Here is a 71,103-nt window from a genome sequence, read left to right as displayed (position 1 = left end):
CGCTTCTCGTGATCCGAGAGACGCATAACACGCGGCGAATAATTAGCGTAATCAAGAGTTCGTTAGTAAAAACCACCATTGCTAGCTAGTTCCCAACATTATCAGCGAATACCTAAATAAGATGCAAAAATTAAAATACACGCTACCGTGCAATTGCCTCGTTATTATTTAATGGCAGATTCACTGACGAGTTCCCGACGAGTTTCCTTAGCAAAAGGCGGATAAAAGACTGATTTAATATTTTGTCACATTTAATATTGCAAATATTGAATATATTATATCGATAATGTTATAAAGTTTATGATAAAATTAATTAAAAGATAAGGGTTTTTGTGTCAACTAGTTACGCTTTCGTTAGAAACTTTTAACATTAAATAATCTTAAAGGATATTTGAACAGACAAACACACACTTTTAGACTTGCCTTCTGCTTGTCAGAGAGATACAGACCATTTCATTCAAATCATTCGATCTACGCGTGAATAAAGAAATCTATCGAACTTACGACACCATACGATATACGTATAACATGTACGTGTATACTATATACATGTACTATCATAAAGAAAAGGAGAGGAAGAAAATATTTAAAAACGAGAAGATCTTTTCGTGGATCATATAACTGCTATGTCGAAAACTTTGATGGATAATGATGGATAATTCGATTGCATGTCCGACGTGTTGAAGCTCGTTCGACAAAGAGCTATTAATTACGCAAGAGACGCGTGTACGTACTGAATTTAAGAGGACATCGTTCGAGTTGGTAAAAAATGTAATAAGAATCAACGACGATACGCTAATTGTACGTGGCACGCATGAATCGTTTTCTCTACATGGACTTTATGTGATAATCGAATAACATAATTATACGCAAAATGCGAAAGTTATCTAATCCATTCATCTCGAACAATTCATCTGCGGCAACCAGCAAAGACGTCCGAAAGGATGACAGTCTTTCGTATATATAGGTTTTACTAAAAAGCGTTGCACACACAAATCATAATACGATACAATAAAACGATATACAATAATTCGAATTGGTGACTGTAAAGTAATCGAACGAAGCAAAAGAAGGTGTTTCGTAACGCGGTTAATTGCAGACGTTGCAAAAAATAGCGATTATTAACTCGCTTTCCTATACGACAATGATTTATGAATCTTGCATAAGGTATAAGGACTATTTTAATACCATATTACCCGAGCTTCGAAAAAAATGATCGCGGCGAGAACCCGATTTTTCGATAATTATTTCATGGATATAACCGATCGTAGATTGACCTTGAATATTATAAGGTACCTAGCGAACGTGTTGATCGTTGAGCTTCCGGCCAAACTGCTTGTGAAAGTGTGTCACATTCGACACAATGTGAGACGCGATTGCGTAAGATGCGTAAATTTCTATAACGGGTATTCGCGTTATTTAAAGAGAACGTTGCAACTCGAATCTTGTCTCCGTATGTTAGCTCGATAGCACTCATTAGTATGCCATATAACGGTATCTTTTTTTCTTTCTTTAAAAAAAAAAAAAAAAAAGGCACAATAATATTTCTTCTAAAAAATAATATTATATTTGTATTACATGAGAGAGAGAGAGAGAGAGAGAGAGAGAGAGAGAAATATCGTATTCTATGTTCCATTTTGTTATATACATACATATGTGTGTATATGTATACATTATATATTTGGATCACATTCTATCGGTACCAATCGATACATTTATCTCTGACATACGAGACTTTTCGAGCAGTTTATCTTCGTCGTAAAACGTCAAGCGTGACAAATGCGATTCGCAGGAGTCCTTTGTTCGTCGCTTTTCCAAGAAGATCGCACGCGGGATCTAAAGGTTCCATCAACCCCGTGTCGCACAGATCAAAAAGATCCATTAGATTATTTCCGATCGGGATCCCATCAACCTTCCCTACGGCTAAAATAGGACCTTCGTCTCTCTCTTACATGTCTTTTTCTGCGCGCGAACAGAAAAGATCCTCACGTTCCCTCCCCATCTTCACCGTTCTTCCTCCCCTTCAGGCATTCACTCATAATCAAGAAATCGTAGCCGCGGCGGATCTATTCGCTTCGATCGAAGCTAATTTGTAGCATAATATAGAAGGAGAAGATCGCTCCTAACCCGCATCCTTCGCGGCAAAAATTGGTTCCTTTAGTTTCTAAGAAGTAAAAGTTCTTCTAGGGCAAACCGGATCGCGTATATATATATATACGTATATATCGTACCACTCTCTGAACCACCAGAGGCTAAATTAGTAGACCATGTATCGCTTTTCAACCGTTCTTTTTTGATATCGTAGACTAGAGGCGTGAACGCCGAAATATTAAAGGTGGAATAATAGCGGGAAATAGAAATTCTGATTGCATTAGAAATATGCCGCTATAGATTTCAACTAGAAATTTGCATATTATTTGGAAAAAAAGATATTCTCGAGATTTCATATATTGTATTTACACTTGTCGAAACAAACCCTCTATTTTGAAAATAGAAAATAATTTGCTAAAAATAGACGCGTACATCTTTATGGTATTAGTTGAAAGAAATATATTTGACGGATCATATTTGACAGTATTAGTGCGGAGAAAAAATAAGAATAAAGGGGATATTTTCTTCGAGGAGCTGTATAATGGTCCGTTAACGTAAATAAATATACTCTACATTATACGCTACTATAGTGTATACGTACGAATTAATTTCACCGTGGAATAATAATAGCCGGTTGCACTTAATAATCATGCGCATACGGATAGCTAAAAGTACGAACATATGCCGCGCGATATTCTCTCTTATGTATTCGTCGTGGGACGTGGGTATTATTCGCGAAGGTCGTCCCACGTAGATTGCACTGTGTCAAACGGATAGAATCGCCCGACAAACGACATGAAAAATGAAATGAGGGCAATGCGAACGAGACGCGCGAGTCTCGTGTTCCTTCGAACCGAGAAAGAATGCATCCATTGTCTTTTCATGGAATCCTCAACCGACGAACTCTGCGACCGCGCGTGCAACATCCGTGAAGGTAAACGTATGCGGCTCTTGTAAATTTAATTAACTTAGTTTTAATTAATTTAGTTCTTCGTAAAATATTTTCATTGCATTCTCGAACCGGAAATAATTGAAGGAACTATAACAGCTGTAAAGAAATTAGCATTCATGTAATATCCGCTAATTTGAAATTTTTCCCAACGATCCAGCCGTCGACGAGAACCGTGTCAAGGTAAATTTTCTTTTCCCAGAAGTGCTTATGTGCGTGGATGTGCCGAGAGGGATGGTTTAAAGGAGGAGGAAGAAGAAGGTCAGATACAGAACGCATATAAAGACGCATACGCGGCCGCGTGTAAAGAAAAGGGGGCAACCGCGTACGCATTTAAAATACACGCGGCGTTTCTCAGTAACGAAGCGGCGAAAAAATGCTAGGGGGAAGAGGGAAGGGACTGTTTCCCGGGGCATATAACGACCATAATAGGAAGGTAGAGGAGCCTTATCCCCAGAACCGGGTTACGTTTGTCCGTTGTTATGCCGGATGGTTTCAACCACCGCGTCTGGGTGATCCGCGGGATCTGGGTGAGATCGAGCGAGAGTAAGAAAGAGACGGAGAGATCGCGAAGGAATAAGATACATAATGAGAGAGGCGACAAGACGAAGAGAAAGAGAGATAGAGGCGAACAGAACTCGGCGCTCTGCTTCTTCGTTCCGAGCGCCAACTCTCGAAGGAGGTAAGAAAAGAGGCGAGTAATACAAAACGTACATCGGGACTACCAGTGCATCGAGGAAACGGAACAAACTGGGGGAGCTCGTGCGTGTCGAGTGACTTCGAAATGGAAAAGCGAGCACTCGATAACATTCTATCCCGCGCTCAACTAAAACGCAAAAATATAAGATATTTTTACAATATATATATTAGAAAGGCGCGACAATATATATATATATATTCAGAGTTTACTTTTCATTACAATTAAAAAGCAACGCCTTGGATGCAGTGACACTAATAATAAGAGATATCCAAGTACAATCTATTGGCTAGAAAGGATTTCCGCACAAACCGGTGTTTTTCAATTATGTAAATACTTTCGATGAAAATTCAGAGTAACATTTGCATGGAAATTAAATTAGAAACTTAGCTTGGTTTATTCATTAAAAAATTGACTTGATGTTATATAAACTAGATTCAATGTTATATTTTTTTCCTTGAAAATTAAATTTTGCGTTTATCGAGCCAGCGAATATCTGTACCAAATAATATTTTACCTTACTTTTCGCGTATTTCGAGACTCTAATTATATATCGATAGACACAATTATGTTAATATATACATATATGATTATAGAGATTATAAAGGAGATTAAATATATGATCCCAGACTCGCGACATCTATTTATTTAAATTTCGCAAGAATTTTTATTCCCGGTGGAGTTTTAATTTTATTGTAAATAAACATAAAACTATATCGTAGTCGCGCCAGTACCCGCAGATAATCCCCTGAATTTATTACGCGAAGACAGGCCATCGCACCTGCAGCTGACACTTATGGTCACGCGGATACGCTCTTTCTCTTTCGCGCACGCGGCAGGTGCGCTCTTCAGAGTAATATCTAATCCGCGTTAACGACGACCGAGTTTCGCACGGTTAAAATCTTAAGCGGCTCTACCGACCTGCTTATTAAATCTCACATCCTGCGTAACGATTTCTCTCGTTGCAGCAGAAACATCTACATCACGCTCTCGTGCGAGGTGCGAAAACGCACGACACTCATTTCTAATGAATTATTACATCGATCATCCACATAGATATATATTAGCGTAAATAAAATAAGAGTAGAATAGAAATGATTTTAGAATTTATTCAAAATATCATTGTCATTGTGTATCGCATGTTTGCAAAGAACTAAAATTATTTCTTTAAGTTTTTCTCTAATTTTGGAAATAATCGTCATTGTTTAATGGACTAAATATATATTTTAACAGTTATTATTTATCATTAAATTATTTTTCAATAATCAATTTTTTATGATTAAAACATAATTGTAAATTCACGAAATAATTTTGAGTCCTCGTAGTAAATCGAAGATTTAAGCGATCGCACATTACCGATAAATGTTGGGCGGACATTATTAACGAGCGTAAGAGAACGCGTTTAAAGGATGGATCAAAAAATGCCTTTATTAAAGGAGGCAAGAAGCGTTTATTAAAGAGGAGCGAATCCACGGATTGACACCGTCGGTTGATGGAAACTGTGAAAGCTGAAAATCTAAAGATACGCGGTGTCATTTATTAAAGAAAATGCTAATTCGGGATCGACCACACGCGGCGGCTAATCACTATCTCGAGTACATCCCGGAATATTAATTAGAAATGTGATTAATAATAAGGGAGGAGTCCCGAGGGCTGGTTAAATGCGGATAAAAGTAACGCCGGGCAACGCGCGACTAGGCGCCACTGTTATCGTAATTATTGTAATTGGTCTTTACGAAGGCCATGAAAACTCTTCTCCTTATTCCCTTCCTCGAGAGCACCGAACCGAAGAGGCGACTCGATCTTCCGGTTCTACGATCGAAAGTAGATGCAGAAGCGACGAGGCAAGGAGGCAAGCAAGCAAATCTCCCGCTTCTCTGCTGTTGTGACTTTGATAGTTAAAGTACGAGAGAGAAAGTTCTTCTTATCGTTAGTATTTTAACAGTATTTCTCCGTTAAATAGGAACCATTAAACGGACTTTTGTAAGCATTTATTGAGGTATGCGCCGCAAATCTAGGTATCAAATCATTGAAAAAAAGATGTCGATGTAAGCGTTATTAAAAAAATTCGCACAAAATATATTCCGATCTAAATAAGTCTTGTGTACCTAAGTTTGAATACTCGACGCGATATTTTAAGCCGATTGTATACATGTACGAAATATTTATATCGTGACGCACACAGTCATAACGCGACCAAAAGCCATGTAATCTCGAGAATCATTTCCAAGAAGGAGGTTCTTACGGTATAAGGGATTTGGGCCGTCCTCAGAAAAATAAGTATAGCTTATAAATATAAATATCTTCATTTATATCAAATTACGATTAAACGCACATCCGAATATAACTGTTCGATGAATATCGGATTTTTAGGATGAAAAAAATTGAATAATAACAATTTTTATTTTATTGTTACATTTCTTTAGAATAGGACTCCAGAATTGCGCGATATACGATACTGATGATATTAATAAATATGCGTTCCGAGAAGTTTCGATAATTTATCAGATCTAACCGTCACGAGGGAAAATCGTATGTTTCGTACTTCTGCTAATTCCAGAGCTAATGATACGCAATACGTGTGATTAGATACGTGCTGTGCGCGTAATTTACGGATTGTATTGTGGGTATATGACCGATTGCGCGATGTAGGAACAACATAGATTTTGCAGGAAAGCGATCGTCGTGTAAGTCGCAATAAGAAGCTGCCCCGCTTCATGAAATCGATATCGATTGATCGGTATTTTTCGGGAAAATGTTTCAAGAGTTCTACCGCCGCATCGCCGATCGAATGTCAGAAAGATGAGAATCGCGGAGATAAATGCCGTTCTATTGTCTTTTCTTTTTTTTAGAGGCAATTTCTTACTGCATTCGTTCCATTATAATAATAAACGCAATAAATGTGAATTATTTCGAAATGTTTCTCCTACATTACAGTTAAAAAATTTTCTTTCATTCTACTTATATGTATAACAAAAAGATTATATATATATATATATATATATATATATATATATATATATTAATATATTTAATATACAATTGTTTATTTTATATTCCATTTTTAAAAGAATTTCTATCGTCCAGAGATATAATGGAGAAGATATCGTAATCTACCGTATCTTTCATCACGTTCCCCGATAATTGTTCGATACGATGAAATTAGGACCGTGCTCGGATAAGCCACGCGCAAACAATAGTGCACTTCCGCGAATTACGTTTTATTCGAGCGCATTCTCGCCGCCGCGGGCTGACGTTGCAGATGAAGTTGAAATGAAAACCGGTCAAGAGAGTATCGTTCGCGAGAGCCTTTGTTTTAATCCTTCGGCTATTTGCAATTTTGTTTTTCTCTGAATTTAATAATTTTCGAGAACAAATAAACATTTTCATATAATGGGTTACTGGTTACTGACAAAACGAAAAAGAGTTTTGTTGATAATCACTAATAATCAGGTTATAGATTGAAATTGCAAAATAGTAGTAAAATATATATATAGAGAGAGAGATTTTTTAGGATCATTGTATTGTATAAATATCCTTTGGCTACTATTATAAAATCCAATGACAAGTTCTTGCACATGACTTGTATATTTAGATATGATTATTTTTCTTTATTAGTAATCACGTTAATCGATAAAAAAACAAGATTTCCTTTTTTAAATTTCTTTTATGATCTAATCGTAAATTATTAATTAATATATATATGTATACACACACATATATATATATATATATGACATTGACAAAAAAAATCTCACATTTTTGAATCGCAACAGTATTCATATAACCATGACCATGATAATATATTCTTGCGCGGGTTTTCTTATAAATCGCAGTTGTTGTATTCAACAATTATACACCATATACGTCGTTTGGGTGAGAGCAAAATCTAATTATAGTAGCTTACATGGTTTTATCTTATCATATAAATTATAATGTACCGACGATGTGTTCAAGGTATCATCGACTCTCCGTGCGGGAGAGCTAGAAAAATGCCTATGCAATTCGGTTCTAATCATAGATGCAAGTTTTGTGTTTTGTGTCCGCTGCCAGCGCGTGTAGAGGGGATACGTACACAAGCGTGAACCGTGTAAGTATCCTCTTTACACGCGCTGACAGCGGGCACAAAACGCAAAACTTGCATCACTGGTTCTAATGCGTGCTCTCGTTATCGGTCTTTTTATCGTTCAAAGCACATTAACCGTATACATTAAAAGCAGCGACAAATGCAAAAGGGACATACACTGTGCGCGCATACGATGCAAGTATTAAGCAAAGTCGTCAAAGTCTCAGATTTATTATCATTATCTTAGTGATAATACCGGTCAATATTTATCTTTAAGCCACAAACTAGTCTTGTATCGGAAAACCTTAATTCTTAAACCTTAAGCTCATTGAAAAGTTATATATATTGTATATATCTTAAGATATATCTATTACAAAACAGGGGAAACAAGTTTTATATATTTGTATAACTTTTGAAATAACCTTCATAAATTATATATATATTAGATATAGAATATAATTACTTTTATTTTTATATATTGATAAGTATAGAATTATAATCATATCAATCAATCATATTAAGTTATTGTATTCTCAATAAAAACACCACAATAAAGACACTAGAAAAGATTCGATTGGCGATAACAAAACGAAAATAAAAATATCGCGGCTTGAGAAGAAGAATATTACAATTAAATAAAATTTCCCCGAGAGTCATAATATAAATAAGAAAATTTATTATATATACAAATTATATAATTTGATTCTTATTTAATTTGCTTTCTCCTTTTTGCGAATAAAACTCAGGTCATGATAAAATATACAATAAAATATTGCTGTTAAATGCGTTTTTTTGTCTCCCAGCTGAAATTTGTAACCTTGTTTCTCGAAGATTAGATCTTGTCGGATTGCCAATATGTAAAATGATCGAGGCGTAATACATTTCCATATTTATTTCGTCTTCGAGAAACTGACCCCAATCCAAATAGGTATCCGATCACTCTCACCGGATACATTAATTTGACAACAGAAATAACACATAAGAAAAAAAATACCGTACGATAACGGAACATTCGAGGATAGCGCGTGAATCGAAGTCATCACGTTCACGAGTAGTCGTGGGAGAAAAGCAAACGCCTCACCGTTGGTCAACAGTCATAATCGACATGCTCGCGTTAATTACATTTCTGACACACGGCCTCGTTAGTATGCTCTCGTTCGCAAGGCGAGGACCACGCGCCCGGCCGGGGGCTCAGGGTGCCGGGGAATCCGCGTACTCTCCCTAACAATGTTTGTTATAGCGGACGTACATCGAGGAATGTGCGCATTATATCATTACGCACTATTACCTATTACATACCTCGTTACACCGTATATATCGTATATTATCCTAGATACGCCGGAGGAAAAAGTGAGGATCTTCTCTTTCTTCATCTCGCTCTCGCATCAAGTCTCTCTCTCTCTCTCTCTCTCGCTCTATGCCACTGATGAGACCCTCGGACCATTACCATGCACGTCCGCGCGGTGCATCTCGCGCGCGCGCGCGCACACGCGTTCCTAACGCCGTACGTGCACATCGTAATACTTGGCGCGGGCTATCTAATTGTATAGTAAATAACCTTCGTAAATTACGCATATAATGCTTAATGCCGCGCGCGCGCGCGTCATACGGCCGCGCTTCGCATTGTGCCGCGCGCCTATCGCGTTATGACATTCAATTGCGACGTGTCAAGCAATCACGACCGCCTTACAGACTCCGACACTTTATGGCGCGCAGTGATATTGCACGTGGAGAAGCGTGGTCACCCGCCGAGAAGGATAAAGGGAGAGAGAAAGAGAGAGAGAGAGAGAGAGAGAGAGAAAAAGCAGAAAGGGAAAGAGCCCCAGAAAGCGAGTGTCTCTCTCTCTCTCGGGGCGACGCGTCGTCTCGATAAATTGAGTTTATTCGCGAATAACTACGAATTAATAAACGTTACCGTCGCGATGGCGACGTCGATAACGCATAATTGTTTTATATTTATATCGCGTGTCGGGACGCGCGCGTCGTGCTTTGACCGGCGACGGATAATTAACGAGAGAGATAAAACCGTCGGAAATTTTTTTTTTTTTCCGTTGTGCGCTAATGGCCGCTCTGTTCCGAGTTCCCCATCCGGTAAAAAGAAAAAAAAAAGATCGTCTTTTTATTTATTTCGTAATTAGCGGTAACGTAAACCTGTACGTTTGATTGATACTTCCGGCGTACGTATAATTTATTTATGAGATTGCAAATATATGAAATGTTAAGATACCGAGGTGAAAGAATTCATCTTGATATAATATAAAAATCATAAATTACGGTACATTTAACTCTTTAATTATTAATTTTGTTCCAAGATATTTACAGAATAAAAATTCAACTCTTAACTAGTAATAAGCACAATTATTAATGGAAAAATTATACATTAAATAATAATAGAGCGATGTTTCTCTTTACGCCGCGTCATTTGCTCTCTCCCTCCACTCTCTTAAAAAATTGTGAATATTATTTTTCAGTAAAATGCAAGTTTCGCGAGATAGGGATTCGCCACGCGACGTATTCATTTACCTTGAAGCCGACCTCCATGGTGAGCAGAGAAGACAATGTCTGGCCGGCCGGCCTGTACTTTCTCTATAACCGGATAATCGCGGAACAATGTTATAACGGGCTTTATATCGCGTGCGATTGCGTAATCTCGTACGAAACCTTCCCGGTAACATTGACTTTTTCAAGTTTAATTGATGCTCGTGCTCCGATTACTAATTACCGCTACCGCGGTGAACGTGACACACATTTGATTTTGCAATTAGTCTCGATGCGGCTCAATTGCACATTGTAGTCAAGCGTCAAGTTTGCGTATTCAAAAGTACGTTGCCCGCACGTCGAGAGTAAAAAATATTTATCCTTTTTTTTTCGCACCCTTTATATTCCCGGATAGCTTAATAAATGTCCATTAAATGTAGAACAATACGCGCACGCAAAACTCAGTAATTGAAAACTTTAATAAAAATTATACGGGATATATATATTTTTTTTAGAATATATAATAGAACGTACGCTGAGAGAAAAAAAAAAAAAAATTGTTAACTCGACTAAATCCGTTCAACTAATTATCATTTTTTTAATTGAAGTATTTACATATTTAAGTCGAATAATACGACATATTAAATGTAACATGACATATGTTTGACTTAAATACTTAAATATTTTAATTAAAAAAATAGTAATTAGTTGAACGGATTTAATTAAGTTAATAATTTTTTTTTCAGTGTACGTATGTATACATGCATGCATTATATATATATATTATAGATTATTATTATGTATATATTATATAATGTAAAAAAATCTATATAATCTTTTTTATTTCACATAGAAAACATATTAATTTATTAATTATACAACCGCATTAAAATATTTTAATAAAGAATTATTTTATAGATATACAATTGATACATTAATATATTCTTTTTATATATAAAATATATTAAACTAGAAAAATATATTAAATTAGAAAAATATTTACAAAGTAAATAATTATAGGCTGTCGGCTTCTTACTTTACGAACGCCAGATCAATGTTTATTTTATACTAAAGGAATATATGTATGTGCATAAATAAAAATTAGATTTTATAAAATTTTATAATAATAAATTTTATAATAAATTCTAATATATATCTAAAAAATAGTATAATTTATTTTATATATATTGAAACATATTCTATACATATACATTGAAGCTATTGTACGTATATATTAAAGTATACTCTATTTTTAATAAAAAATTATTTTATGTGATTCTACCGTAATAAGTACATTCTTCAAATTTAAGTAGCTCTAGCAAATATTTTGCTTTAATTTTTTATGTTCCCTTTCATTCTACGATTATAGGAAGTCGGTTCGAAATATAAGCGAATATAAACGATCGTATGCAAAAATGAGTTACTTCGTAAAAATATCAATTATAAATTATACGTATAGAGAGTTGGATTTAGAATATAAACTTTTTCATTGTAAACATTATTTCATCGCACGTAAACATCGTTGTTACGCATCAAAATAAATATAATAATTAAAAAAAAAAAGAGAGAGAGAAATACACAACAGCCTACGTGACTTCGAACGCGCAGGTTTACCACCATTACACCGCCATATATATATATATATATCGATACGCGAACCTGGCGTCGCGATTATGATAAACGACCGCGCGCAAAAAAAAAACACAAAAAATCTCACACACACGCTTATACATATATTATATATTACGCGCATTATGCGAAAAATTATATAGTATTACAGATCGTACGCAAAAAGCTACGCACTTACTTGGTGATGCTGAACTATCCGATGTCGGTGTCGGTGGTTGTGGACGGTCGTCGCGAGGCACGGACGCTTGTATAAAGGCTAATTTTTGCTCTTTCCCCACTGGTAACAACTCCACACTGTGGCACTCTTTCTCTGTATGTGTACGTGTATCTCGCGAGTATCGGTGAAGAGAAGACCGGGAGATCGGGGATACACCCGATCTCGAAACGGATCGCGCGCGACGAAACGAGTACGACGATATCGACGGGGCGAGAGGAAGCGAATAGCGAAAAAGAATAGAGAAAGAGGGACAGACGAGGGAGAGGCGCGTATAAAATAGGAAGAGAAAAGGAGAGTGACGGACGCGATGGACTGAGTGGTCCTGCTCTAACACAGATCACTGACCAACTACTTCACTTCGAGACTGACGCGATACTGACTCGAGGGCGGCTCGGGGGAGCGCGACACAACCGGCTTCGCGACGTTCGGCCGTTTCCGTCGCCGTTCGGGGACGCTCGGCTCCGCTCGCCTCTCCGTCTGCGCGAACGAAATATACGCAAAGGTATATTAATATTACATGTATATACAGCGCACGCGTATGTTTGTACGTGCGGATCCGCTGTGTATGAATGTATACGTATTACCGTAACACATAGACAAGATAACGTGCGTGTACAAAGGGGTACGCCTACGCAATTTGGGTCCCTGACGATAATGAAGAATTCGTCTATATCTTACGTCAACACGTAACAGTACATAATATCGCGGAGATATTTTTCATACAAAACTTTCATCTACGAGTATTAGAAAATCGATTATATCTATTTATTTGAGCAATTTGTGTATACTCGGTTTTTCTTTAGTGAAGAAATTTTTGGGATCCTGTTTTTCTTGTATATATATTCTTTTAATTGTATATATAATTGAGAAAAACATAGAAACATGAAATTTTTCTTTTTAGAATAAAGTTTCAAATAAAATAGAATTTTATTTATAAATAAAATTATATATATAATTTATAAATAAAATATATATAATTATATATATATATATATAATTTATAAATTATATATATAATTTTATTTATAAATAAAATTATATTTTATTTGAAACTTTATTCTAAAAAGAAAAATTTCATGTTTTTATGTTTTTCTCAATTATATATACAATTAAAAGAATATATATACAAGAAAAACAGGATATATATACAAGAAAAACGGAATATATATATATGTATAGATATTTATATACAATATATAATTTTATTCATAAAGAAAAAAATATTTTCAAGAAACGCGATTTTAAACGTTGTTTATTATACTAAATTTTATAAGAGAGTGCTTTGAATAATTTATATTTAGTACAATTTGCGCTATATAATTTATATATCGTACGCAAAACATGAGATTAATGATTGCGACACGCGAGATTTATGAATTTGATAATGATAAATTTGCGAGCGAGCGCGTTATATCGCGAGCATTACGGAATTATACAGCATTACAAGCTGTTTCGACGTTAAGTACGATATTCAAGGATATAATAGAATGCGGAGGGAACATAGAAACCTAAGTTAATGTTCATAAAACCGCTACAATAAGAATTGAACGCTTACGACCAAAATATGTATAAATAGATATGTATAAAGTGTGATCTGTATCCCTAGAATTTCATATCCTCCTATTCTAAAGATCTCGTGTTTGGTTAGCTATTATTTAATAATTTTACAAATTCTCATTATTCAGATTATTTCACAACAAGAGCAAATAATGTCAAAGTATCTCGAAAGACAAACGATCTTAACTGACTTTTTGACGGAGCATACATTACCTGACAAAATAATTGATTAATACAAAGTCAAGAGAATTATTTCGTATTAAAATGTATATGAGGAAAAATTATTTTGTTTGTTCTTGAGGTATGATAATCTTTCGCGATGATAGCAAAATTGTTATTCCGTACTCCGATCGATCAACGACAAAACCGATTGTTGACGATAGATGTAGAAATCTAGAGAAGCACGTGATTACCGTTTACAGTTCACGCGAAACGGAATGTCTCGGTGTAGAATCCAGGCCGAGCCGAGCGTTTTCTACCGCGTTGATCCGCGCGGTCGTGAGATAATTATGGAAATGAATTTCGATCGTTATGGAGGCGTAGAGATCTCGGCTCTTCCGTGACATGACCCGGCCTCGACAACGATGATCCCGCCCAACACCATAATTTTCCCCACAATTTTCGTGCCTGCGTGTAAACATCCAACGGTACGTTACTACGAAGCACGGTGTAACATATATACGGCATCGCTATAATCTCGGAGGCAAAGTAATACTCTCTTTTACATCCATATTCGTGGATGTACAGAAACCAAATCTGCGCGACCTCAACAAAAAGACGATCTTGTAAAGCGTTTTCGCAAATTCTTTCATTTGTACTTATATATATATATATATATATATATATATTTTTAATCTAAATGTTAGTTGATAAATTTTTCCTTGAACTTTCCAAAGACCTCTTTCTACAGTATCGCGATTAATAATAGTATAAGCTGTTGTAACGATCTCAGATTCAAAGTTTGAAGAAACTATTCTAGCGATTTCGCCGTGATGTACGCCGTGAATGGGACGAGTTATCAGTCAAATACTAACGTCGGTACACGGGATTCTTAACATTCGACTGCCCCTTAAATTATTCTCGCGGCGATGCTATTCAGAGATATGAAAGGATCGCGATGAGCGCGAGGTGACGGAAACCGGAGAGACGTTTGTATAGGCGACGTCTCTCGCGGCGGTAGCGTTTTTACAGGAAGAAAGGAAAAGAAAGAGTAACGCGCGCGGGAGAGAGGATAAAGGGGTACGACGACGTGCGTGTGAGAAATTGGACAAGGACACGAGTGGGAGGGAGGACCACCGATTCTAAGCGCGCATTAACCCCGCTTGTAGCGACCATGCACGGCTCGCATTTAACGGTGCGTGCCCGGCACGGTCACGATTCATGCATAATTTATCTGAAAGCACGTGAAAAATAGTTTTTTGACCCCAGGGGGGACCATAGGCCGGGCGTTTGTCCGCCACGCACTCTGCGTCTGCTGCCGCTACTGTCCATATAGAAAGTGGCTGTGCCCTCGCTTGCGTTATGTACGAGGGTGCGCTAAACTGGTCCAGCAGAATTGCAGTCCAATTGGCTAAGGCTGCTGTTAAGACCATTGTTAATGGCATTGCCGATGTGTTAATGGCATTGCCGAGTACGGTCGAGGACGATTTTACACGTGTGTAAATGCCAATCCTTAAAATGCTCTGTTAAAATATATTAGCAAGAACGTGTTAATATTTGGAGACCATCAATTATAACGATTGTCAATCGTTATAAAATTTCGATCATGAAAGATTTAATAGAGAGTTTAAAATAGGCTCCGTCCTCTTCAGCGATTCGTCATCATTCGTGAGAAAACTCATGATTGATAATGTCGAGAAAACGAAACGCGCGTTTTGCTGTATCAAAATAATTTTCGGCAATTTAATTTTTTTTTATCTCACAAAAATATTACGCGATTTTTGAAATTTAGTCATATATATAAGCGCTGTTTTGAGCGCGTTTACAAGGTGTATCGTCACGGTTTTAAACGGTTCCGCGTAACTTGGCAGCATCCTCGATAGGATCTTCTCAAGCCGTATTATCACCTGCCATAGGAACTTAGTACCGCTCGCTTCAATGGCTTCTTAACGTTATACAACGCTATGCAGAAACCTGTTTGTCATGTATCTCGCTCTCGAGATACATTTTAAAGCATTCTGTCGCTCACGTGCAATGTCTGGCACCCAAAGGAAACCATGTTTCTTGCTCTCTTTCGATTACGTTTCGCGTCGACAATGAGGCTTCCTATCCCATCGTATAAAATATATACAGGGTCTATCTTGAAATCATCGCGAGAGATCTGCGGCCTGATGCGTGGCAACAAGCGTATCGCCGTGTATCATCTACTTCTTTAATTAGCGATATTAAAGCGTGCGACGACAAAACGTTTCTTGAATATTCATTTATGGTCCAACAATTATACTATTTCTTTCATTTCGCTGTCTCTATAAAAAGAACTGCTATCTTTCCGAACCATTAATTAAAATATCATATAACTTGATTAAAAGATTAATATGTAAAAGCGTGCTTCAAAATTTTTACTGAGACGAGAAATATAGAGATTTTGAAATATATGGTTTATAATTTTATTGATTAAAGTATTATGCCTTACCTTAAAATTTTCATATTTTAAGCACATTACTAATCAAGAGAGAGAGAGAGAGAGAGAGAGAGAGAGAGAGAAAAGAAAAAGAGGAAAACTTTTATACTTCTCGCCAATAATATATACAATAATAATTAATACAAATATGCGTAAGTGCTTTAGCTTACAATTAGTAGCATTTCTAGCAGGCATTGACACTACCATATACTCGTTGCCACTGACATTCTCCATGCTCGTGCATAGCCGGTATATCCAGTCCCGCATAATTTTAACCGCAAGATATACGGAGTTTACCCCGAGGTTAAAGTACCCGCGCATCCGAGCCATAGACAAAATTATCTGGACAAAATTATTCCGCCGATAGTTTTGGAAAAAGAAGAAGAAGAAGAGGTGAACGTACGACAAACAGCCGGCTCATCGTTTTGCGCGCGCGAATTTACAAAGGATTCATTTTCGTATCGTTAGCCTGTTTTGAATTCCACGATGATTCAAATCGCAACGATATACAATAATAATTAATGGCGTATTTGTATCTGGTATTTATTTATGTAAACTCTTAAGACACACATCGCTTAAGCAAAGTTTGCGAGCATCATTTGTTCATCGGTTAATTCTGCATTGTTATCAATTAATTTACGAATACATTAAATTGATATATGATCAGAGTTTCAAGAATTAGCTTTAACAATAACAGAATTAATTAATTAATCATGGAATTGAGAGAAAAAGAAAAAGTTTTATTGATATCGACTGGCGTGTCGTTATTCGCAAAAAAATTTTATCGGATTATCATCGTCCCGTCGATCTTATTCCCTCTCCCCTTCCTCTTCTCCTCTTGTCTATAAGTAGACATCATGTTGTGTGCGTTGCTATTCCTGGCGCGCCTGTTACTATATTAATTATAGGCTTCGACAGAAATCAAGCTCCGGAAGCGAGCGCGTTCCCGTTCTCTCCGCCTTTAATATTCCTTCGAAAGGGCACGATATACATTCGAGTCATCGATTCACGGAAGAACTTTTCGTCATCGTTGTCAAGTGTGAACAATATCGTCAAAAATTACATTTTCTGCGTGATACGAAGACGCACGATATTACGAGGAAGTGAAAGAAGCGGATCCCCTCGCGGAAAGAGAGCATCTTGAAACGACTGAGTGATGTAGCCCGCGTGTCACGTTTGCGCGTATAGCTCGTAATTCCGCTCGCGGAAGACGTACCGCCTCCTCCGTGACGTAAGACCGGTTACATGGACGAGCACGAAAAAGATGAGCGATCGTGTAACGGAGCGTACGATGAGTTTGCGGACGCGCATTTTTCTCGCGACGAGCCGCCGATCTCCGGTAGCCTCGGAAACGAAATGAGAGCACGTACGTGTCGATAATAATTATTTCTTGTTACTTGACCGCAAACGGAGAGGTGATTTACGTACGTTACGCTGTTTCGACGCAGAGAGAGAGAGAGAGAAAGAGAGAGAGAGAGGCGTATTTTTCTTAAAACACGTAACGTCTATTAGTTTTAATTAAAATCGGATGAAATAATAAAAGCCGTTAGAGCTGAATTAGCTATCAGAGATGCAAATTTTTAATTAATCGACCAAAAATTATCAATTTTATAAATTTAATAATTAACCCTTCTGCTTTTTAAAACAAGAGAGCATAACATTAATAATAGTATTAATGATACTAATACTAAATATGAATCAGATTGTCTTCGGGGCGAAAATGCTTGCTTCGTTTCCACGATTGCATGTCGATAGTCCAGCGCGTTTTAAAACGAGAGTTGTCGCGTTACACAATGTAACCATCAATATTTTTGCAATTACTCGAGCCATTAATTATCGGGGAGATTAATAGAACGCGTCGATTATATCGAAGACAACGGACGTGCAATGACGGCCAATTGTATGAATGAATCTGTGATGATACCCTGTTCTAACGTAGATACTAGAAACGAATGAAATACCGATCGTTAAAATTAAAAGGCGTTTATTTATTTCAGTTCAAGATACATACGCCGAAATTTCTCGATTAATACACGCGCGGCATTTTTCGCGCATGTACTCTTTGTTACATAAACGATGATATAAAATCGGCCGTTTGCGGGAGTTTTACAGAGATTTATTTAATTAGGTACATTTAAGTGCCTCGTAAAAACTCTCTTTCCTCGACGACGGGTTCGCGACGAATTTTTTTTTTTTCCCAGTTTATACAAGTACAACATGTAGGTATATAACTGTAATCAGGTGTGTCTCTACCGTGGTATGCTCGTAGAAGAAGAAAAGACGAGTTTATCTAGTCGTAGAGAAATTATTCTCAAATTTTCACGACTGCATAAAATTCATGACTCACGCCTATCGTGCTCGCTGTTAAGTAAAATAAACACAATCTCACGTACACACGAGAAGACTTCACGAGTAACTCCAGCGCGATACTCAATGAGCAATGAAAGTTCAATCACAGTTAATTACAGGTGATTTCGAGAGCGAGATGTTTCTTCCTGGGCTTGCAGATCATCCATTGGTAAATGACGGCAATGACGGATTCGCATTACGACCTCGTGGATCTTTAATTATCGTGCGCGATATTAGTTATCGCGAGACATGAATCATTGCTATCAATGAAATAGAACGGGCTCGCGCGCTTAGCGGTTGTTGAAAAATCGTAAAAATGTTAATAACTTCTTGCTATTACTTAACCACGCGCCTTATAAAGGTGGAATTAGTTGCTAATCGAAAGTGTTTGTTAATCATACGCGCGATCCTCAACGTCAAGACTTGAACGTTAGATTAATTAGCTATGATAGGTATGACTTTGCGTAATGTTAGAATGCTATTATCAAGCGTCAAGGAGAACTGAACGATGAAGGATTATTATTTATCGCAGCGACGGTTATTAAATTTTTCATCTATTTAAGTATAATATGCCAGTCATTTTCGGATTAAAAGAGCGGAATAATATATAAATCGTCAAATCAAATAATTATAAATATATCTCATATAAAATTTGTATTCGCATACTTTACACAATTTATTCAATCGAAATCTATCGCGCGAGTGATCAAAGTGACAACATATTTTCAGATATGACATTCTGTGAAATTTAATTTTAACTCATAAATATATTCTTTATCAAAATAGTAATAATGTGTAAATTAAATAATTGTAACATAATAATAATCCCAAAATGAAAGCATGTGCAAATTAATGCTTATTAATAATAGATATAAATTTTCTCTAGATACTATATATTTTTTTATCTATTATAATTGTCATCTCATATATGTAAAATGTGTTTCTTACACATTTTGTCATAAATATAGAATTTTATAAACCATATCATTATTTTCTCTAGAGAATTGTTTTCATTTGCGCGAACAATAAATATTGATGCACTCCTTTCGTTATCACACAAGTAATGAAATCTTAATTGAAGCAAAAAAGGCAACGGCAAAGTAATACGTGTTTTCCGTGGGAAAGGACGGCAAAGAATCTTAACGGACGCGGAATTATACTCGAAGAAGAACGTTGCTAGTAACAATTAAAGCGCGTACGCACGGATGTGATTTATAACCGAATATCGTCGGACTTTATAGATCCTGAGAGTATGTAGTCACCGTGAGATCTCTCGTAGAAAATAAGCCTCGGGCTGTTGACTCGTTCACGCAATTACTTCAATAATAATTGCGCTATAATTGCTCCTAAGAATCTTGTATTGGCTTAATCTGACAGTGACCGGTATATACTTGGGAGATACAGCTACGATAATTAGTTTGGTACTCGTATCACTATCGATTACTTTCTTTCGCGACTATTCCCGTTACTATTATTATTAATCAGAAAAATATTTATTACAAAATATAAACATGATGATAAACCACATTGCTGAGTCATATAGATAAAAAAAGAATAAGTGCTTTTGCTTTTATTTTAAATAATAAGCATCGAAAAAATATGAATAAATATTAATTTGTTTGTTTAACGAATGTGTGTGTCTCTTAACATAAAATTTAGGCATGACTTCTTGCCTCCCCTAGTTTACGGAAACATAAAATAATAAAGATTCACAGACGTGGGTCATAAATACAGATATTGTTTTTCATTGAATTTTATATTAACCATGCGAAAACCAAACGTGAGAGAATATAGTCGCAATATCCGCAAATATAAACTATTACGCTAGCAATCTTACTTGTACGTGGTTATATAGCGATACCTGCGTGTTTTATACGGATAATACGGCAAAAACTTGCGTGTGGTATAGGCAGCAATATTTTCGCACTTGTCACGTCGAAAGATCGTAAAAGCTGAAATTATCTGCGCCTGGCGCGGGCAACCGCAGAACAATGCAACCGCAATGTATTGCTCTTCAGCCAGCCAGGGTTATTTCGTTACAAGTCACAGCTCGTATACTCTCTCCTGCAATTTGAATTCGATTATTTGCAAGGGCGGATTTGCCGGGCCAATGCAATAAATGTGTTAATAAAAGTGTTTTGTCGATTTAATTTTACGAGAAAATAATTTTTTATAATTCAGAATTTGCAAACGCTATAAGTCCTAAATTTTTTCTTAATAATTGAGATGTTATGAGGAAAAACTTTTTTGTAAAAAAACAGATATTTAAAGAGATTTCTTAGAAACATTCGGCGATTGAAAGATTCCGCACCGTTTAAAAATCGATTCGTTTGATATAACAATTATTTAAAACGACTTCATGCGTTTCAATTTTGGAATTAAGTATATTTTCACACAGTCCTATTAGCATATCTTTTAAGAAAAGTATTAATAATTTAACTTTAATAAATTACATAATTATTAATGAATACATTTATGTATTAAGTAATATCTTTAATAAAATTAAAAACATTATAAAATTAATAAAATTAAAAAGTAAATTTGAAAAATATAGAAAGAGAGAAGACAGAACAGAAGATGGGATAAAGACTGTTATATATACGAAACTTGTCATAATAATTCATCGAAGATACTTAAAAAAATTTAAATCAGTCATCTTTTGTGTATCAAAATAAAAATCTAACCTTATTACTGTAAACAAGCAGTCGCTATTATAGTCCTTGATAGAAAAGAAGCACGATAAATTTTTGGTAAACCGGAATAGCTTATTAGAGTAGCTTATTCCATTAGTATATACTTTCGCATGGTAAGTAAAGAATGTTAAATAACAAAATATCCTCAATACATTGTATTGTGCTAATATAAAGTATCTCATATTTAAAAATGTATGTTACGATAACGGTATCTTATTTACTTATTTTCAAACAAATTTGTTTCGACATTCGGGCAAGTAAGCATTTATTCAAACAAAATTATAATAATTGCTCGATATTTCTTTTTAATGCAAAATAAATTTGATTATTCCAATAATAACAGGTTTTATCGATGTATCTATCCATTCTTTGTCCCAATTCTTTTTATTTATTATCAATAAATATGTTTTTAACTTTATCAAGCTATTATACAATATATTACAATATTCTAGCGTACTTTTATAGATTTTGATATAAAAATAGAAATTAATTTATATATATATATATGTCTGTGTGTGTGTGTGTGTGTGTGTGTGGTGTTAAATACACTACATAACGTAGTGTTATAAACTATTGTACTTAACAATCGCAAATCAAGAAAATCGAACAATATGATCATGTATGTATATTTTAGATATAACTGCAAATGGCTGTTCATACATATTACTTAAAGCATCCGTGCCCCTATTGTAAAGAGGTATCGTTCAAATTTGTGATGTAAGTTGTTCGTATAATTTCTGAGAAATTATAATTATATAAAAGCTACGATTAAATAAATAAATTTGTATAAGAATCGACAGAAACATGTAATTATCATATCTGTTTGGCATATTATCTGGTTCACATATTTTCAGACATTATGAAGCTAAATCTCTCATGGAAATGGAATGCGATTTGTGCAAATTGATTCTTCGATTCATAGCATCTTCGAATAAAATGGAAGCTTTTATACAGCTTGAACGTACTATATTGAAACTTTTAGAATGTCGACGAAAAGAATAGAAAAATTACAAAAACACAATGATATGGAAAAATTTCATTTCCAAAAAAATTTAACTCATTTTACAAGTTATATTCAAATATATTGGAATATATTTCAAATATATGTTATGTATATATCTCTCTATTTTATAATGTATATATGTTGACAATATTCAATGTACGCGTACTTTTTAATTTATATGACTAATTCATTCACAGCGTTTTTAAATAAGCAATTATTTTACGTGTACTTACTTTGAGAACCGAAGAAAATATACAAGTTATATATGATTTTCCAATCGTATGCAAGTTCCATTTTTGCTCCACTTTAACGTGAAATATGCTACGACGATTGATTGCGTGCGTGTAGAAATTAATTTTCGATCCCGAATGACGATATTGACGTATAATTGTATAGCTCACGTTGTCGCTCACGCGCGACGCGATTAACTATACGATTCGAAAAGCGATATTGAAATTTTCGAATTATCGAAACGATGGAGCCAATCGTATATAGTGTCTAGATCTGAAAATAAGTGTAAAAAATGCGACTACATAAAGTGTTATTATTTAACATAGAAAATTTAAATTGGAAAAGTTGTAGAGTAAATACTAGAAGTGATTCCAAACAAATTATTATAAATATTGTGATCGGTGTAATTACTTACAGAACGAACGATATATAGGCCTGCACCGATCTCCGATAATCGCGCACCATTGCATATTGGGCTCTATAGAAAAATATATATTTCCTATGTTGGTTACACTGTTGGTTACACTGCGATCATGGAGTCGCTGAAGTCGAGATCCGTTGTATGCCGCGCCATTTCCGGTTTACATCGGTCTTTCACTCTCAGAGCAAGATGGCAGATCAGGTACGTGTGCGATCCTACAGCAGTCAATAAATGAAATTTTTTACGTGTTACGATATTATTTTGCGAAAATGTGTTATATTTTCGCGATAGTTAGCGTTACGCATAAAGTTCACGCAAAAAGCAAGCTCATAGATGAAGATGTGATCGAGAGATTACAGTCGCGAGCATAGCACGTGGTTAGGTTGTACACGCGTGTCATGACATCAAATTCCGATGTCGTGAAAAATATGCATAATTTGTGTAATGATTTCGTTTGCAGAGCGAGCGTGCGTTTCAAAAACAACCCACGATCTTTCTTAATCGTAAGAAAGGTCTGGGCCCGAAGCGTAGGAAGCCCATGAGATATAGTCGCAATGTCGGGCTCGGTTTCAAGACGCCTCGTGAAGTGAGTATAAATTTATCTTTTAATTCACACAGTATTACTTCAATAATTTACTTGCAATGTTTCCATTTCTATTTGTATTATTTGTAGTAATCTTCGCAAAAAGAAATAAATTTGTAAAGATAAAATATTTAAAAAATATATTGATTTATCAAAGTATATATTGAAAATTACTTATAATTAATAATCTAATTAATTACTTATAATTAAAAGTCTAATTTATAGTTTTAATATTATTATCATCAGATTTAATCAAAATATTTAATATGATGATAAACGACGGTCTTCTGAAGATTGATTGAAGATAGATTCTATATTCTCACAATACTGAATAATTGCATATTTTGTTTTTTAATAGGTAAAAAATATACAAAACGTTTCATATATTCTGTTCAATCTTTACAGGCCATTGAAGGAACCTATATCGATAAGAAATGCCCATTTACAGGCAATGTATCGATTAGAGGACGTATCCTCACTGGTGTGGTACAAAAGATGAAAATGCAACGTACTATAGTTATACGCAGGGATTATTTACATTACATTAGGAAGTACAATCGTTTTGAGAAACGTCATCGTAACATGAGCGTTCATCTTAGTCCTTGCTTCAGGTATAATAAAATAATTTAGAGTTTCTCTTTTTTTCCAGAAATATTTAACTTTTACTAAAAGTGTTTTTATATGATGATAGTTTATATCACGATGGTCTCCTGACAAATAATAATACAATTTGAAGAATTATCATGGATCTGACAAAATAATAATAAAAAAAAACATATAACAATTGATCACAATTAATACTTACAAACTTTATAAATTAAATTTCAGAGACGTCGAAATCGGTGATGTAGTCACCATTGGTGAATGCCGACCATTGAGCAAGACAGTAAGATTTAATGTATTGAAGGTTTCAAAAGGAACAGGATCAAAGAAAAGTTTCAAGAAATTTTAAACATCTCTCCTTCCAGTAATGGTTTGTTGTGATCTATTGTGGTTATTAAGTTTATAATATTCTTTCTATTCTTCTTACTGCAAATATAATTAAATTAAAAATTTAAATGATGATAATATACGATGGTCTTCTGAATATATATTGACGAATATATTCTCACACACACTGAATATTTTTGTATTTATTTTTTTCAAATTAAAATTATAAAATGTCTTTTGTGCATTATTGTTGCTTTAATTATTACAGAACATTGCCAGGTGTGAGGATGTGAAGGAAAACTAATAAAACATTACAACAAATGTGTGCAGTTACAAAGATTATGTCATCTCTGTATTGTAATTTATATTCAAAACCTGAAATGAGAGAAATAAAATTTCTATAAAAATGTTCATTTTTTTTGTGATGCAATTTATATCATTTTTTAATATTACTAAATAATTTTTCATGATCTACATATAGCTTTTTATAAATGTTTTTTTATTTATACAAAAAGACTAAATTTTTTTTTCAATAGATATATGTTATGTTAAATTCTTGTCCGTTTATATATTTAAAAAAAAATAAAAAATTGATATATTTATTGAGATTATCAATAAGTAACATGATTATAAATTCCAATTATAAGAATCTCAATAATCAAAATAGTTACTTTTTCTAATAATTATGCTGGAAATTAATAGAATAATGCCACAAACATAGTATAAATATAATCGATTAAAAAAATTATGAATAATCTGAAATAATGATATACTGTCTAGTTTTTAAAAATATATTTAGCAATTATGAACACGTAAGCATTTAATATACAAAAATAATAATTTTCATATATATTTGGCAAATATTATTGTCATTATTATAATAATAGCATTATAATAGTAAATTAAGTTTTAAGGAAAGGCAATTTGTGTTCAAATTAAAATGATACAGAAATGGTATTAACTTAATATAAATAGCAAAATTGATTCTTCGTATAAATATATATAGTAATATATATTTAATATATTATTATGCTATTTTTTAAATTAATTATAATAAGCATCATCAAATAATTTGAGTATTTTTAATCACATTAGAAATATGAAAAATCCATTTCATAGTACTTTAGATTAACAATAGATGATTCAAAATTACAAAGGTATCAGTGAATGCTTTATATATATATATATACAGACTTATATAGATCTTATTTCCTATGTTATTCGCTATCAATAAGTAGGATTTAATCAATTTTATTAAATTAACTATTGTGTCAAAAGTTTATCACAATTATGCTTGATATAGCATAACAAATTAACAATTTTTCTTAAATAAAAAATAATAATTTAGTTATTTCAATAATTTATTTTAGAATCTGTTATCTAAGTATATTGATAGTAATATTTATATCTCTGATATAGATTTATATCTAATATACATGGTTGGTTCAAATATAAAGACTTCATATACAAAATTTTTATAAGAAAAGTCTCGCGTGCGTTTATATCTGAACCATTTTATAAGTTATATCTTCAATAACAAAATCTCACTCAGTATAAAAAATACTATTCTGCGACTATTTTTGTTATGATATAAAATAGAATAAGAGAAAGTATATTTTTAAATATAAAAATATATACAATTATATATACAATTCTAACTGCACTATTAAAATCTTAATGCAGAGATGTTTCTAAATTTATAATGCATATATTAAATTATTATATCTGTATAATAATTAAAACATCGAGTGTTTAGTTCCAAAATTTACAGAAATTATATCTGCATAGAAAATATATATTCTCTTCTATTTTATACTTATTATATCTATACATATTTTTTTATACAAAATATCAATTACTTGTAGTCATATTTGCTTTTGCTGAATATTCAGTTATATAAAGTATATATATAATAGGTCCTGCAAAACTCAACAGTAATGAAAATACAAGAAGTTGCATCCAAGACAATCCCCAATTGTCTCCAGAACATTTAAATATATCTGTTTCACAAGATTCTACTATTTCGGTACTGTCCATATCATTAAGTAATTGATCATGTTCTGTGTGTAGAACTTCAGAGGAATTGGCACTATAAGATGATAAAGGTTCACATACCGAATTTAATATAATAGTATTGATTTCTATGTTTGAAGATTCTGTGGTCGATATAGCGCCAAAGTCTATAAGCTGCTCTTCCTTTTTTGTAGGTAATTTTTCTTGACTTTGCGTAGATGTAATGATAATATTCTTATCTTGATTTTCTGATAATGTCTCAGTTAAAATAGAAAATGGTTGTACAGGAACCTTAATATAAGGCTTTGCATATATCTCATTCTCTTTATCAATTTTATTAATCCGTTTTAGTTCAGATATCTAAAATTATGCAACAGTATAAAAAAATTAACACAAAGTTATGAATATTTTTATGCTATATTTTTATGGACAAAATTTTCTACATACTGTACATCTATATCGAAGAGCCAATGCCTGCAAAGTATCTTCAGGTTTTATTTGTATATTGATCACCTCGATTTTGCGACATGGTGCTGTAGATCGTTTGATAACTTGTAAAGAGATATTCTCCTCATCTGTACTATTTTCGTCATCCGAGTGTAAAAATACATAATATGGAGAACCTTCTCTTCCACGTTGATAGATCAGTTGCCTGAAAATTTAACTTATTATCAATAAATGTTCCATCATATATTACACTTAATTTAACAAATGTTTATATAAAATTGATAAAAAAATAAATACTTCATAAAGACTGTTGAAACTATTGGTTACATTGACGATTGATACAAATTAATTATTATACATATTATAATTCTGTAAATATTATATGTTCGTAATGTTATTACAAAAGAATTAAATTGGTAGAGAAATCCAAAAATTACCTAGCATTTTTTTGTTCGTCGAACATTGAATTCATTAATTTTTGCGGCATAATGTGATGATGCTTAACATAATTTCACCTTCTCGACGATAATGCTTATCCGTATATTGCGTTTGCATACAAATATTTAAAAAATATATTGGAACAATTGGCATTATGACAGGTAGACGGATGTTCGTTGAATCTAACCTAACCTAACCAATACGAAAGTCGTAACCATAGACATAGTATATCTAGACCGAGTGTTGAGCAGTGGGAGCCAAGGTGCACGTAGAAAAGGACATACTCTGTTTCGTGCTCCTTGCGAGCGAGAGAGAATGCAAAAAACACGGAACAGAGTATGTCCTTTTGTACGTGTATCTATCCTCATTCCTTAAATAAAGGCAAACGCTTGGTCTAGTATATTATGTCTATGGTCTTAATATTGGTAACATTTCATGTAAGAATGCATTTTCATATACATAAATATATTAGAAAAATATTTGATGTATCACAGATAAAATATAGTTTTTGACTGTCCTTTAAAGTCTATCGAATTGAATTTTTTTAATATCTCATGTCGATTTTAAAATATGTATATAAATTATATTATAAGTTTTTGCTCATGTAAAAATGCATCTCTCTCAAATTAATGAGTATTATTTTCGAAATTGCAGTGCTCGACTTAAAAGAAAGAATATCAATATGGAAGCAATAAAAGTCAACAAAATATATAAACGGTATTAAGGAGACAAGAATTATGCACATAAAAGTAAGAATATTGAGAAGAAGAGAAAAAGAAAGAAAGAAATAAGTATTACAAATGCTTATATATATATATATATATGTGTGTGTGTGTGTGTGTGTGTGTGTGTGTATTTTAACCGTAAACAACTGTACAAAATAGTTTTTTTATTATATTTGCTATAAAATTTTAGTGCAGATAGTTAAGCCGGATTCACACCTTGGCAGAAAAGCAGAGGCCAATCAGAGAACCCGCGCTAAAAAAGCAGAATGTACTTTTTATTTTCAGCGCAAATTCTGATTGGCTTCTGCTTTTCTACCAAGGTGTGAATTCTCTCTGAAGGGAGAAACCTCTCACGATGGGCTACAAGAATATATACGATAAAAAATATAGTATTCTATTTAAAGAAAATAAATGTGACCTTCATGTGACCATCAAATAATTCTTCAAGGTCAAACCAATGGTATCATCTCACAACCCCCTCGAAACTATACAACTTTTTTGTTCCAAATATTTATTTGTTTGATGCGTATTTTCCGAGAAAAACAGATAGTCCGGGACTTTTCGAACACACTATATATAGCTCTTATAGAGAGTGGCTAATAATATACATATATTAAAGTTATAATAACTATTCCTATATATCAGTTTGATTTCTGATTCTAGAATTTAAATACAATACTAACGCAGAGAATTCAAATATACAATATTAAACTGATTGTTCAGAAATCGGGTAGATAAATATCCGAATAAATGAAAATCATTTGTATATATATTGTCCATTTAAAATGTAAAGTCCACTTTCAATAAAAATAATGTTATGAAATAAATTAATTAAATTTAATTATTTTTAGTTAATTACATTTTGGGCCGTGTTTTTATCATATATATGTATGCGAATGTATGTTTGCATATTTTAAAAGTACAAGCATATAAACTATTGTATATGTATATTGAGTGAAAATTTTTTTTTTTTTTTTTAAATTATATAAGACTATTTTATGTGTATGTCTAATATGTAAATTGCATCACTGTAACATTTTATTTTTAATCACAATGGATATCATATAGAGATGACATATCACACTTGTGACAAAGCGGACATTCGCATGTTACCATGATTTCGTTGTGATTTCATTGTGACATATTCGATTGTCACAGAGCGATATCACTGTGATTTTTTTTGCTATGGGATAATTACCATGAAAACAATTTCCCTCTAAAAAAGAGAGTTTCTTGAATGTTTGTTTGTTTGTTTTAGCCGGTGTTAGCCGTTACATCATTGGGTGCGTTCAGGAGACACAACCGTTGAGTAGCACCCGAACATGATTGGTTCTTACTTCTAGAACCAACAAATCAACGTCGAGTGTTGACAAGACGATGCTCAACAGTTGTGTTTTCTGAACGCGCCCATTATCGCATAGGATTTCGCCGCGCAAAACATGCATGAGGTGCGTTCCAGAAGCACACTTTTAGCGCTGAGCATGCTTTGTCCTTGTTCAACTTTCCATAAATAACAAAGATAGAACACGCTTTCAGCGCGTAAGCCGTAAGCGTGTTTTCGGACGCAGCCATGATCGCGTTAGTCGTGACAACTACGTAATAAATATTGGAGGTTGGAGGTAATTATACGCATATACATTGCCCGTAATTATATTTTACAGAGATACAGAAATATTTACGATCTATATAGAGAGATTAATTTGGCTATTTATTATCTTCAGTAATTGTCATGCATGTCTGAATGTTCATATGTAGGATATTAGCTACGCATTTGTGTACTTGTAATTTTCCTCTTATTTTTTTCTTTACGTATGCCTTTTTGAAATTCTGTATATTATTTGATACATATGAGAAAAATCGACACATGTCGAAATAACATGCGCTCGAAAATGCGTCGCTGAAATATTTGTTTTACACGTTAAGAATTATTTTAATAATTTTTTCATTTATTCTTACGCAATTTTAATATATATAAATCGATATGACAAAGATTTAACAAAAGTTATATGTATAAAATTAACAATAAAGCTTTATAACCTTAATTTATATTATCATGTTTAACATTAGATATAATTGTTTGATATTTATGTTTGTTCCAAATTAACAATTTTATCTTATGTGAATGTAAAATAATGCTACATCATATTTTTAACATTTTAATTGGTTTATTTTGTGTGTGTGAATATATGCAAAAATATATCTTATATAAAGGCCATGTTCCGATATTCACTGCCAGTACTGAAAATCTATAGTTTATGTCACATATACGATAGATTTTCAATACCGGCAGTGAATATCGGAACACGTCCAAAATCTTATTAAATTATGTTTGTTTTGCTTTATACTTTCATTTGTTACTGTGTTTTATATTTATTTTCTTATAATATCTAACAATAAAATATACATTTATTTCAGATTATTGTTAAAGATGGCAGACTCTGAGCATGAGGAAGCAGACATGGACAAATTAGAGCTATCTTCAGATTCTGCAGATATTATAATGACAAAGAAGAGGCCACGAGAAGAAGATTCTGCAGAAGATGAAGCAAACAATTTATCTACTAAAAAGCAACGAAATTTCTTTGATGAACAGATAGAAATATCAAAAGAAGGTAACACCGAGACTATTTCAGATAAAAATGATACAGGTGAATATAATGTAAAAGAAGAAAAGCATACAATATATTCAGAAAGCGAACAAAATGTACAGGAGAAATTTCTGTCTGAATCAAACATGCATAAAGAGGAAAATAAAGAAAAACAAGAGATTAAGCTAATCAAACAGGAAAATGGGAATGAGATTCTTTTAAACAAGGATTGTTCTATCATGGATGAAAATATAGGAAATATAAAAAAGGAGGTAACACCTTAATTGAGATAATTTTATGTAATTTATGTTATTTTATTTATATTTAAAGATTTTTTTACACATCCTAAATATATATTCTCTTATATTTTTGATTATATTTTTTCTTCTAACTTTGAGCTAAATTGTTAATGTTAACATTGAAGTAAAATTAAAAATATGATATTATATATGTATTAAATGGCTTTAACATATAAAAACTGATTATTTTTTTATATTAATTATTGATTACTCTTTTTTTTATACTAAAAAAGGATAATCCACACAAAAAACCTGTTACAAACACAATTGCAATATCTATTTCTAATGATGAGGAAGAAGGAAAAGAAAGTAATGAAACAGACGAGCAAACAAAAGAGCAAAGTGAGAAAAATGGGATAAAAAAAAAATATATTGCGAAAAATCGAATTGTGGATACAGAAGTAGTAGATGGATTGGAGCTCTCAGTGGAATGCGCTAGTGATAAAGAAGAACCGAGTTCCGAAAGTGAAAATGAGAAAGAAACAAAGCCGCGCCCGAAGACGATAATTATTAAAGCTGAACCAAATGAATCGGAACTGGAATGTAGTACATCAGAGGCAGAAAAGTCTGATTTGCAAGAGGTCACTAATACATCGGAGATTAAATCAGAGAAAAAGGTAAAAAAAAGAGAATCACGAACAAATTTTAATAAATTGAAGGCTTCTGAGTCTGAGGACAGCCAAAATAATAATTCGGATGAAGATTATAGTCCACGGACTAAAAAAAAGATGAAAAAATTTCCAATGACTAAGAAAACAAAACGTTCTGTAGAATTAAAAAGAGGACGAGGTGTAAAGAAACATCCTTCCAAAAAAAGTATTGAACACATATCTGATGATGAAAGTATGACTTCATCAGAGAAAATTAATAAAGCAAAAAAAACTAAAAGTGAAACGGAAGAAGAATTATCAGAAAAGGATTCTTCGGCAAGCGAAAGTAATAATAATTCCGAAAATGAGACAGAATTTTTGAAAAGTAGAAGGACGAGACGTAGTAATGCTGTAAGTAACAATTTCGTACCGATAAATTAATTAATCTATTGTATAAATATCTATGTTATAAATATGTGTATGTATATCATATAACATTAAATTATTTTAGGAACCAGATAACAATAGGCAAATACAAAAATTGAAGAAATATATAAAGGTTGCTGGTATAAAAATAAGATCTTATAACGACGTTTGGGCTAATTGTCGGAATAATTCTGCAAGAATAAACTGCCTAAAAGAATTATTAGAAAAAAATGGTATTAGTGGAAGGCCAACATTGGAAAAATGTAAACGAGCAAAAAAAAAGAAAGAAAGAATGCAAGAAGTGTCTGAATTAGATATATCCAACATTATATCTGAAGGTTAATAATAAAGCTTTATTATGAATTTATTTTATAATATTGTAGAGAGCTATATTATACAGATATTAAATTTATATTCCTAGGACGTGTTACGCGCGCAAGAAGAAATATGAATAAAAGCTCCATATCTCCAGATACACCACAACGATATCGAGAAGCTCGCAAACGTATTCATAGCATCGTTGATAGTGATTCAGAATAGAGCAGGCTGACAAGAGACCCACAATTGTTAACCAACATAAATATTTAAACATATGTGCATAAAAGCATATTGCATATGTATATAAAATATTTTCTAATATTATTCATATATTTTCGTATATCATAATTATTTTCTTCAATGAATTATGTAATTATACATGATATATTAATTGGAAATATGGGAAGAGACTCATTTTTATTATATTGATTCGTTACTTTTACTCGTAATTAAAGTAAATTATTAAACATGCAAAAAATATAATTTACATAAGCTTCCAACATATATTTAGTATGAAAAGAATAAAAAAATTTCGTGTGCAGAAATGTAAAAAAAGGATTATAAATGAAACAAACAAAGAATTTAATATCGTCAAATTGTAAGATAGATGTGTTTTGCTTAAATGAAAAAATGATTAATGATATATTTTAAAATACTGACAATTAATCTATAATATATAAGTGCATTGAATATGAATATATAAATGAATATATAATTAAATAAATAATTAACATGTAACAATTTTTTTTTCATCAAGCCTATATACACAGCTTCAGCTAATGTTAAAAAAATAATTAGCCAAGTTTCTAATATTAGAGAATTAATATTCAAAATATTTATCGCAAATCTATTTCTCTATTTTTCTATTTTTAAAAATATAATTATATATATAAACCTAATGAAAAATGCTCTGCTATTGCATAGTTCAGCAAAACACACTATTTTACTTAAGGTACTCTATTATATGAAGTAGTGATCTCTTTCATAGGGTTGAAGTGTATCACTTTATCGCACAAATTAATATATTTTTTTACATACCAATTAAAATAATGATTTACTAAAATTTATTTTATAACTTGACAGATTATTGTAATATTTAGATATAGGCAAGAAAATCTTTGGCAAGCCTTTATAATGGCTGTTTATTTGTAGCAAACATTTTGACAAGCTGCAATAATGATTCTTCACATGTAATTAACATATGATGAAAATAACTACAAGTTTTTAAGGTGCAAAGATTAAAATGTTGTAAAATGTTATAAATATTATTTATTTTCAAAATTACAGCAAATTTATAAAAAACTGTAACAAATTTGTAGCAGATTTACCCCTTGTAAAATTAGTAGTAGATAAATCAATGCATTTATTGTTTCATTTTGTGTACCACATAATATAGATATATATGTACAAAATTTATCATATGAAGTATAGTATTAATATGTACATACAACATAAATGGTTATACATTGCAATATGTATATATTTGAATTACTTATATGGTTTTTTCATTAATCATAATTCCTATTCCAATAATTACATAGAGGTAATATAATGGAATGGCCGTGCATTGAAAGAAGATCGACAGGAAGAAATATATTTTTCTGTCTCAACTGTAGTAGATCCATAATTATGCAATCTGGTACTTGTTTCATTTTATTTCTTTGTAAAAATGTCTTTGATGTAACATCTACTTAAGTTTTTATGTGTATAATTTAAAAAAATATATAATAATAATAAAATCGATAAAATGAAAATAAAACATGTAGAAGTGGAAAATAAGAAATGATCAATATGTTATTGATGTGGCTGGCACACATGTGACAAGCCTATTCTGTTAGAATAACTTAGATAAGCTTATTCTATTCTATATTTCCTTAGAAGGATAACATGGAAACCCCATAATATATCCACCTTAAACAAACTTTTCTATGATTGACATATAGGCAATAACTATTAAAATTCACATTTATAACATTATATATTTCTTAGATTCTTAAAATAATTTTAAATATGAATTTTAAATATTCTGTTCTTACAATGAAAAAATAACATATTAAAAATAGTAAAGAGATTTTTATTTATATATACATATATTTTATCGATTAAGGAACTTTGCAATACAATCTTTACTGCAGAATAATTTATCATCTTTTATCGCCATTCTACCATTTAGTAAGTTCTTTTTACAACTATAGCAGCAAAAGCATGCTTCAGTTGCATGAAAGTTTAAATTTTTTATCGCTACACCCTGTTGATCAGCAGCAATTACAATATTGCAGGCAGCACATGTCTTTGCATATGATTTTTGATAACAAGGAAGACATAATGGACGATCGCTTTCAGTAATGTATTGTTGCCCAGCTAATGGCATATCGCAATCCCAACAACAGAAATGTTTCACATGATAATTGTGCCCTTCTGCAACTGTATATTCTCGTACAAAAATTAACTGCAACAAATAGAAGTGAAGAAAAAGGTTAATTAAATTTTCATTTTAATCATTTTAAATATGGCTTTTGACAAAATATATTAATATCTTTATATATAAATGTTTCTCATTAAAATATACTTTCTTTAAACTGCAAATTCCTTGCCAAATCTTTACAAAATATTGAGACATTTTCGTTACAAGAATGTGAAGATATTCGTAACTTCGGAGTTAGTTGATAAGCAATTAGAAGTAAAGAGCTTTTCGAATAGCAAACTTCAGAACAAATAAATGAATCATATTCTTCAATTAATTTCTCATCCACAGACTTTGTGATAGAATCTTAATTAGGATTTTAATCTTTTAATTATAAAAATATATGTGGGAATTAAGAAATTATTATAAATAATTTTCCTTGATACATTTTTGCCAAGAGACAGTTGACACAATATTGTCCAAAAAATTTGTAATTCGAAAAAGATATGCATTTAATAAAAAACATTATGCCATGACATATACACTTACCTCATCGCATGCGAAACATCGAACAATTCCCAAGAATGCAGCCAAATCTCTTCCACAATATAACTTATTTTTATAATAAAAGTACACCAGATCTACTAACAATTCGTTGCACACCGAGCAAACGAAACAACCAGGATGCCAGGATGCATTGTTAGCCTTCTCCGCGGTTACAATCACATCACCGATGCGTATATCTTCATGGCATTTTTCACACTTATGCATCTTTGAATCAATTTTTAAATTCTTTATACTATCTTTTAGATGATCTACATGTTGTGTGTTCAATTGTTCATTGGAATCTCCAACAATATGAGGGAATACTTGCTTTTGCAACTGTTCGGAATGTATGATGGTTGGTTGCAAGATCGAGCTACTCAATTCGGTTTGTAACGGACTGGCATTAATAGGATATTGCGAACCAGTTTGCAATGATGAATTTAATATGGGAAGAGTAGAATCCACAGAGATGTATTTATTCAATAAGGGATCCATAGCACTTTCTTGTATAGTTTTAGACTCCTCTATCACTGACGAATTATTCTTCGTCGGTTTGTGATTTGCCCTAACAGGTAAAGCAATCGATTCAATTACTTGAGATGGATGTTTATATATCTTCCTCTCTGCTTCTAGTGGAGTGTTTACAAAGCTGTTAACTTCTGTCTTTTCCAATAGAATTTTTGCAGGATTTTTCGTAGCAGTTATAATAGCTGTTCTCTCTGCATCTTTATTAATATTCACGGGATTATTATTATTCTCCCTAGATCCGCCGTTACGTAATATATCATTCGTGTCTAATAATCGAGATGATTTAGGAATAGCGAGCATTGCCGAATTCTCCGTGGCATTGTACTTATCGGCAAGTTTTTCTCTTATAAACATCAGACTTTTCTCATCCAATGTACTTCCGATAATATCATTGGCGTGTATCGCACTAGGTGGAAGAAGAGCGTCCGCCAACATGGATTCCGCTATAGAGGCTGCTTCGTTATTAACAGATTCCAAATGTGCAATGCACGGCGTGATATTATCCAGTGTTTCCCTATGCTTCTCTAAAGCACCTTTCAATGTATTTCCTCTGTAAGGTATGTAACTTCCAGAAATATGCATCTCGCGAGCAGGTACGATTTCTTGCTCGGCAAGATGCGCGGGAATCGAGGAATTGATTACTTTACTGTTTATTGCTTTTTCGTTCATGGATATATCACTCGCATGTTGAGAATGCTCATTAACTAATTTCCCTTCGATTAGTTGCGACTTCGCAATGTTGTTATTGGCAGCTACATTAGTTGGTGAACAGTTATATCCTTCTGCATTGGATATCTTATTGTCATTTATGATTATAGCATCCTGCTTATTTTGAACTTCGTATGGATGTTTAGCATATGAATTTTTCACAGTAAAACTATTCGGTGTACGTAACTGAACAACAGAGGAAGGTATATAAGATTTATGTTGCGGACTGAAATGTTGCATATCAGTTGCATTGATAGGAGTCATGAGAGAACGATCGAACGGGCGGGCACCTATCATCTGAAAACGACATCATTTGTATTATTACTTATAAATCTTTTATGTAATTATAGTATATACACAAAAGTTTTATGTACAATGCATAAAAAATTACAAAAGATTTTTCATGTGCTACACATTTTTATACATAATTTAGCTTTAAAAAGAAAATACTTCAAGTATCTATACAAGTAATATTTTCATAATATTTCTAAGTATTTGTACTTTAAATGATATGTAAGATTAATAAAACATAATCAAATTTTTTAAATTAAAAGCAATAAGTATCAGCAACAGTACTTTTTATATGTAGAACAAAATAATTGCAATAGCGTCGCCTAAGGATCAATCTATTAATATATTGTATAATATAATAAAGCTAAAAATCATACAATTGAAATTTTTAGACAAAATGCATAGTATCATCGCGTAAGCTAAATTTTGTGCAATAAATTACAACAAAATATGCTAACAATAGATACTTTGAGTACTTGTTTTAAATAAACCAAATATGAACATATATTTATTATTTTAATAATAAACCACAACTCATATTAATAATGTTAATAATATATCGACATGACTTACCTTCATTACTTTGCCTTGCCCTACATATTTTTTTATATTTTCTAAATATTTTTCAAATTGTTTCTGTTCTTGTTCACTAAGTTCATCACAAACTTTGTGATCAATATCATGAAGTGGTAATTGTTTCTGTAACAATTGCCTCCGCAAAGCAGCACCAGCAGATCCTTTAATTGGTAATTTCTCTACAGGCAAAGCTTTCATATAATCCACAGCAAGTTCTTCAGTTGTATCTGGTGGTATCCATTCAAATGTAGTTTCACCTTCATTTTGTTTCTTGTTATTTACTTGCAAACCTAAAAATTAAATTTGTATTATATATAATATATATATATATATATATATATATATATATATATATATATATATATATATATAATACAAATTTAATTATATGTAAAGAATATATATAAAGAAAAGATAATCTATAAATATCATTTATAAATATCTATAAATATCATTATACTTACGCATAGTCTTCTTTTTAAATTTTCCACTTGGTCCAAACAGCAGATCAAATTGTGGAAATTCGTCATCATCGACATCATGATCATCCCGGCCACATTTGCAATTTTTGCAAATTTTTCGCCAAAAATGCAGATCAAGACCAGGACATGCAGAATTACAATTCATGCATAATGCACCAGCACCAGCTTCATGTGCTAAATGCGGCTAAGTAACAAAGATATAATGTTCAATTAAATTTCAATCTTAATTTTACATACATAATATTCCTTTCCTACTTGTATAGTGAAAATCTTGTAAAAAAATTATGTGACATACTTTTCGTTTACGATTTTCTAGTTCCAACAACCACTTTGGGCGATTCGCCGTTTCTTCTTCCATCCTCCAGTATAAATCTAAAACTTTCTATTTCAAAAGATCATTCGTGTCTAACATGCGTCAATTTCGAAAACGAGCTTATTTTGTTTATCTCGTACAGCCACTTGACATACAACACGAATATGAGTCATCCGAGAGAAGCGGTTGGCTTAGTCAGGCTTAGCGACTATCGCACCAATACTTGAAATTTTCGAGGCAGCCCCATTCTTTGCTACTCTTTCACGACACATACATACACATTCGTGTATGCGCTTGTGTGAGAGATTATTTCGCTCCCCTCTACAGCGCTATACTGGCCCTACTCCCTACTACACAATGAGTCATCGCCGATGACCCGCATAGAGAGGGAACGCTTTTAAAGACGGAGCAAAGGTGGGATAAGCAGCCGCGGGCCTTGTAAAAGCGGATCTTGTGTTTGATTGTGTGCGTGTTTGCATAAATAGAGCTTTGCACGAATTTTATAATATAGCAATCGCAAGTAGGGACATGAATTTTTTCCGAGAATCCTTATATCTCCTGCAAATAAATATTTATATTTGTTAACACAAACATGACTTTAGTATTTTATTGTTTAATGTGATGTATTCTATATATATATATATATATATGATATATTTATATATTTGTAGGAATCTGATGGAAAGGAGTCGTAAGAAAATACAATATTACATACATTTACGTTACCAATTTAGCTTGTAGTATATTTTGAGAAAATATATATAATGAAAAAATATCAAGAAAGCAAAAATTTGAGAGCAGATGTTGCACATGTATCTTATGTATTCATAATCAACATTTTTTAAATTCCAAATGCTGCATCAAACTCTTCTTGCGAGATCTACAATTACATAAACAAACATATATAAAATGATAAAAATACGAAAATCATAAAAAAAGAAAAATTGATTTTTATAGAAATGAATGATTTTAATAGAAAAGAATTAATATATTACCTTCTTCTTCTTGAATTTTTTAATTAATGCTATATCTTTTGCCAATTCTTCGAGATCCTCTTCCTTAATATGTTTCCTCTTTTTTTTATTGGAAGTTGTTGAAAGCCCCTCTTTCAATTTCTTTTTTTCCTTTCGCTTACTTCGTTTCTCTTGCCTCTCAAGCTTTCTCTTCTTGCTTTCTGACCAGGATTCAGTTTGTTTCTGTTTACGTCTGTGATTAGTTGACCAAACGCCTGTATTTTGATATTCAGTCAATTTCTCTAATCTGTGTAATTCGCGTTGTTTGTTCGCATAAGGTATCGCGTTTATATCAATTTCAGGGCTAACGAAAAACGACACATCCTTTCGTTTAAGCTCGGGCATTTTTGGCATTCTCAACAGTCCAAAACCCATTGCCAGCTTTCCCATATCGACATCTTTTAATCGAAGAATTAAATTGCATTCATGTTTATTATAAGATTGTACATATGAAACGAATGCACGATTTGCTTTATCAAACATAAGTCGATCTTTTTGTTGCAAGTGCCTCATACATTGCAGGCATTCTTCAATGGTATTCTCATTTGGTTTCGTTTTTATTTGTTGCAGTTCTACTTTCTGATTCCTTTTAACAAAGTCTACATATGCATCTTCTGTTTCTAAAAGAAATAGCAATGCATTTCCTTCATTCCCGATCCTAGCAGTTCTACCACATCTACAAGGAATATAAATTATTTTACAAAACATATCTCTTTAAAAGAAATATTAATACTTATTATTTCCTTATATATAATACCTATGTACAAAACTACTGGCAATAGATGGAGGATCATATTGTAACACCCAGTTTATCTCAGATATATCAATCCCACGAGCCATTACATCTGTACATATTAAAATGCCATTTTCAGCATGTCGAAATTGATCAAACACTTTATATCTTTTGCTTTTCATTTTACCATGTAAAGCTAGCACATTTATTGATGGTAATAATCTGTAAATACATGTATATATATATATATATATATATATTATACTCAACCATAAAATTTATTATTTTTAATATGGAAAAATTAATCAGAAAGAAATTGTTTGATTGAACGGAACGATTATTATAATTAAAAGCAACAAAGATATTATATTAATAATTAAATAAAATAAAACATTTTATATATGGAATTTAACAGCAAATAATATATACTTTGTTAATATTTAAGTAAAATATGCCTTACACTTGTATAACCTGACTGAAGTAATCCACACACGCACAGGTAGATAAAAATATCATATATTTTGTTTTAAATCCTATTGAATGTATAAAATCTATCATTACTGATAATTTGTGTTCAGGTTGAACAATTGTGTAACTATTGTTCAAATTTACAGGCGTTGAAACATTAGATTTCTCTTTCACAACTATCAATGCTGGATTTCTCAGACCTGCCCTAATTAATTGTTGCAATTCTTTCGTCTGTGTTGCAGAAAATAAACCTGTTCTTCTAAGACGTGGCAAATAGCTTAAAATGCTGTCTAAAGTTGCAGAGAATCCTAAGTCTAGCAATCTATCTGCTTCATCTAAAACAAGAAACTCCTAGAGAAATAATAATATATTTGATTAATAATCCAAGAATTTTGATTGCGTATAAATAATTTTATTATAAGAGAAGGTATGATTTCATTACCAAAGATTTTATACACAAACTCAAATTTATGGAACTATAATTAGATAAAATGTCTTGTAATCTTCCAGGTGTGGCAACGATAATGTTCACTCCCTTCTTCAAATTTTCTGCATCTTCCTTAAGTGTCACACCTCCAACTAACAATACTTGCTTCAATAATGGAATTTTTTCTAAAAATTTTTCTAAAATTTCACTAATCTGTGTAGCCAGCTCTCTTGTGGGACTAATTATTATCGCTCCTACTTCCATAGTTTTCCACTTTTCTGGTCGTTTCTACATATTTTAACATATAAAAACTTCTTAATGCCTTATCAAAATACTTCGTTATCAAAAATAAAAATAAATTCTTAATGCCTTATCAACATAATTCGTTATCAAAAATAAAAATAAATGTTTGGAATAACAATTTTTTACAATTTTTTGTCTGTGTATAATCTGTGCTATATAAAAGAGCAGCTGCTAGAAAAAGAAACTATAAGCGCAATATAAGAATGTTGTCAGAATGTTCTTACAATATAAATATATATACATATTTCTTTTTCTAAATTATTTTAATTATGTAATAATTATCAACATAAAAAACTTAAAAGATTGATATAGTTTCTTTTTCTAGCAGCTGCTCTTTTATATAGCACAGATTATACACAGACAAAAAATTGTAAAAAATTGTTATTCCAAACATTTATTTTTATTTTTGATAACGAATTATGTTGATAAGGCATTAAGAATTTATTTTTATTTTTGATAACGAAGTATTTTGAAACAATATATATATATATATATATATATATTGTTTAATTTAGAGAATTTCTTTCTTTATTATCCATGATATAAAGAAAATGTCATATAAAAATAGTATCTTAGCTTTAAATAAATAACTTATTTTTATAACTTATTTTATCTATCAGTTTATATCTTATAAAAAATAATCTCTGTTTTAAGTATATAATATAATCTATATCTCTGTTAACTCTTTCTCTCTCTCTCTCTCTCTGACATTTTTAAATAATTATAAAATATTTTAGAATTAAATACGCAAATAATATTTTCTTGAATGTATTTGGATTTTATAAAAAAAATTATGCATAAACAATCAAGTTTAAAAAATTTTGTAAGAAATTCCATATTCTAAATATTTACTGAAATAAATTTGTATAACAAATAAAAGAGTACTTGTAATATTTCCAATAGAGGAACAAGAAAAGCAAGTGTCTTTCCGCTGCCTGTAACTGCTTCTGCTGCAACATCTTTACCATTCAATAATAACGGTATACAAGCTGCCTACAATTAACATAACATAATAAGCATTGTCATTATTTTACAAAAGCATACTATTTTGTAATATTTGATATTTTAATAACATTTTTCTAATGCATTACACATACATATACATTATGTTTATTACCTGAACTGGTGTCATATCGATAAATTTTAATTGTTTAAGTGTTTTTAATACAGGACCGCTTAATCGCACATCTAATTCTTCCCATTTTTTTGTTTTCATTATAAATCTTTATATTTCTACTTTTTTATATCTCAAATAACTATAAAATAATTTCCTATTTATAAAAGAGCATATGATGTTGAAAACATGTGTGATGTAAAGTCCTATATAATCAGAGAAGCGACAATGGCGTTCCGCTTGCTGATTGGCTGACCGCCATGTCCGCCATGGACCCATTCCACTTACGATTGCAATGCTCACAGTATCATTTTATCTTTGTTGTTCACCGAAAGGCCGCGTTCGGCAACTTGACGTTGTTTTGTTGGTTCTAAAAGTAAGGTCCAATCACGTTCGATTGCTACTGAACGGTTTTCTCTGCTAAATGCGCCCAAAGATAGATGATACTCGCGAGCGTTAAGCCCGTATCAGACTACGCATTGAAGATTGAGATTCAAGATTCAAAATTGAAATTTGACCAATCAGAACAAAGAAATTTTAATTCTTTTTGTTCTGATTAGTCAAATTCCAATCTTTAATCTTCAATCTTTCATTTTCAATGCGTAGTCTAATACGAGCTTTATGGGATTTAGTGCGGCTGGAAAAAGAAACTCGCTGCGCGTTATTTTAGTTCATCCAGTTATTGTTTCATTATCAAAAATGTATAGATCTTTTATATAACTGCCTCAAGAACAACAAAATAAATATTTTATTGTAAATTTACTGTTTTATTATCGACAATGCAAAGATTTACTTACCTACAGTAGCGCGTGGCGAGTTTTTGAAATATTCGATAGCCAATCGTTACGATAAATGTAATATATATAATATTTATCGTAACGATTGGCTATTGAATCGAAATAATAGCACAAAGCTAGTTTATAGAGAATACAATTTATTAAATATAAATTTGTTTCAAAAATAAATCAAGAAATATTAAAGATGATATTTACATACATTAAACGGAATATATTACATACTGGAGGGTAAAAAAAAAGATATGTACAAGAAATTGGTTTTTAACGTATTGATTTTTTTATTTTGATGTTTTTCTTCTTTTTAAATCTCTTCAATATAAAATCTGTTTAACGATGCCACACACTCAACTATCTCTCTCAAATGTTGTTTTTGCTTCCTTCTGTTTATATACACGATTAGGTCTAAGGCCGTAGTTGTTGAACATTCTTTTCCCAATCGGTATCGAGCAAGGACTAAAAATTCATCTGGACAGATCTTTCTACAAGGAAAAGTTGAGATTAGCGATAATCACTGAAAAAATGAAATATTTTGGCCTTTCTTAATTCAACAGTATCAATAGATTTAAATAAAGACTGTTTAGTGTTTTACGGTCATAGGTATTTTTAGCACATTGAGAAAAATCATCCTTTTTTTCTTGGTCCCTGCTCTTATTCTAATGGTATATAAGATAGAATGATATATATATATATATATATATATATATATATATATATATATATATATATATAATATATATAAATAAATGTTACAATCAATTTCGTATAGACAAGCATACAAAAAAAAGACATTATGCATATCCATAACTTTTCATACAGTCATGTAACAAATGCATAATAAAAGAGCAGTGCAAGAGAAAAGGAAACTATTCTAACATAGAAAAGAATCTATACAATAAAAGGATTTAATTAAATATGTGAACTAAATCGAAAAGGTCTGTAATTATTAGCAGTATCTTCCTTTCTTTATCGCTAATCTCATTGCTTGTCTTCTAATTAATAGTATATATCCCATGTTCAGATATATTCTTAGTTCAGGCAGCTATCAAGCATCTATTTTTTTGCTCATTAAATGAGAAGTACATAATTAACAAACGACTCGCATACAAATCAATTATATTGCTTCATCTCTAATTATCCCTTAGATAATATTTTATAGTTTTAGCATTTAATTTAATTTTTAACAAAGAAATTATGCATAGATATATGTAACCTTTCACGACAAATGCTACATAATTTTTAATTTTTAAAAATGTGAGCAGGTATTTGTTATACATTTCTTGATATTTTCTTTTGCCAAGCAATTATTTTATATGACACTTATAAAACAAATTGGACTTTTATATTAATATAATATATATAATAAACATGAATTTTTATATATAATTCGGATTTATAAGAATAAAATCGATAATATCAAATTTTTTAAAGTTTAATAACATTTATGTATATCATCTTTTTTTGAATAAACTTTTAAATTATATTATTTCGTACTTTTCATTATGCGTTTATTGTTTCTAAACATGATAAAATATGAAAATACAAAGATTGTATTAAGCTACTAACACAAAGTATAATAATAATGTGTTATGTCTATTACTGAAACTAATTGTTAAAGTTTTGATAATAAACTCAATTGAAGCTTACATTGTTCGATATGTAATTATGTACCTCTCTGATGCTTGCTATTCGCACCGTTAACGTTGTGGGATTTGTCAGTGTGCAGATGTTGCATCTGTTCGCATATTTGATGTAGTCTTTCGCGTTTGAAAATCGTGCACGTATCAACATCTTGTAACAAAATTCATCAACAAACCGCAGAATCGTATATTTCGCTAGTGTTTTACCCTGCAAGCCGTACGTCAGCTTCAGTAATTATTACTCGCTTCGTTCAAATCAGATTCGAAGGAGTAGTCGTAACCATTCTATCCGATTTTTTCGCGAGTTCTTGCTCTTCTTTGTGAGTAGAATTAACACTTAGCCACACATGGGCAGAAAAATATGCCATGTATTTTCATATACCTCATTCTCGCAATTTCGATAATCATCTCTTAAAAACAGAAAAAAAGAAGAGAGGAGGGAGATAGAGATAAACTTGCTCGTGCGATATTTTTCGGTTTTTTGGTTGAAAATCTTGGTTCAATTATTTTACAAAGTAGTGCAAGCTATATTTGTATGAAAGATTGGAACCTTTAAATTCAAAATGCGCATATTAAACAAGCGATCCCTCATATTCTCTCCAATACATTAAAGCACTACTCAATAAAAATGCATGTTATCAAAGAAATCTTTGATAAACTCATTTTTTGTATCTGACATATTAATCCGATAAAAGTAAATCCGTGGAAATTTTACGAAATAATATAATTTTAAAACTTGATTAAAATAATCAATGTGATGAAATTTTTAGAGTCCATAATACAGATATAGGTCATAATTCGACGATCGACCTACATTTAAAGCAGAAAAGTTACTTTCATGATGGTTGATACTCATTGATTGTTTAAAATTGTTTAAAGCATCATTCAGGATAATATTGCTTTGTATTGATTATCCTTTTTTTTTCACTACGAAACAAAAGGTGAGATAATTCTATACTGCTCATCAATATAGAAAGTTGACAATAAGTTTTTAATTTACACTGTTAACGGATAATGGATTGATCGGATAAATTGAGAGTCCATAGAAGCGAGCAATTTTTCAAGCAATCAATCAAAGCAAGCAATCATCGTGAAAGTAACTCAATTTTGAAAATCTTATTCTACCATTTCAGAATACTAGCACTCTTCTTTTTCTTCTTTTACTTCATGTTACCAGCTACTGATTGTGCGGTAAAATAACGGGTATAGTTTGTTGCGCACCCGGAGGGGGCTGCGGTGGTAGGTATTGCATGTGCTGTGGTGGAATTGGTATATGAGGTGGAATTATTGGACACATAATTGGATAACTCGGGGCGTGACCCTGAGGCGGAGGTTGCGGATACGTAGGCTGTGGAGTACCGGGTGGATTATAAGCACCCGGTGTGTGCGGTTGATTTGGATTGGCTGGAGATGGTGTTTGGCTAGGTGGTTGTTGAGTTACATGAGGATGTGGATGTGTATGTGGACCCATGTATTGTATACCAGGGGCCTGCGGGCCTTGCGAGTCATGATGATGGTGGTATGGAGTAGCCATGTGCGGCGGTGGCGGCGGTGCCTGGACCATGCGTACCATTTGCTGGTACGCCGGTTGTCCTGGATAAGGCACCTGGAATGGTGGATGTATAGCTGGCGCTAATAACGGTTGTCCCGTTGCTGCGGCCACTTGCATCTGGGATGCTATATCTGGTGCACGATGTTGCATCATTGGCACTATAAAAGATATCACAATATATAATGTTATATAATGTTTTATTTTCAGCATCAATACGTAATTATACAATAAAGATAAATAAAATCACAATTAATCTAAAATATCTTCGAGAAACGAATAATTTTGAACCAAAATTAAGACTTATTAAAATTTATTTTGAAGATTATATATACATATATATAATTTTCAAAATAAATTTTAATGTCTTCTACTTTTAATATACATATATATAATCTTCAAAATAAATTTTCTATGAAGAAATTTTTCAAATCTGTATTAACTATAAAAAAATATATACATACGTGTACATGTGTGTGTGTTAACATTTCATCTGAGCTTAACACAGTCATAACTAAAAATAATTATGACTATTTAGGGAATACTGACCCTTTCGGAACCTTGTCACTTGTTGAGCTGGTGGCTGACTAAATGCCGTTGGTGTCACATATGCCGGCATAACGACAGTTGCGGGCATAGTCACTCCTGTATACTGAGGAGTCTGAGGCGTATGCGGTCGACTAGGTGTTGGTGTACTAGGAGAGCGCTATAAATTATATAAGCAAATATTTCATTATTTCCATTCAAGCTCGATTTACTAGTGATTTACATTACTTACTGGTGTAAAAGGTTTGGCATTTGGATTAAATTCTTTAGCATTTGGATTCAATGTAGATTTTTTAAAAGCAGTAGTTATCTTATCAACTGCAGGTTCTGATGGTGATTGTTGCACTGTTGGAGTATTCGTCTGTGGTGGTGGTGGTGGTGGTTGTTGTTGTTGTTGTTGTTGTTGCTGCTGCTGCTGAGGCGGACTTGTAGATCTTACTGCTAGTGGTGGACCAGGTGGTGGCTTATTGGTAATGACAGGTTCTTCTTGTATAGTTTGATGTTGTTGATGAGGACTTGTATGCTGCTGCGTTGGCGGCTGTTGTTGCGATTGCTGTTGTGTACTTGTATGTTGATGAGGAGCTTGATGATGCGGCTGATTCATCGGAGTAGCAGAATGTACATCTTGTTGATGTTGATGCTGTTGCTTTCGGGAAATTTGAGAAGTATCTGGCGATTCTGCTAATTTGAATTCCGCAGCAAACTGTCTCAGTTCCGAATGTTGTTCATCTCTGCCACGAGGCGTCGGAACCTTGAAGTAAAACTTATAATCGTAAATGAGTTGTCTTTCTTTTAAGAAGGAAAATTATTTTAAATGAGAGAAAATATATGCGCCGTACCTTCCGATGATCTGATTTGTGTATGACTATTTGTCCTTCCACAGAATTCTGCTGTGGTAATGATGTATGTTGCTGATGTGAAGACTGTTGTTGCTGATGCAAAGATGCAGCATTTGATTGAGGAAATGGCGCTGGTGGCGCTTTATCAGCTTGATAAACCTGTTGCCTGCCAGGTCGCTCTCGTTTCTCTGTATTTATTTTACTCGAAGGTGTTTGTTGTTGTTGTTGTTGCGGAGGAAAGCCTACTTGCGGCATTGAGGGAGTAACTTGAGATTGTGGTTGATTCTGTTGGATTACTATATCAAAGGAACATACAATTATCAATCAATACCCTTGTGCGGTCTCACTCTGAAAGTAATAATTTAGGCTTTTGACTATAAAAAGTTATTACAGGAACTTTTATCATATGTTTATTATATATAAAGAGCTATTATAGAGTTTCTTAAAAAATATTTACTGCATGCAAAAAGTCACTACAATAGCTAGCTGAAAATCTTTATTGTGTATGCAGTACATTGCTCTTTGTTAAATCACTAAGTACACATTGGTAGTTTCTTATTCAATTTTTATGATCTATTGTACAAATATATTTATATAATGCAACAAAGTTATATTATATTATATGCCAATTTAACAGAAAAGAACTTACAATATTCTCATAGTATAGTCTGTTGCAATAGTGCGTTTTTCATTTAAATCCTTGCAAAGAGTTCTTAATAAAGATCACAAATAAATTAATATACCTTGCTGCGATTGTGTCGTAGGTGGAGGCACGAATGGCGGCGGTGGATTATTGTACGTGACAACCACTCCATTAGGTGGCATACCCATATTTAAAGATACCGGATGTTGCACCGAAGCATGAGTAGGCTGTACTCCAACCGATATATTCGGTTGTGGGACATTTATATTGACTGTGGACGGAGATGGTTGGCTGTAGACATTCTTATTATTTGTAGTTCCTGGCGAAGACGGAGGTTCATTGGATCTCATTAATTTGCTAGTGTTACCATTCTTCTTCTTCAATGGCGGTGGAATATATTTTCCTTCGGTGGGCCTTGTCTAAAGGTGAGTAGTTGTTAAGAAAGATATTCAATAACTAAAAATAGAAATTTCAAAATAATTCTTACTACAGCTGCAAATCTTTCTTCTTCGTCTCCATTTTCCAATTCTAATCTAGCCTTATGATTAGGTTGAGATTCAATCTCATTTGCTATTTCAGCAGCCTTCTGTTCTTGCTCTTTATAATCTTTTGTATCTTTACGAAGTTGTAAAGTATAACCTACTAATGAAGGCTCAAATGTTGTTTGAACTCCATAATCTTGTTCATTTTTACGAAACATTTCATTAACATCCCAACCATTCTGAAAATCAAACAATTTTATATAACTCATTGTTTGATTCATTGTCTTGCAATAAATTTGCAAACTTACAGAAGCACCATCTAATTCTAACTCGGTTCCATTCATAGCAGCAGTTGGTGGATCCCAAGGCTCAAGTTCTTTTTCACCAACTAAACCGTTAAATTTACTAATAGCTGTATCCGTTTGGAAAGTATCTCTTATAGCATATTCCAAATCAGCATCCTTGGCAGATATAGTGACAATGTCATGTGATTTAAAAATTAATTTCTCTACTACGTTATCTGCGTTAATCTTTTCCTCTACCCGATGGGTCATTTCTAATACTACATCAAAATTACTTGAAAATGTTCTAAATATACCCTCATATACTGAGCCATTTTGTGTTTGAATCTGTGATTCCAATAAAAGATTGTTACTATAATTTAGGTCAATCTTTTTAATAATTGATATACAAATACACACACATACACACACACACACACACACACACACACACACACACACATATCTACACATATGTCTGTAATACCTGTACTACATTCCCAACATGGCCAGTAATTGCATGCATAAAATGAGCATTGTTATAGACTCCTTCTGCTACAATGCTTCTCTCCGCAGGAGATACACGTGAGCGCGGAGATCTGGAAGAACGTGTCGATCAAAGAATACATTATTTTTGTCGTCGATACGTTGCTACGTTATAAATATTATACCTGCTATTATGATCTTGACGAGGGGAGCCAAGAGATTGGCAGTACCTGTTATTGTTTGTACGATTCTTCCTCTTGCTATTCATTTTGCCTGACGGTTCTTCACCAGTCGTTGGTGGATTTCTGCCGCCGGTTTGTTGGAGGCCCTCTCGTTTCTTAGTAGGGACCGGAATTTTGACTACTTTCCCGATAACTGCTCGACGTCGAAAAAATCCGTTTTCTCGCCCGTGGACGACAAATCGCAGCTGCCGTTGCGTCGCGCGTGTTCTCGCTTACTCGCGAAGCTTTTACGCGACGTCTTCGACAACGCTTAGAGGTCTCTCACGGATCCGGGGGAACGTTTGACGAGCGTCGAATGAGGAAGAAGCCGTGAGGATCGCAAGGACTATCAACATTCACGACGGCTTTTAGGTTATACGAAAACACAGGCCCGAATCGCGAAGTAAACGCAAGGCGTACAAACGCAACGCGCAGTGGCGATCGGACTCGATGCTGCGCGAACTTGGATCGCGGTTTGACAGGCGCGGGACGCTGTCATGCACGCTTATCGCCGCTGAGATTACTACGGCGAGGAATAATCCAGCGCTGGAAAAACGCTGGCGAATGCGCGCGTATATATGTACGTAACGATGAGTGAGCGAGCGAAACGAGCTGGCTCTTCACAACCGATTATCGCGATCGTTAGCTCGATCACTGTCGATCGGCTGTACGTGACGTAACACTACGACGACGGGTGCCTCTCGAGGGAACGTGAGAAGTTGCGTGCAGAGATCTCGGCCGTTCGCGAATCTGACGGACTTGGACTTGCTCTGAGTAGAAACAGACGTGACGGATCCGCGCAAATAACGCGTGCCAAGCACCGGCGATAGTGTCCGCGAAAATGCGCCTTTTTATCTCTCCTTATTGTTTTAATTAATCAACATGTGGTAGAGAACTATACGGCAGGCTGATTTGCAACCTCGCAACATATATATTCTATATGTCGCCTATGTTCAATCCCGATCGCCCTGACTCTTATTGAGACCGGTTCTACAATAAGTCGTATGTCGTTAATCGTAAGGAAATTGACCAATCACAGTCGATAATTCCAAAAAAAAAATGGACTGTGGTTGGTCAATTTGCTTACGGCTAACGACATACGACTTATTGTAGAACCGGCCTTAGATGTAGTCCGCCATCTGGTGAACGTTTGCGCGACGCCTGTCGCTTATCCTTAAGCCCGTATCAGACTATGCATTGAAAATTGTAGATTGAAGATTAAAGATTGGAATTTGAGTAATCAGAACAAAACGGACTAAAATTTCTTTATGCTTATTGGTCAAATTTCAATCTCGAATCTTGAATCTCAATCTTCAATGCGTAGTCTGATACGGGCTTTAGGGATTCAACTATCGATGCTGCAAGTAAAACAACATTTGGGTACAGTCCACTTGGCTGTTCGATTGACCAATCGGAATAAAGAAATGTTTGGGTAGTGGCCACCTCACGCGGGTTTGCTCTTTTGCAATTCATATTTTTATATATTTTAAGGTGTAGAAAAGTGTAAACCTGCTCGAAAACATTGTCGCTTTTGTCTTTTTTAATCGTATTATTGATACCTGAACAATCAGTGAGATGAGTCTTGGGCTGAATATTTATTGAAGAAATCTCGCGCCAAGCAACGGTTCGAGTTTTATGCGCGGGTAAAGTAAACGAAAATACGTCATATCAAAGTTGTATGATCGACTTTTGGAAGACGAATCTAATTATTATTAGCTCTAGAGAGAGAAGCGTAATTATTTTTAAAAAAATTCCCAGCTTACCAAGTGACAAATTTCGTTGTAAAAGAATAATCGAATATTACTTTTAAAACAAGCCCGTGTTTTGTTCCTTGGAAACTGTGCTAACCTGAATAAAGTATTACTTCCGGAAAAGACGGAAATTTGATCATCGCGCATAAATCAAGTATTGTTCTTTAGCGTGGCAACGAATATGTGCGAAACATATTCACCGGAATTTATCACTTTTTTTTTTAACGGTATAATACATAATGTACAAAAAAAATTTATTAATCACGTGTATAATATAAAGAACATATAACATATTATACGATGGATTTGCGATTATTGATATAGACGCGCTGAATAGTGTATTGAATAAAAAGAAAACTTCCACATATCTATTATTTTCTTGTAGGACAAACATACAGGACAGAAGTCTTTGTTCGCCTTATTTCTACACCGCGCAAAAGGACACATATATATATATATATATTATAAAGATAAAACTGTTGAGTGCATTACTTGAGGATTTCTTTGAATTCTAAATTGCAAAGGTCTTCGATAAAGTGAAACTTTCGAAAACTTTCAGGTATGTATTCTACTAGGTAAGTACTTTTGATCAATTTTAAATGGTCAGATGTGATGTGTATTAGGATGAATTGGTACTTATATGCAGCTAGCAGCTAATAAAAATAAAGGCAATATATATAGGAAAAAATCAATGATCTTATAATTAATCAATGATATACATATTGATCAATAATTATAATTAATCATTTATGTCAAAAAGAAATGATTTTCCACAATTTTGAAAATATTTGTAATTAATCAATTAATTTTGATTATTGTAGTGTAATTATATTTAATATCAAGCTACAAGCCAATTTGTTTAAAGCTTTATTTTTTTCAAATAATCAACAATCTTGATAAAATTGTGACTGATATTTAGATGAAATCTAGCTAAATATGTAATGTATAAATCTGAAAACATCACAAAATTGGTGCAACGTCATATAGATATATTTTTCTAATGTCGAAAAAAACTAATTAAATTTAATAACGTTAAGTAAAAAAAACTTTATATATAGAAGTCAATAAAATGTGAGACAATATTGAAATTAATAAATTGGAAAAGTAACTGATTAATAAAAAAGATAATCACGATCGAACAGCAATGTCCGATATTAATATATACACCAGAATGTGCAATATAACAAATACATCAATCGTGTATCAATTTAATCAATATCGTTTAATAATTAATCGCTAGATGGCGATATGTGCTCTAAATGGAATTATTTCAATTTATGTATGTATGAATAAATAATATATAATTATTATTATTAATTTGACAAATTTCTTGTTGCAATAAATAGATTACATATAGATTTACATTTACATTCAGAATATGCTTTATTAATAATGGGTTTAATATAAAATAATAAAAAAATTTTATTTGTTGATACATATCTATGTACAATAATTAATAATACATTATATGATAAAGAAAATTTAACAAGAAATATAATTTAAAAGCAAAAGATCAATGTATTGCTATAGATTCACAATTAATAATTGAAAAATAATATTATATTAATCTAGATGTGCGTTGATATAAATAATTATAACAATTTAATTAATGTACGATGACTTATTTTTTTTAAATTAATGCAAGATTTTATGATTCTTTATTTTAATTACGAAGGAATTATTTTTCGGAATGACTTAAAGCGAGACCTGCGGTATCTTTCATTCTCATCAACGTCGTAAATCGCATTGAGTTTGCGAATAATATTCCTTGTTCTGTCGTAAATAAAATTGTCCATTTGGCCCAAAACATTGACAAATTCAATTATTCTCTCAAATCCACGATTTATTCTTTCGGATCTTTCAGCATCCGACGTAGATCCTTGGAATTGAGAGTCTTTTTTTAATGATCTTGCAGACAGCTTTTCAGCTTTATTCTCTTGCGAAATTGCAGCAGCGTTTGCAAATAATATCTGTTTAACAAAGTTTTCATTTGACAAATAATATATTATTATACCTAATAATAACATTAACACTATTATATATAATCTTATTAATTTTAAAATAATTTCCTTTGTTATTTTAAAAGACTTCACACACACACACACACACACGCGCACACACACACACACACATATACTGTATATATATGTATGCATATATATATTGTTTTATTTTACTTAGTCTTACCATGCATATAACAAAAATTAGAAAAAATATATTTAATTTAACCAAACATACACTCGTCTGACTAATTTTCATATTTTATAAACTTTTGTAATTTACAAAAATGAAAATATTGATAAGAATAAAATTTACACACTCTCATTGATCCAATACCGAGTCTAATCAACAATGGAACGATTTGGTAACATCTCCATCCTTTTATAAGAGACAAGCATGTGCGCATATACTACCCAGTAATATTGCGTGGGAGGACAAAATATTTCCCATTTCATTAATATTTTTGTATTTTAAAATAAAATTTATATCGCAAATAAAATATTTGATTTTACTAGAATAATCTCATTACAACGAATATAACTAATTTTATACGCATTAAATGTTGTAGAGAATGCTTTGTTAGTTGAAATTGATAAATATTTAATAACATACGGATTTAGGTCATATCGAATTGAAGAATTTTTCTTGTCGTAAATAAATTTATATCGACTTACGTTAGCAATATGAAATCAAAGCGGAATCCGCTGATTGCGTATAATCACTTGCTTTGTTGTCACCTATTACTAAATTTAATGACGTGATTAAATAATAATGATTCTCGGATTGACTGCATTACATCGCAGAGAGACACGGCTTCTTATTCTAATTCTTATTTATTTTTTTGCATATTAACCTTTAAAATTCCATATAGTCATCATCATTTTATCATCATCATATCATTTTCATATATATAAAGTCAAAAAAATTATTTTACTTTACATTTAAAAAAATTATTTTACTTTATTTTTTAAAATATTTAAGATTAATATTATAATTGTTAAATAATTAATTATAATTAAATATTTGGAATTTAAATACTGATGAGTTTGAGGGAAGATTATTCTTTGTATTATTAAAATATTTGTATTTATAACAAAATATATATCTATTTTCTAAAAAAAATTATTATCAATCTCTGCGTTTTAACTTTATTAATTTGTTAATTTAAGATTAATTTGTTAATTTTAGATTACGTAGAATGATTTTTGAAGTATGATCGACGATGTCTTTATGTTGACGATGAAGTATGATGAACGATTTATGAAGTATGAAGTATATATCGACTGTACACACTTTCAATAGTATTGTTTGAATGCGGAAGTTATTCCTCAACATCAATAAAATCATATATAATTGCCGAGAATTTTTAAATATACACGCGGTGTGTAAGAAATTCGATAAACATCACGACACACGCAGCGGCGGTCATTCAGGAAATGATATTTATGCTGGCTCATTTTCACGTTACCGAAGTTTCGTATTCGCGTTAATAAAGTTGGTGTAGAGTGAATTATGAGTTTCCGTACAATTCATGGATATTACTTTTCATTTTATATTTACGCTACTATATTTTTATTAACGATTCATGCAGTAAGTATATAAATTTAGTATGTGCATTGCAGTTAGTAAATTTATTATTTGTAGTATAATTGCAATTTCCATCATAAATTTTTCTATGATAATACTACAATAATATGATTTCATATTTCTCTTTATTCTATTTGTTTATTATTTAATATGATATTTATTGTAACTTTCTTTATTTTTCTTCTCTGTGTTTTTCAAGTCGTCATTTGCACCTACCGATACCTACGCTATACCGATCAAACTATCAGAAAGAAGCAACTTTAAACCTATAAGCTATATGACTTCAAAAGTCATGGGTGCAGTCGTCAAAACTATTTCATCCATTGATCAATGGTTCCCGCATACCTCGTGGATGCAACCGACCAAATCGAAGTTAAGAGTTGTACGGCCAATCAACATTCATCATCGGGATATCGATGACTTCTCTTCTGAAGAATAAGATTTTAATGTTTTTTTCAAATTAGATAATACAAGATTCCGCTAATTTATTTACTGCATAATAATTAAATACGTAATTAGATAATTTTGATACTAAAAAATCTCGTTAATTAATATTTATATTAATCTCGATATTATATTATTTATATATAATTATACAAAATGTAACATGATTTATAAAATAAAAAATAAAAGCATCGTGGCAATGTCAAATAATTTTAATATGAGAATCGTAAAAATTTACAAGATAAGATTAAGTAGTAAAACTAAAAATCTTATCTCAGTAATCCATAATAACAGTTTTAAAGAAGCAAACAAGAGGATAAATGATTTCAAGCGCTTTTATTAATAATCATTCGTTAGCTATAGTTTTTGATATAATGTGAAATTATGTTGGTTGAGTGAAGATTCGATTTCTCCGTATATGTTAGCTCAAGATGTTTGCACGCGAATAATACACTATTTCATTTTACGGTTGCGGCGTTGCCTGCTGCAATTGATTGTTCAAGCTCTGAGAAGCCTGCACGGCAATATCTATTGCCTGCTTGGTCAACTTGGCGATACCCTCTTGCACTTTTGCGGAGTTCTCGCTGATAGTCTTGGCGGAATTCTCGGACTCTGTTAGAATGGCTTGAACCCCTTCCTGGAACTTGACACCCAACTGATTCATCTGGTCTGTGGTCTCCTGATTAACGTTCAGTTTGTCGACAGCTTCGGACAGTTTAGTTTTTAAGTTCGTCCAAAGATTTTCCAACTCCGGGCTCTTGGCCTTGACCTAGAAACGATTCGTCATGCGTATAGCTAGACATATTTCAAATTTTAAAAGACTAACTAAAAAAAATGATTAATAATATTGAAAGATATTTGAAAATTTTGCTAAAATATGATAAAGATACGCAAATATAGACGGATAACGCAAAAATTCATATTTATATCATAACTAATTAATTTCTAGTAGAAATTATAATAGCGCAAACAAAATATGTGGGAGAAAATCGAGATAACAGAATGCTAAATTTCCTGTTTTCGTTATTTTTGTTGTCTGAATTACTTGATTCGGTAACCTTCGACCGTGATATCTCATTCAAGCAATTTTAAATATGCATAGTCGGCTGTAGTGAATTGCGAACGCCAGTATTTTTCCCGAATATAAACTATACGTGACTTTAGATCATTTTTTTAGCAGTATTATATATATATATATATATATATATATATATATATATATATATAATGTAGCGAATAATTTTGTTACATAATTTTTAATTGATATAATTTTAAAGTCTAAAGAGAAAAAAAGAAAATAATGTTGCATATTTAGGATCTGTACAAATTCTCGTATTCTGCAAGTAGAAAAATAATAAGGAACGTGTCAGTAATTAATCATTTATTTATGATTGTTTTTATTTGTTTACAATCCATTATAATAATATTATGATTTTTTTAAAGTCTAACGCATCGAAAAATGTTTTATCGACATTAATATTTTGTGAACGTAGATACATAAATTACATTATACAATTCCTTTTGTATGAAAATTACATGTAAATTAATGAATATTTTGATACGTTCATCTGTATTAACTATTTCTTGTGGATTGATATAGATAAGTCGAATTTTTCTCTTGCTAATTTTTTAAAATATATAATCTTCTACGTGCAGAATTAGATGACGCGTTGACTTTTTGTTTCTAACTTTGAAAATACGTCTCTAGGTAGACGAGGTTGCGCGTTGATACTGCAAACAAATAAGTCAATCTTTAATCTCTACGCATTACGAATGCATAAGTAAAGAACAGGCGCAACACACATCTATTAAAATTAAACGAACGATTTTAATTAAATCGAGGTATCAAAGTCGCGCTTTAAATGTTTAAACATTCACCTTTACGATCACGATATTGCAATAACACGTATTCAACATGAGAAGCAAATAAAATATATTTATATGATATGTTTATTTTGATATTGCTCACCTCTTCGGTCACGTTCTTGATATATTCATTGATATTATTAACTAAACCGGTACTATGCTCCTTAAATGTGTTAAGAAGTTCGTCATGGTTGGGTAGGTGTTCCTGGATCTGAGCGCCTAGATTACTGATGACATTCTGGGCTTCTTTGATGCGATCAGCTATGGACGCTTCAAAGGTTTGAGCGCTGGTTTGCTGGTTTTCGACATCGCTGGCTGGTACAACCTTGGCCTCAGCTGCGATCAAAACGAGGGCTAGGATAAATGGGACTAAGCACTTCATTTCGCGTTGGTGTTTTCTTCTTGGTCGGTTAGAAAACGACTAATGCACAAGATGGACGTTGCACTCCCTTTTATAGGCGTTCCTTATCGAAGAGGGCAAAGTGCTTAGTATCTTATTTCGACGACAACGACCTGCATTTTTCTTTACATTCCGACGCTATATTTTTCTAAAAGGATATTTTCTATCTAAATTTATGTTCGCTCCAAGATGTCCGATATTGCTCAGACAAAAAGATGAAAGTGAGTCCAAATATTTTAATGTTTTAGAATTATTTATAATTATATTTTTGTGTCTATTGCTTGTGCAAAGATAAATAAATAAAGAAAAAGTTTTATTATTGCATACAACGCACATTATTTCATTACTTATTGTGACAATAATATAAATATTACTTTTTATAAATGTTGAGAATTTTAAATCAGCATTCAGTACATAAATGTTTCTAAAAAATACACGTTAAATAGTAATAAATTTTTTGTTAAAAATGCATATTAAAATTAATGTTTTAAAGCGTACTTAATAAATATTATGCAATAAACGCAGTATGTTTTAATAATTGTTTAATAGAATTTCTAAAAATCTATAAAAATATTTATGAAAAAGTAATGCTCTTATTACATAATATTTATTAAAAAGTATGCTATATGTAAGAACTAGGTTTGTAATTGATAATAATAATTGATAATTTTAGTTTGTCATTTTAATATTTAATAATTCTTTAATAATTAATATATAATAAGTCTCATGATGGTATCTAAATTTTGGTTATCTTCCAGATAAAAAAAATGGTAGAATAATCTTCGCGGACGATTATGTTTGCAAATAAAAAATTAAATCTTTTTTATTAGAATGTAAAACAATTACATATGTATGAATCAGCAAATATAGAAAGCGTAGAATAGATAGGACCAAGATGATACAGAGTAATTTGAAGATATTTCTCGATATTCGCTAATAGGAATTTCACGTCAAATATCTGGTCAACTTTTAAACGTTTCTTCTAATCCAGGCTCGTTTCTAGTTTCGGTAAGTTCCTTATCGTATGAACTTGTAACCGATGGAATGCTTACTAGATTTACATATTTAAAGTTAAAAGAAAACATTGTGTGTGTAAAAAAAATATCTTCAAAAAGAATTCCATTTGAGAAAAATATTTCATCCTTCTAACGAAATTACGCTTACATTCAACGCTCTCATGACGTCTTATTTACATATTTACATTTTTTATTCTTATATCTTTAAGTTGGCTGGCTAAAAACTTTATACAATAATTGAGATTTTTTAATTTAATTCAGTTGTTTGATTTTTTTGTTATGATTTTGTGATGATTTATTATGATTTTGTTAAGATATTTCTTAAATACAGCTTACAGTAAGTTTTCCCTAACATGATTCGAAACAAATCGACGACTGATTTTGGACAGTGTCATGAAAAGATCAAGGTTCAAGGGGAGATCAAAATTATTATCAGTTTTAGTTGGCATTTATTCCTCGCGCTCTGTAAGACATTACATCAGCCAGATAAAGATATGCTTTAGCGAATGCACACATGTGTGTGTGTGTGAGTGTGTGTGTGCATATGACACACATGCGTTGCTGACTCCGCAATGACGGTTTACACTTTTTGAAAGCACAGGGCAGAGATTATAAATTTTTTCAAACGTTGTTTATCCGACATCTTCCTGTATGATATATAAGTGATATATCAGATATAATTAATGCACTTGTATTGTAAATTGCTTATTTATCTACAAATTAATTGAATTAAAAGAAATATCAGTTTTATTTCATATAAAATCAAACTTTTCAAATAATCAGAAATTTAAATTTAATTTAATTTTTCTGTTATTGTTAGTATCAGAAAGATAATTTGTTTCTTCGTAAGAGGCACTTACAAAATTGTGCTAATATATTTTTAAAAAATGTAATATTTATCGATATGTATAAATAAGATATATTTGAGGAAAAATATATATGTATGTACACACACAAAAGCTAACTCTCTTGAAGTTCTTAAAACGTATCGCGAAGATATTTACGAAGATTTTATTTACGACTCTCATGTAATATTTATGCAAAGACACTTGGATATTCTGAATAAAGCAATGCTTGTGTAACCTTTTAGTGATATGGCAAGTTATTTACTTAACCGTCGATTATTGGAAGCTTTAATTTAACTGATACGATTTTCACGAAATAATTACAAAATATTGCTGCAATTAATGCTTTTTTTCTCTATTTTTTTTCTTATATATAAATATCTAATAGCGATATGCGACTTATGAAACAATTTAAAATTGTAAATGCATACAATTTCCAATATTATACATATTATCTAATATAATGTGGAGTGAGAGTGTAAAATAATTTCGTTTACAAAATATATATAATATATAATGGAATCTTTTTTATTTTATTAAACTTTTTGCAATACCCGCCGAGGTAAAAATCAATCTCATTACAACATTAACGCATACATGTTTTTTATTTTTTTTTTTTTAGTAAGTACTAATTTTGATAAACATAACATAATTTTATGAATGAAGATGTTAAGATGAAGACGCCATTTAAAATCTAAACAATATGATATATGTTACGGATTTTATTTTTAGTCTTAATTTTGCCTCAATAAAATGCCTAACTGTTAGAAACTATTCGAACAATATTTGAAAAAAATATGTACATTGTATTAATCTAACATATTAATTTTGATTGAATATATATTTTAAATTATATTTTTGATACTATGACTGTGTATGTGTGCATGTGTGTGTATGTGATTAGTCTGTTAAATTGTTGAATGTATCCTTGGCATCTTGAGTTATATTTTCCATAATTTCATCAATCTTTTTTGCTTTTCGGTAGAAAGCCTTTACCGAAATTCTTAAGAGAGTCTCCCGTTTCTTCTACGAGGCCTCCGACGTTTTTCGTTATCTTATTAATGCCGTCGCTCGTTCCCCCAATGACTCCACCAATGAGTCCGCCTTCTTTACCTATAACGTCAATCGATTCCGCCTTGTCCTTAACAGATTTCCTTATATTTTTTAAACCGTCGATCTTGTTCGCTGTTCCCTCGACGAGTTTCTCTGCATTCTTTATACCTTTCCCAATGAGGCCTTCTGTTATATCCGTGATCTTCTTTATTTCATCTGGTACTTTATCTAAAATTTTTCTAGAGACGTTCTTGAGTTCATCGTTTAGCTTTTCGCTCGTCTCCTTAACCTTGCTACTAATTTCGTTAATCGCATCTTTTGCCTTACCGAGACCGTTGTTTACGATATCTTTAACATGTTTAACCAATTCATCCGTTTTCGTTTTTAGAACGTTGAGTAATTTATTTAACTTTTCTTTACCTTCACCGAGTTTTCCTTTCACTTCATTAATTACCTGGTTCACCCCTTCTTGCAGTTTTCCGACTTTCTCCAAAATTTTCTCTCTAACAAGTTCGCTTATTTCGTTAAGCTTTTCGAGATACTCCCTAAACTTTTCTCTTACTTTCTCCAAAACCTCACTTAACTTCTTCAAATTTTCTTTTAAGAGCTCTACACTTATTTTACCCGTTTTCAAGAGTGTTTTTGTCAACTCATAGAATTCTTTTATAACCTCGATATCCGGTAAGATTCTTTTGCTGATCTCTTTCTTGATTATTGAAACTGCTAGCTTGAATAGCTCTTTCAACACCTCGTTTAATTTTTCATCAGCGATTTCTTGAACGGCGTTTTCAATTCCAGCAGTTAAAGCATATTGTAAATTTTGCGTGGCTTCTTCTTGCGTTCCTTCGAGAAATCTCTCGAGAGTTTTACTTACTTTTTGGATTTTATTTTCTATCATTTGTTCAGCTTTCTCTACATGTTCTCTGAGAAAGTCGTTTTCCTTAAGCTTCTCGAGCCGTTCTTTGATTTTATCTTCAAACTTTTCCACATTTTCTGGTACTGGGGTGGCCTGACAAATGATTAGTAAAATAACAACAATTATTTATATTTTATGATATAGAATAAAGCATTATGTAGAGCATTATTATATTACAATTATAAATTATATATTATAAAATTTGGAGCGTAATATAATAAGCAAAAGAAAATTATACATTAAATATTAGGAATAATGTATTAATGTTATTTAAGCATTAAAATTACATTTTATATTAAGAATATATTAGTCACACGTTTAGACTCAAAATTTGCAAAGTCCAGAATTTATTGATTAATCATAATTATTGTTTTAATTTATTTTTACGTATATATCATAATAGCCGATTGATATTTTAACTTTCCTTTAACATTTTGCAACATTTGACGTAATTAGCAATTATTATTTAATGAACTATAAATTTTGCTATTTATTAAAATAGCCCTTGAATAATTGTCTTTGGGTAATAACTTACCTGGTTCAAATAACCCAGAGCTGCCAGCACGGTCACTAGAAGGAGAACGCGCGCCATCGTAGTTCGGGAAAAAATTGTATGATTCGAAAAGATAGAGAATCCAGCTCCGTCCAAGATGATCAAGACTGATCCACAGTAATGATCTCTGAAACGAATATGCTTATATATTAGCCGAAATTTGTTTATTATATCTGTTGTAAGGTGGCTAAGGTTTTATTCTAGCTATCACTCGCCGACGCATTATTTGATATCACACACCTGCGCTAACTTTGTTAAATATAGCGTTCTTTTACGTATGTGATAATGGCACATGATGAATTAAAATGATTAATTATTGATTCGACAAAATCATGTCAGACGTCATAACGTCATAACTTGACATAACAACAGTTCTTTATATTGATAAAAAATTAATTACTCTTCTTAATTCATAATGCATATTTGCTCTAACTTTAATTATTATTCGTAATATTAATAAATTTTTGAGTGTTTATACAAAATTTAGAAGATTTTTGTATTAAAACTATGAGTATAAATTTATTATTGTTGTGTCATGGTTGAATTTTTATATATTACAACATAATTATAAATATCATAAACCACGATCAATTAGTTAGATAGTAAAGATATATATTTTTTCTTTTAATATATAATTATTATATCAATTTATGTTATGAGGTATCTACTTTATTATTTCGATCGATTTCTCTTACTTTTTTCACATAATTTTTAGAGAAAAACAAGGACAACACTTATCATAATACATATGTAATACATACTTATAATACACACGTAATACACACTTGTAATACACATGATAAATATTATGCGTATTCATGTAACCGTAATTAATTTCTGACAACTTTTTGATAGATTATAGATCTCTTTGATATTGTTTTTTTGTGCTTCAATTATGTCTGCTTCGTTGATTTTAGCTTAAATAAAATGTAAAATATTTAATTTTTTATTATCTATATCTATATCATTGATTATTATAATGAAACAAAAGAGAAGGAGAGAAAGAAGGGAGAAAGAGAACGAGAGACAGAGAGAGAGAGAGAGAGAAATTATCAGAAATGTTTTATCTTAAATAATATTCTGAAGTGACATATTATATTATTTACTACTCTCCAAAATCTATAGATGCAGAAATTTTTATTCAAATCTATAAATATATTTTATTAATTAGCGTGCCTTTTAATAGTAAATTAATTTATAATTAAATAACTAAAATGAAAATATGAGAAAAATGTTAGTTTTGACAATGCACACATTTAAATATATAAAGAAATAGCATGGCTTATTCGTTATTTGTTCGAAAAAAAATTGTCATTTACGACGATACGTCTTAAAATATCCTTACAGATATTTCGCGATTAAAATATATCTTTGAAAGACTTCTTATTTTATTTTATTAGAGCAATGATTAATAATGTAAGTGAATAAAGAAAAAGTTGGAATTTGAATTTCTTTTATTTTATCTTAATATCCGAGTATATTCAAAATTTCTTCGATGACTTGCTTGATACCGCAATCCAAAAAATTTTTCGAAATTTGATAATCTTTCAGAGCATATGATTAGCAAACCGACGATAATAAATATTGAAACAATACGATTCATTTTTATATTTATTTTGTTATTATGGAGATACTCTAGAACAAGTGGTAATCATTAAGGCAAATGAGCTATCTCTTTTTCTTTTTTTTTATTTTCTTTTTTCATTCTCGTGTCATATTTTGTTACAATAATTTATCAGCGAATTTTTCTACAAACTTGCTTGCGAAAACAAATTAACAATTGCTTAATAAAGTATATGGTACAATTATATATATATATATATATGCATTATCTGTGTAAGGTGCATAATTTCCAGGTTTGGGTAATAATTAGTTAGACACTTAAAAGTTAAGTTAAAAAGTTGAAAAGTTAAATGTGTTGACTTTTAACTTAAACTAGTTATTTTTAAATGCATTTAAGATTAACTTATTAGCTTTTTTGTACAAGTTAAAACAATTCATCAATATTAAAATCATATGAAAATGGTTGATCGTAATGCAAATATTTTATTTGTTTTACAACAAATTTCTTCGATGTGTCGATTCGCTGTTGGATAGAGAATTAATTTTTAACTTTAATGAGTTAATAATTTTTTAGCTTATCTTTAAGCTGAGTTAATTTTCGTTTAAGTAAGTTTTAACATAAACTTAGTTAACTTTTGGGCCGTTAACTTTAAACTTAACTTATTGTTAGCTAAAAAAAAATTTACCTACCCAACTCTGATAATTTCTAATATACTTACAATTTATAATAACATAGTTTAATAAAAACATTACAATCTATTATTGTGCATCTAAGATAATGTAATATTTTGCATCATTATCTGAACATTTATACTAGTAAGTAAAATTTATTTCAGTAAATATATACATAATAAGAACAAAACCTAATTTTTTTTTATTCATATTTTTAAGTTAAAAGAGAGAGAAAATATTTTCAAGATCATATTATACTATAACAATAAATTTATCTTATGTTAGTATCAGAGTTATAAGATGAGAGAGGGTAAAATATATTCTTCTATATATTCTTCTATTCCTAATTATTTAAAAAAAGCAGGTTGGCAATTTAAATATATAATTTTGAAAAATAGATGCTTTTTTGTATTATATCTGCCTATCATATGATTTATGAATTATGTTGTGAACTCTCTTTTTTTCTCTTCTCTAATTTTGAATCTAAGAAAAATATTTGTAAATGTTCTGTTTCTAATAGATTAATTAATCAATTAATTCTAAATACAAAATGAATCACGACGTTTGAACATATCATATAAGTCAAGTTACGATAGATGTATCTTTTAATTTACTCTACGTGCTATTGAAATAACTGGGACTAAAAATTTTTTATCTAGAATGATTGCATATGATCCTTCACATGTCCGCTATATGATTTCGCCGCATTTGTGTAAACATACACGCTATACATATGTCAATATTTTTTACAAGTTGCAAACTAAACATAAAATATGTTTCCATTTGATTTAACTAAAAATTTTCGCAAGTGTCTCAGTACAAATAAAAAGAAAGTAAGCAACATTGAAAATCAGCTGTTTTGCGCACAATGCAAATTTGTGGATCGTGAAATATTAAGCGTAACATTAAGACGAAGAAAATATTATCAGCATTAAGATAGGATTACGAAAATACTAACGCAATCAATTTCAGAATACATCTTTATTCGGAATCGATCGATTACAATTATTTGGTATATACATGTCGATAGTTGATAATGATTTAGGACTAGTTATGAAATATATAATGTATAGAATTTAAAGGGCGTGACGCAACAAAAAAGGACTATTAAGTCTACGGACGCACTCGGGATCTCGGAAATCCCGGGGTGAGAGATTCCAGACACGTCCACCATGACGGAGAAGGGAAGCGCGCAAACTCGGTCTGAGGAAGTTGAAATTGATTGGACTATCACCGTCCAGTACGCGGCCTACCAGGATCGCCTTATTCCTCAGGGCAATCGATATAAGATCGCCCGGTGTCAGATAGTCATGGCCTAGTGCGCCAATGATATGTTGCCTGGGCAAGACAAAATTGAGGCCGCTCGAGACAGAGCTGGCCGAACTAGCAGCGGCGGCACCTCCGGAAGCCGATGATGCTGCGGCGGCAGCCGACGAAGGGGCTACAGAATGAAGAGCTGTAGGGAGAATTCGGGATCTGATCAGCGGAATTCTGCCGCCGAGATTCAAGTCGAGTCCTCTATATTGATCCGGCTCGATCAAGTTGCCGCCCGAAGAGACCGACGCGCTGCTGGAGGCGGACGCAGTGCTCGCAGGTCTGACAGCGGACAAGATGGGCCTGGAATTGTATCTGTTTAGCGAGTACGGCAGATTGAACGACCCTGGAGCAGCACTGATCACTGGGCTGACGTCCGAAGCTGAAGAGGCGGACGCGGAAGCGGAAGCAGCCGCTGCAGTATTTTCCAGTGGGACATCTGATACAGCGAGTTCTGGCGAAGCCATAGATACGCTCGAGGAACTACTCTCGGACACCGTGTTTTCAATGGTTTCCGAAATGACTCCTGATGATAGGGCGGGTTCTATGACAGGTGCGCAAGGCACAGCGGATTCCTCGACCATAGTTGGAGCGTAAACTTGCGGGGCGATTTGGTAGCTGGATACCACCGGTGATGCTGATGCTGCTGATGCTGCCGCCGCTGTCGATGCCGCTGCTGCTGTAGCCGTTGCGCTTGCAACACCGGAAGAGGGAACAAACGGCACCGAAGAGACTATGTTTGGTACCGCGGAAATCAGGGGTGCGGCGGAAAGTATCGGTTGTGTTTCAGTAACGGTAGCGCTGGCGGATGCTGAAGAACTCACGGTTTCAACAGGGGCGATTGCCGGACCTACTATTGGACTTTGTTCAAGCAGCGTAGAACCGCTACCAGAATTCAGATATGGTATGTTAGACAGATACGAACCTATATTAGTCAAGTATGATGGCACATTAGACAAATGCGAAGTTATTTTAGTATACACCGAAGATGTGGAGATGCTCTGCAAGCCAGTCCTGACTAGATGAGGTATTCCAGATGCGTGGTAACCATCGTAGATGCCACGGAAAGAAGATAACATTTCCGCTAGCGAATTGTGATAGTCTGGGGCAAACATCGCGCCATTGTCAGCGACTGTTGATACTGCTGCGGATGTCGCCGGTTCACCAACGATCTCTTCTTCACACGGACCTATCGAACCGTATCCATACAAGTTTGCTAGTCTATGGTTGTGCAGTCTCTCCCTCAGATGCAGACCAATATGATGTAAGTGGAAAAAGTGTCCGATAAAGTGCCCAATATGTACCCAAAGCCGTTCGTGCACAAAGTGCACCACCTTGAAGGCGACCTGTACGAGTCGGTGAATAGCGCGTATAACGCTATGGAACGGTATGGCGTCTCGTATTATGTCGGGCAAAATCATCAGATGATGGGGCTCTCTGATGATGGCGTGGAGAAAACGCGGAGTATGATGGAACAAGAGATTTAAAATGCCGTGACCGCCTTCGATAACTCCTTCGACGATCAATGGTCCCAAGGTAAGTCCCTCTTTTAAGTTTCGTACAATAATCAAGAAATAGTGCCAGAACTTTCTCAATTCGCAGAAGAACTCGTGCACGACCAGACCTGACAAGTGCACGTGACCGTAATCGACGGCTTCAGTTTCGCAAGAATGAGCATCCAGATCGGTCAGAGGAACAGGTTCCCACAAATTCGCTCCCAGGAGATTGCTGGCTGCGGCTGCGGACGCAGCTGCGGATGCGGATGCTTGACGTTTCGATAAATTGCTAAGTTTCTCGGATTCCGTGGCATTCTGCAAAAGATGTCGCTAATTTTAATTGTAGCAAGTACTTACATTTAATCAAACATAATTATGTAGAAAATAAGAAAAATTTTTGTTTTGAATATTTTAATCGAATTTCTGATGCAGAAGTATATTGGGCTATTATATTTAACTATGTTATAAATCAATTATTGTACATAAGAAAAAAATGTTATTTTTAGTTGAAAATCACTGAAAAATTTTATTAATATTTTTAAAAATTTTATTATTGATATATTCTTCTATAAAATATTTTATTATTAATATTGTTTTAAAACACTTCTCTATCCGAAAAATTATATTTTTAAGTTACTTTTTTTTTGTGTATTACTAAATTTTGAATACTAAAGAATTTTTATACAAATAGATTTTTTAGAGAACTGAGACTGATTGAAAGTACCATGGAAAAAAAATTTTTTTTTCTTTTCACTGTTTATATATAGATATTTATATGTTTTCTAAATAGTTTGTATGTATGTGCTGAATTTGATAAATTCCACAATTAAAGTTCTATGTATTGTATTGTGATTTTTAATGATCAATTACCTCTATTTCTCGCAATTGTTGCAGTCTCATAGCAATATCTTGCTCATCCGCGAGAATGAATGCTTGGATGAGATCGTGCATACTCTTGTACAATATATCATCCTGAGGAAAGAGAGAGAAAGGATATTAGATACATTTTTGTTTTGATTTTCTCGTTCTTGTACACCCAACTACAAATAATGTATGTATTTTAATTTTTACCTTAGCATCTTCTTCAGTATTATTCTTCCTGTCATCCGTAAACTTCTTTGTTTCTTCCGTGGTCGCCCTTTTGTCCTGGACGGTTTGCGATTCTGATAATTCTTTCAACTCCAAAGAATCATGCTTTTTCACGAGATAAGCATTCTCTTCCCTTTTTTGTCGATAAAATGGTTGTAGCTCTAGATCAGAATTCTTTTGAAAATCTTGAAGTATATCGAAGTCTCGATTCACGAAAGCTGAACTCAGAGACAAGGATGCCAGGAAGGCAACAGCAAAAGCCGCAAATATGTTGCACGTATTCGCCATGATGAGTTTCAATGGGAACTCGATGATTCTAGCGGTAATAGTCTGCTTCATATACCCCAGACTGTTATCATCGTATTCAGATTTGACACGCAGATCGTGATGGAATCAAACAACATTGGCAATTGTTGGCCGATAATGATCGACAACTCAGATATGTGCTGATGCGCGTGAGATTATCCATGATCTCATCTGCAACTTACCTTGTAATCGAGCACGATTTATAATATTGTGATTTGAAAGTATTTATTAATGCGATGATGTTTGCGCAGCATTCGCGTTCGTAAATAATTATAAAAATCATAAAAATTCTCCCTTTCGATAAAATAAAATATATACTGATAATCCGTACGTGCAAAAAAAGTATACATATTGTGTACATATATGGCCAGAAGAATTGCAAGATATTATTGGTGAATTGTTTTCTTAATTCTTGATTAATTAATCAGCAAAAGCTTGAATATATATTCTATATGAAACGATAGGATAATTTAGTAATACCACTTATATATGAAAAAGAACAGTGCATATTCTTTGAATAATAACAGGTAATTATTCTTTAAATCAATTTTTACTTTAAATTTTTTTATTAAAACGAATATAATATTGTTAATATAAATAATAAAATTTATCTCTTTTACACAATTTAGAATATAAAAGAAATATTTTTTATCTTTTAGAGATATCTAAGCTATATTATTTTATTTAAAATGTTTTGGTATATACTTAAATTTTTGTTATATATATATATATATATATATATATATTTTATTTTTTATGCAAATACACATATTATTCCAACAATAATATTTAAATGTTATGTGTATATATAGAGAATATATATATATATAAATTTTATATAGAAAGTATTTTATATAATGATTTATATATAGAAATTTATAATAATTTTTATATAAATGTTATATGTCGAGAGAAAAATAAATATTAAAATGTTCAAACTAATGAGAATATTGTGTATAGAATTTACGTATAGGAATTGCATAAAATATATATATATGTATGTATATATATATTTTTTTGTTGATTATAAGTCTGTTATATGAAATATTATAATCCTATATAACGAAAAATAAAACAAATTGATTAATTTTTATAATAACGGTATTTATATAAATTAAATATGAATTTTACATAGCATACAATAATTATTTTCACGAAATGAGTATTATTTCTATATAGCACACACATTATGTTTTATTTATCCAAATATATTAATAATATAGAAAATTATTCTTTATTTATATACTCATATATATTCGTTTATAATATTTATAAAAATTTCTTTTTACATATTATAATATTGCTTACATTACTTTATGAAATAATAACATTCGGTTTATAGTTTTGTTGTCATATATATCGCATACATTGCAGACAAATGATGTATGGTTAAAAAATTCGTACACGTAAGCGAATTCTCTAATTCTTCTTCGTGAATAAGAATAAACTCATATTACTTGCATCGTGCAATCATTGCACTTTATTTTATCATTAAATTTGCATTTTATTTTGATTTGATTCTTTTACTACTATTTTATCAAGTATTAAATTTACAAGAAATATATGTGAAATATTGCAATTATTTATATGTAATAATGTTAAACAAAATAGATTTAAATAAAAACAATTTATTTTTACATATATAAATATAAAAAAATGGAAAAAAGTAAAAGTTAACAATTAAAAACTATAATACGATAAGGATACAAGGAAATATGAGAAGAGATAGAGGAATATTAAAAATCAGAATCACATATTGTTTAAATCTTTTTATTTTTTATTTGTCCGAATATTATGCACTTCCCACATTTTTCTGTGAGAGATACAGCTTTATCAGATGTTTTTTTTCATGTTTTATAGGTTTTGCTAGTTCACTTGACAGGCGCACTTCGCAGGTAATTCACAGGCAGGAATTAGAACTTTATCAATTCTGCTGGTGAGACCTGTTAAAAGTTTAACGGGCTGTGACGTTGACGATATCTCGGTTCTGAAATAGAAATAAATATTATCATATATTTGATAAAAATATATTCCTAATAAATATATATTGTTATTAATTTACAAAAATTATATTATTAATGGTATAAACATTTTACAAATAAATTCCAATAATTTAAATGTAATTTATTCTTGTAGTAAGTAACATGAAACAAAAATTTTAGAATGCTTACTGAATTGGTGAAGATGGCACCTGAAGATCAAAATTATAACTTGTTGAGATTGGCACGGAGATTGAAGACAATGGGGTCTGAGTATTGTATATATAAGATTTTCCTCGATAAGAATCCGGCTTGACTATCTCCAAGGACTCAACGGGCTCTACTTTAGGTACTTGTATGGAAATTGGATATTTTGCTTGTGGTTGATAAAAAACAGGAGATTGATCGATTACTTGGTAGTTTAATTTGAGTGGCTGATAGGCACAAGGTGTTGTAGACAAAGCGTTCTCTGTTACAGGCCTTACGGGTTCCTGTAAATTATTTTAC

The 71,103-nt window shown here is 31.9% G+C and overlaps 11 protein-coding genes across 20 annotated transcripts in view; 2 read left to right on the top strand and 9 right to left on the bottom strand.

Annotated features, from left to right (window-relative positions):
- Positions 1-12,484, bottom strand: part of Sano (serrano) — a 136,606-nt gene extending 124,122 nt beyond the window's left edge. For 2 of the 4 annotated variants that reach the window (XM_070315882.1, XM_070315886.1), the window contains exon 1: positions 12,089-12,484. The gene's annotated coding sequence lies outside the window, so the exon portion shown is untranslated. Of the gene's footprint in view, positions 1-9,102; positions 9,184-12,084 lie in introns of those variants that run through there. The other 2 variants (XM_070315883.1, XM_070315885.1) reach the window with 2 other exon arrangements.
- A 10,634-nt stretch (positions 12,485-23,118) lies between these two features.
- Rps11 (ribosomal protein S11) lies at positions 23,119-24,932 on the top strand. 2 transcript variants are annotated; one of them, XM_070312229.1, is made up of 5 exons: positions 23,119-23,202; positions 23,462-23,587; positions 23,990-24,195; positions 24,413-24,551; positions 24,783-24,932. In XM_070312229.1, the coding sequence occupies exons 1-4, from the start codon at positions 23,143-23,145 to the stop codon at positions 24,534-24,536; spliced, it is 516 nt and encodes a 171-aa protein (XP_070168330.1). In that variant the 5' UTR covers positions 23,119-23,142; the 3' UTR covers positions 24,537-24,551; positions 24,783-24,932. The 2 variants fall into 2 exon arrangements, with proteins under 2 accessions (XP_070168330.1, XP_070168326.1); XM_070312225.1 differs by having other exon boundaries at positions 24,413-24,557.
- Positions 24,933-26,271: 1,339 nt separating this feature from the next.
- On the bottom strand, positions 26,272-27,593 carry LOC138942167 (lysM and putative peptidoglycan-binding domain-containing protein 3). Its single transcript, XM_070312218.1, has 3 exons — positions 27,412-27,593; positions 26,975-27,179; positions 26,272-26,887 (listed from the first exon to the last, which is right to left on the bottom strand). The coding sequence occupies exons 1-3, from the start codon at positions 27,459-27,461 to the stop codon at positions 26,366-26,368; spliced, it is 777 nt and encodes a 258-aa protein (XP_070168319.1). The 5' UTR covers positions 27,462-27,593; the 3' UTR covers positions 26,272-26,365.
- Positions 27,594-29,650: 2,057 nt separating this feature from the next.
- LOC138944829 (HIRA-interacting protein 3) lies at positions 29,651-34,060 on the top strand. Of its 3 annotated transcripts, none has more exons than XM_070315876.1 (5): positions 29,651-29,756; positions 30,553-30,997; positions 31,258-32,025; positions 32,126-32,378; positions 32,462-34,058. In XM_070315876.1, exons 2-5 carry the CDS (start codon positions 30,566-30,568, stop codon positions 32,578-32,580), a joined length of 1,572 nt encoding a protein of 523 aa, XP_070171977.1. In that variant the 5' UTR covers positions 29,651-29,756; positions 30,553-30,565; the 3' UTR covers positions 32,581-34,058. The 3 variants fall into 3 exon arrangements, with proteins under 3 accessions (XP_070171977.1, XP_070171978.1, XP_070171979.1); XM_070315877.1 differs by lacking the exon at positions 29,651-29,756 and adding an exon at positions 29,761-29,781 and having other exon boundaries at positions 32,462-34,060; XM_070315878.1 differs by lacking the exon at positions 29,651-29,756 and adding an exon at positions 29,837-29,857 and having other exon boundaries at positions 32,462-34,060.
- Tes (testin LIM domain protein) lies at positions 33,892-39,034 on the bottom strand. The gene is made up of 6 exons (XM_070315875.1): positions 38,922-39,034; positions 38,189-38,764; positions 37,876-38,077; positions 37,409-37,701; positions 35,312-36,841; positions 33,892-34,807 (listed from the first exon to the last, which is right to left on the bottom strand). Exons 2-6 carry the CDS (start codon positions 38,249-38,251, stop codon positions 34,454-34,456), a joined length of 2,442 nt encoding a protein of 813 aa, XP_070171976.1. The 5' UTR covers positions 38,252-38,764; positions 38,922-39,034; the 3' UTR covers positions 33,892-34,453.
- Positions 39,035-39,047: 13 nt separating this feature from the next.
- On the bottom strand, positions 39,048-40,059 carry LOC138941799 (probable ATP-dependent RNA helicase DDX55 homolog). Its single transcript, XM_070311682.1, has 4 exons — positions 39,977-40,059; positions 39,735-39,895; positions 39,202-39,617; positions 39,048-39,086 (listed from the first exon to the last, which is right to left on the bottom strand). Exons 1-4 carry the CDS (start codon positions 40,057-40,059, stop codon positions 39,048-39,050), a joined length of 699 nt encoding a protein of 232 aa, XP_070167783.1.
- A 581-nt stretch (positions 40,060-40,640) lies between these two features.
- Positions 40,641-42,471, bottom strand: LOC138944832 (ATP-dependent RNA helicase DDX55-like). Its single transcript, XM_070315879.1, has 4 exons — positions 42,268-42,471; positions 42,036-42,143; positions 40,863-41,135; positions 40,641-40,755 (listed from the first exon to the last, which is right to left on the bottom strand). Exons 1-4 carry the CDS (start codon positions 42,364-42,366, stop codon positions 40,735-40,737), a joined length of 501 nt encoding a protein of 166 aa, XP_070171980.1. The 5' UTR covers positions 42,367-42,471; the 3' UTR covers positions 40,641-40,734.
- Positions 42,472-45,844: 3,373 nt separating this feature from the next.
- Positions 45,845-50,675, bottom strand: LOC138944827 (ataxin-2 homolog). 4 transcript variants are annotated; one of them, XM_070315871.1, is made up of 9 exons: positions 49,710-50,675; positions 49,526-49,637; positions 49,066-49,386; positions 48,763-48,996; positions 48,376-48,694; positions 47,633-47,928; positions 47,026-47,556; positions 46,797-46,953; positions 45,845-46,408 (listed from the first exon to the last, which is right to left on the bottom strand). In XM_070315871.1, the coding sequence occupies exons 1-9, from the start codon at positions 49,790-49,792 to the stop codon at positions 45,876-45,878; spliced, it is 2,586 nt and encodes an 861-aa protein (XP_070171972.1). In that variant the 5' UTR covers positions 49,793-50,675; the 3' UTR covers positions 45,845-45,875. The 4 variants fall into 4 exon arrangements, with proteins under 4 accessions (XP_070171972.1, XP_070171973.1, XP_070171974.1 ...); XM_070315872.1 differs by having other exon boundaries at positions 47,026-47,544; XM_070315873.1 differs by having other exon boundaries at positions 49,755-50,675.
- A 5,174-nt stretch (positions 50,676-55,849) lies between these two features.
- On the bottom strand, positions 55,850-57,816 carry A4 (apolipophorin-III-like protein). Its single transcript, XM_070315870.1, has 2 exons — positions 57,498-57,816; positions 55,850-56,297 (listed from the first exon to the last, which is right to left on the bottom strand). Exons 1-2 carry the CDS (start codon positions 57,774-57,776, stop codon positions 55,992-55,994), a joined length of 585 nt encoding a protein of 194 aa, XP_070171971.1. The 5' UTR covers positions 57,777-57,816; the 3' UTR covers positions 55,850-55,991.
- A 2,800-nt stretch (positions 57,817-60,616) lies between these two features.
- Positions 60,617-62,216, bottom strand: LOC138941791 (uncharacterized protein PF3D7_1120000-like). The gene is made up of 2 exons (XM_070311676.1): positions 62,160-62,216; positions 60,617-61,717 (listed from the first exon to the last, which is right to left on the bottom strand). Exons 1-2 carry the CDS (start codon positions 62,214-62,216, stop codon positions 60,617-60,619), a joined length of 1,158 nt encoding a protein of 385 aa, XP_070167777.1.
- Positions 62,217-70,483: 8,267 nt separating this feature from the next.
- LOC138942729 (uncharacterized) overlaps positions 70,484-71,103 on the bottom strand; it is a 1,081-nt gene continuing 461 nt past the window's right edge. The window contains exons 2-3 of the mRNA XM_070313201.1: positions 70,789-71,087; positions 70,484-70,604 (exon numbers count right to left, since the gene is read on the bottom strand). Coding sequence (XP_070169302.1) covers positions 70,484-70,604; positions 70,789-71,087 — 420 coding nt within the window. The remainder of the gene's footprint in view (positions 70,605-70,788; positions 71,088-71,103) is intronic.

Source organism: Polyergus mexicanus, unplaced genomic scaffold, assembly GCF_030449975.1.
Source record: "Polyergus mexicanus isolate NDT 795.1 unplaced genomic scaffold, iyPolMexi1.0 SCAF_2, whole genome shotgun sequence".
NCBI lineage: Eukaryota > Metazoa > Arthropoda > Insecta > Hymenoptera > Formicidae > Polyergus > Polyergus mexicanus.
This window is presented reverse-complemented; position numbering and strand designations above follow the sequence as displayed.

Coding starts and splice junctions, on each gene's coding strand:
- LOC138944829 (XM_070315877.1), top strand. CDS start 30,566: ATGGCAGACTCTGAGCATGAGGAAGCAGACATGGACAAATTAGAGCTA. Junction 32,026..32,125: donor GGACGAGACGTAGTAATGCT/GTAAGTAACAAT, acceptor AAATTATTTTAG/GAACCAGATAACAATAGGCA. Junction 32,379..32,461: donor ATCCAACATTATATCTGAAG/GTTAATAATAAA, acceptor TTATATTCCTAG/GACGTGTTACGCGCGCAAGA.
- LOC138942167 (XM_070312218.1), bottom strand. CDS start 27,461: ATGCCGCAAAAATTAATGAATTCAATGTTCGACGAACAAAAAAATGCT. Junction 27,180..27,411: donor GACGAACAAAAAAATGCTAG/GTAATTTTTGGA, acceptor TTAAATTTTCAG/GCAACTGATCTATCAACGTG. Junction 26,888..26,974: donor CTCTTCGATATAGATGTACA/GTATGTAGAAAA, acceptor GCATAATTTTAG/ATATCTGAACTAAAACGGAT.
- LOC138944827 (XM_070315871.1), bottom strand. CDS start 49,792: ATGAATAGCAAGAGGAAGAATCGTACAAACAATAACAGGTACTGCCAA. Junction 48,695..48,762: donor AAGAAAGATTTGCAGCTGTA/GTAAGAATTATT, acceptor ACTCACCTTTAG/ACAAGGCCCACCGAAGGAAA. Junction 46,954..47,025: donor ATGCCAAACCTTTTACACCA/GTAAGTAATGTA, acceptor TATAATTTATAG/CGCTCTCCTAGTACACCAAC.
- Tes (XM_070315875.1), bottom strand. CDS start 38,251: ATGGAAGAAGAAACGGCGAATCGCCCAAAGTGGTTGTTGGAACTAGAA. Junction 36,842..37,408: donor GGCAAGGCAAAGTAATGAAG/GTAAGTCATGTC, acceptor TGTCGTTTTCAG/ATGATAGGTGCCCGCCCGTT. Junction 34,808..35,311: donor GATGTTTCGCATGCGATGAG/GTAAGTGTATAT, acceptor TATTTGTTGCAG/TTAATTTTTGTACGAGAATA.
- LOC138944832 (XM_070315879.1), bottom strand. CDS start 42,366: ATGAAAACAAAAAAATGGGAAGAATTAGATGTGCGATTAAGCGGTCCT. Junction 41,136..42,035: donor CTCTATTGGAAATATTACAA/GTACTCTTTTAT, acceptor TAAAATATGTAG/AAACGACCAGAAAAGTGGAA. Junction 40,756..40,862: donor GTTTGTGTATAAAATCTTTG/GTAATGAAATCA, acceptor TTCTTGTTTTAG/ATGAAGCAGATAGATTGCTA.
- Rps11 (XM_070312229.1), top strand. CDS start 23,143: ATGCCGCGCCATTTCCGGTTTACATCGGTCTTTCACTCTCAGAGCAAG. Junction 23,203..23,461: donor AGAGCAAGATGGCAGATCAG/GTACGTGTGCGA, acceptor TTTCGTTTGCAG/AGCGAGCGTGCGTTTCAAAA. Junction 23,588..23,989: donor GTTTCAAGACGCCTCGTGAA/GTGAGTATAAAT, acceptor CAATCTTTACAG/GCCATTGAAGGAACCTATAT.
- LOC138941799 (XM_070311682.1), bottom strand. CDS start 40,059: ATGGCTCGTGGGATTGATATATCTGAGATAAACTGGGTGTTACAATAT. Junction 39,896..39,976: donor GCCAGTAGTTTTGTACATAG/GTATTATATATA, acceptor TATTCCTTGTAG/ATGTGGTAGAACTGCTAGGA. Junction 39,618..39,734: donor CATTGAAGAATGCCTGCAAT/GTATGAGGCACT, acceptor TTCGATTAAAAG/ATGTCGATATGGGAAAGCTG.
- A4 (XM_070315870.1), bottom strand. CDS start 57,776: ATGAAGTGCTTAGTCCCATTTATCCTAGCCCTCGTTTTGATCGCAGCT. Junction 56,298..57,497: donor TCAAGAACGTGACCGAAGAG/GTGAGCAATATC, acceptor AATCGTTTCTAG/GTCAAGGCCAAGAGCCCGGA.
- LOC138941791 (XM_070311676.1), bottom strand. CDS start 62,216: ATGGCGCGCGTTCTCCTTCTAGTGACCGTGCTGGCAGCTCTGGGTTAT. Junction 61,718..62,159: donor CTCTGGGTTATTTGAACCAG/GTAAGTTATTAC, acceptor ATCATTTGTCAG/GCCACCCCAGTACCAGAAAA.